A 72089-nucleotide genomic window follows, 5' to 3' on the forward strand; every position below is an offset into this window, starting at 1 on the left:
GGCTCTTCTTCCTCCTCAAGGTTGGAAGCTGAACTAGGACTTGATGGGTGAAGTTCTGGATTCTTCCTCTCCTTTCTCAAAGTGCGCTCAAAATCGTCGTCAAAATCCAAGATGTTTGCACTTATAGGTTGAGAACTACGAGTCATAAGCTAGTACCTACAAACAAGAAAAGGAACTAGGTCAGTAGCTAAAACAAAAAGAAACAAAAAGAAACAACGGGGGATTAGCAAAATTGCTAATCCCCGGCAACGGCGCCAAAAATTTGATGTGAAATAAGATAGCACTCAAATTAAACCCTCTTTTTGACAATTGTAGTATAGTTATAAGTAGGGACCGTTCTAGGCCGGGGATTAGGAGGGATTGCTAATCTAATGAAAATTGACTCAAAGATGTGAAAATATGCTTTAAAACACTTTAAATGACCTCACAAGACTCTTACTAACTTATATGACCAAAAACAAACTTTGAAGACTCAAAACAACTTAAAACAGCCAAAAAGACTCAATTTAGACTCTAGGACTTAATTTGGACGAAAATACACTTGGTTTTGACTCTAAAGACTCAAAAAGACTCTTTTGGACAGATTTGGAACAAATAAGAAAGGGGGTTTTGATTTTGGACGAATTTAAAAGAAAACAAGTAACTTAAAACTTTAAAACAGATTTAGGACGAATTTAAGAAAAACTAATGGATGATGGGATAGCCAAGGGATACTTCTCCACACATGATACTTTCTAACATAAATTGATTTCCAGTTGCTTTTCCGATAAACCATGAACCTCAACACCCCAGATTAACCGTGACATTACTAATTAACCCTCAGATTTCCCTTAAGTTAGTGGATTGGATGACATCATACGACAACCCAAAGAATTCTTCAAAAAGTCCCCTACATGACATCATAATAGGGATACGGTCAAAGATCATTACGTTCAATGGAAATCATAAGTATTGACAAAGCACTTGTAACTATGACATCATGATACTTGTGCTAGGAATTTACTTAACATGATTGTGAAAACAACCTTAACTACTTGTGAACATAAATTTGTAACGATTATGTGAAACACCCTTATATTCTAGCCCCAAATTCAAGCATGCAAATTAAGTAGGCCTCCCTAATAAACATACAAGAATAAGTTATCCATCAAACGGTTAAGCAAATTGCGTTCACGACTTATGAAATCACAACTGGACTTAATCAACTCATATTATAATTGTAATCATGGTTTCAAAGCATCCCTAGGTTAAACGAGTTTAGCCTCTCATGTTCATGACAAAACAAAGCAACATAGATTTAAACATTGAAATTAAAGGATGGATTACACCTAGAAACGTCCCACACTCCAACTTGAATGTACGAACGCCCAAGGCTTGGTCTTCCTTCTCCTCCTCATTGCTAGGTCACGGCACAAGGGTCTATGGTGAGTTTGTGGATGATTTTCTGGATTTTGGATGGGTTTAGGTATGTATGGTGGTGCGGCAAGGGGTTATGGTGGTGTATGGAGGTTGGGATGGAGGTATGGAAGTAGGGGAATGATGGATGGGTGGGTGCAAGGTCACGACAAAGGGTTGATTTCTGGAGGAATGTATGAATGTTGTGTGAAGGAGTGGTGGTGATTAAATGGCACGGCAAGGCTGTTTATATAGGCTAGTTTGGCACACTTAGTGAAGGAGAAGGATTGCCTAATCCTATTGAAAAAGGGGTAATTTAAGGCAGAAACCAAAGGGGATTGGGATAGGTAGTGCACGACATGGATTTAGGCCCTTCTAGAAGGATTGGTGCGGCAAGGGCTGTAGGGATAAGATAAGGCTTCTAGAAAGAAGGGTTTAGAACAGATTCCTAATCCTAAAAGTACACAATTTATTGCACTACCACGGATTGAAACTTAAACAAACACACTCATTTATTGCACTACCAAGACCATAAGAATGAGTACTCTAATAATTAAAATCTTATTGGGTGTTAAAAGTACACAATTTTTCTATTTGGGGTGCATTTGGAGTGTTTTTAGAATTAATAAAAAAACAAATGAGAGTGCGTTTCACATTGATTAGAACTTAAGAAAATGAGAGTGCGCTACTAGGACCATAAGAATGAGAAGTGAAATGCTCAAAACCATATTGGGAGTAAAAAAGTACACAGTTTTTGTATATAGAGTGCATTTGGATTATTTTCGACATTAATAAAAACACAAACGAGCGTGCATTTGACACCCAATAGAACATTAACGAATAAACACATATAATGCGCTACTAGGACACTAAGAATGAGTAGTCAAAAGATCGAAAGCTTATTTGGTGTCAAAAGTACACAATTTTTGTATTTTAATTAAGATAGCACTCAAATTAAACCCTCTTTTTGACAATTGTAGTATAGTTATAAGTAGGGATCGTTCTAGGCCGGGGATTAGGAGGGATTGCTAATCTAATGAAAATTGACTCAAAGATGTGAAAATATGCTTTAAAACACTTTAAATGACCTCACAAGACTCTTACTAACTTATATGACCAAAAGCAAACTTTGAAGACTCAAAACAACTTAAAATAGCCAAAAAGACTCAATTTAGACTCTAGGACTTAATTTGGACGAAAATACACTTGGTTTTGACTCTAAAGACTCAAAAAGACTCTTTTGGACAGATTTGGAACAAATAAGAAAGGGGGTTTTGATTTTGGACGAATTTAGAAGAAAACAAGTAACTTAAAACTTTAAAACAGATTTTGGACGAATTTGAGAAAAACTAATGGATGATGGGATAGCCAAGGGATACTTCTCCACACATGATACTTTCTAACATAAATTGATTTCCAGTTGCTTTTCCGATAAACCATGAACCTCAACACCCCAGATTAACCGTGACATCACTAATTAACCCTCAGATTTCCCTTAAATTAGTGGATTGGATGACATCATACGACAACCCAAAGCATTCTTCAAAAAGTCCCCTACATGACATCATAATAGGGATACGGTCAAAGATCATTACGTTCAATGGAAATCATAAGTATTGACAAAGCACTTGTAACTATGACATCATGATACTTGTGCTAGGAATTTACTTAACATGATTGTGAAAACAACCTTAACTACTTGTGAACATAAGTTTGTAACCATTATGTGAAACACCCTTATATTCTAGCCCCAAATTCAAGCATGCAAATTAAGTAGGCCTCCCTAATAAACATACAAGAATAAGTTATCCATCAAACGGTTAAGCAAATTGCGTTCACGACTTATGAAATCACAACTGGACTTAATCAACTCATATTATAATTGTAATCATGGTTTCAAAGCATCCCTAGGCTAAAACGAGTTTAGCCTCTCATGTTCATGACAAAACAAAGCAACATAGATTTAAACATTGAAATTAAAGGATGGATTACACCTAGAAAAGTCCCACACTCCAACTTGAATGTACGAACGCCCAAGGCTTGGTCTTCCTTCTCCTCCTCATTGCTAGGTCACGGCACAAGGGTCTATGGTGAGTTTATGGATGATTTTCTGGATTTTGGATGGGTTTAGGTATGTATGGTGGTGCGGCAAGGGGTTATGGTGGTGTATGGAGGTTGGGATGGAGGTATGGAAGTAGGGGAATGATGGATGGGTGGGTGCAAGGTCACGGCAAAGGGTTGATTTCTGGAGGAATGTGATGCGTGATTTACTTGACACTCAAATTAAACCCTCGTTTGACAATTGTAGTAGAATGGATAAGTGAGGGATCGTTCTAGACCGGGGATTAGGAGGGCTTGCAAATCTCTTGGAAACTGACTCAAAAACGTAAAATAAAGTTTAAAACACTAAACTAGACTCAAAGAATGCAAAATTAAAGTTTAAAACACTAAGACAAACCAAAAACTCAAAATGCTTTAAAAACACAAACTAAATTGAATTCTAACTAAAATGAACATTAAAGCAAAAGGGGGATTGAGGTTTTTACGAAAATTGAAATAACGAAACAAGTTAATAAACTAGACAGAATGTAAATATGAAATTTATGGATGAATGCTAGCTAAAGGGTTCATCTCCATACATGTTACACTTGCATACAAGATTGATTCTCAGTTGGTCTTTCGATAAATTATGAAACTCAACGCCCCGGGTTAATTAGGTCCGCTTAAATTAACCGTCAAGTTCTCCTTAAGTTAATGAATTGGATGGGTTAGCGCAACGCAATTCACCACATTCTCCAAAAGTCCTTTACGTGAAAAGCACAATAAAGATACAATCAAAGATCATTAAGCATTATGAAAACTATAAGTGTTGACGAGGCATTCGTTACTATGGAATACGCATGAAACTTATGCCAAGAATTCGTTTAACGCGATTGTTTATAAGCAACCTCCACTACTTGTGAATATAAGTTCATAACGATTAGGTGAAATTCACTTATATTCTAGCGTCATATTTATGCATGAAAATTAAGCGCGCATTCTTAATAAACATTCATAAATAAGTTATCAATCAAACGGTTAAACAAATTGAATTCAAAACTTATGAAATTCCAACGAAAGGTAATCAAATCAAAATGCAAGTATAAACATTTATTTCGAATCACCCCCTAGCTAAAGGGGGGGGTTTATTTCCTCATAACTTTGAAATTAAAGAAACACCTAAACATTCCAACAACTCAAACTTGAATTGTATGAACGTTTAGGCACTCTTCTCTTCCATTCCTCATACGTACAAAACAAAGAGAATTAAAATGAAACATTGAAATCAAAGAATCACCTAAACATTCCAACAACTCAAACTTGAATTGTATGAACGTTTAGGTCCTCTTCTCTTCCTCGTTGTTGTAGCATAAGGTCTAAGGATAGTTGGTTTGGGGGAATGGAAGTGTGGAATGGAGTGAGGAGTGATGGAAATGGAAAGATGGTTGGTGTTTGGATTAGTAGGGAGGGGGGACTCACGGCTAAGGAAAGAATGGAAGTGTTTGAGGGGTGTTGTGTTGTGAATGAGATGATCTTGAATGAATGAATGCAAGGGTATTTATAGGAGTAGTGGAGGGAACATATGGTTGTTTGTTTAAGATGCAAGTGGCTAATTAATGATGGAAAAGTATGTGATTTAAAGGATGCAAAGTGAATGAATCATGAATCATTGTGGATGAAAGGTGGAAGTGCATGTGTTGATGCAATAAATAATGCATGTAGGGTTAGGAAATAATGAAGAAATGCATGTGAGATGTTTGGAAAGGAAATGGGAACCCACGGCAATGAAGTTGTTTTGTGTTGTGAATTATGATGAATGCATGTGAGTTAAAGAGGGAGAATGTGGTGAAATGATGAAGTAGGAAGGTGGAAATGCATGTGAGATGTTTGGAAAGGAATAAAGAATGAATGGTGGAAATGTGAGTGAATGATGTGCATGTGTGAGAATGCATGTGGAATTAAGAGGAGTATGGAAGTGAAATAAATGAATGATATGTTAAGTGATAAGTGAATGATATGTGGTGAGTGATAAGTGAATGGTTTGATAAGTGATAAATGAATTAGTTTAAAGGGCTAGGGTTTAAGTACATAGAATGGGCCTAAAATAGGTTGGTTTGTATGGCATAATGTGTTTGATTGAGCTAGAGCCATTGTTTTGTGTCTTCAAGTGCATACAAGGCCTTCAAATTCGTCCATCCTCTTGGCTCCATGGATAAGCTATCCAATCCATGCCCAAAAATGCTCCAAATGGCCTCAAAATGCACTTACTTGCTCCCTAGGCCCTTAGAACCTGAAAACACACAAAAGAAGCATAAAGGACTAAAATAACGAGAGAAACATAACGTAAATGCACGAGAACAAGCCATTTAAGTCGCATGAATATGCTCCTATCAAATACCCCCACACTTAGCTTTTGCTAGTCCTCGAGCAAAACAGAATAAAAACAAATAAACAAAACGACACTAAACACGTAAAACACAACCTAAACCTTCCAACAACCGTCTTAGGGATTTCCAATGCACATGACAAGTTAAAAATCATCATTCTCACAGATTTTAGTCATCTTCACATTTAAGTACATTCTTAATCATAGTCACCATATACTAGTTCACAATTAAGCATTTAAAACCATGTTTTGAATGTAGTAACATGCCTTAGAGAATTTGCTCAATTCCTTTCAAGATATCCACTCAATTTTTACTCAGATTTTCTAACTACACACCCTAATCTAGTCATATGTGAGAAGATTGATGTAAACATGAAAACGAACACTCACATATATGTATCATAAAGAGAGCAATTTCTGGAGTTAATAAGCATGTTTAGGTATGATCTCATGAATGGAATGCTACTACTTAGAAGCGAGAACCAGTGACACCATAAGCTTATACCAAGTTCAAACTCCACAAATTGAAACACATAACAATCAAGATAGAAGTCAAAGGGTTGTAACGGGGCTAGGGTATTGGCTAACAATGAAAGGTGAAGGATAAACAAACATTTCTTAAAGCAATAGTGAGCAAAGTATTGAATTAGGTACTTAGAATTCCCTTTAGAACGCAGAAGTCAACTTTGAACACCCAAGGGGAAGTCACAAAACTTAGGGCCATATTCAACTTTTTTGGGCCCTTTCTTCAACAATCACACTTGTGAGTCCATTCTCACTTATTTTCACTCTTTTTCTTTCTTTTCTTCTTCTTTTTCTCACATTTTTTTTTTTTTCTTTTTCCCGTGCCTCCTTTAAGACTTAGGCACATACATACACAAAAAAAAAATCCCTTCCCCCACACTTATTTTCTGCAACATATTAATCAAAAGGAATTCATTATCCGTCATGCTTACTATGCTTCAAGAACAAGGGTACGGATGGTCCTAATCTAGGCTAGGTGAGGATGATATGGGTTAACAAAGAACATGGGCTAAACAAGGCTCAACGGGGTTAAAACTTACAACATATACGAAATATGGGAAGTAAGGCTATTTGGCTATGGTGGCAACTACACAACTTCATCTTGATATATGTTATGCAATTCAATGTCATGCTTTGAATGAAACGGATATAAGTTCTAGCATTTAGTTCTATCATGATACAATTGCATTCTAAGTAGCAACCAAGCAAGGAATAATGAGATCATGCAACAACTTTAGAAAACAAAGAATCACAGAATATAACTCTCCAAAGAAGGTAATGGCTCGAGTCTCACAGGGATGTAGCGTTATTATGAGTTCCTTCCTTCAAGCATGTTACAAAAACGAATTTTTCTTTTATGATTGCATGTGAAGTCATACATTATAACCATAACTAAACATATACCAAGAGTAAATCAAACTTTCATCCATGTTTATAACTCTTTTTAACAGTCATGCAATTACAAACCAAATCCTCATCATAACGTTGGAAGGTTCCCTAAGACACAAAAAAACAACTCAAAACACTCTTTTTAGGCTTTTCAAAAAAATGTTTTTCAAATTTTTAAGTGATTTTCGGAGTTATAAAACAAAACACGCTAAAACAGTTTAAAAACACCTTAAAAACATTTAAAACAGCAAGGAACAACACTTGAAGTTATGGGTGATAAAATTCAACGAATTTGCATCAACATACTTAGTTACCCCCCCACACTTAAATCAAACATTGTCCTCAATGTTTTAAGCATAGATTCACACAAAGCATAAGTAAATACACAAAAAGCACTTAAACATACTAAACATGGCAGAATGTAATTAACAAAGAGAAGAGTTTAGAGACGCAAATCTGGTTATAGAGTGTAAATTCCATCTTCTCCTTGGTAATTGCATTGAGGCTTTTGATCTTTGTGATTCCACAGGCTTACTCTTGAACTGGTTTCTGCCCATCGTTGATTTTCCTTTGTGCTACTTCTTGAACTGGGCAGCAGGATGGTTCTTTTGGTCTCCCCCGAAGGTCTGAGCTTACCCTTTTGGTCTGTTTCTTTGTTCAATCTTTCCAATTCGTATTGAAAAGGGTTGGAGGATAACTCAGCCTATGTTTGTCTCCACATGCTTCAATGTATCATTTTCACTTGCCTTACTCGCTCCCCTTTGCAGAAGTGGTCCCTTCTCCGGAAGTGCATCAACCGTTGAAGATGACTACTCGAGAGCAACGCTAGGTAAGCAATCAGGAATAGATTCCAGGCAGTTGGCTCCAGATCGGAAGATTGACTCCAAGTGCCGGCTGATTGCGTCTTTTACTTTGCCATGCGAGTAAGAACAAGGACAAAGAAAAAGACAGGGAAAGAGCATGATATGAGATACTTTTGCTTTTGACCTTGATGATATGAGATACCTTTGCTTTGAAGAAGCGGTGAATGAATCAGCACATGCTTCAATCCGCCGTTTCCTCCTGGGTCATATGTACTCCAGGCATCTGGTATCATCTTTGGGGAAGAAGAAAGAATTGAGTATTTTGAAAGGCCTTGCTGGGAGTGCGCCCTCAGAGGTGAGGGAGAGTTGGGCATTTTCTTCAGGTTTGCCCTGCCATAAAAGACGAAGGTCGACATATATAGAGATAATATCAAGTGGTGGTACTTTTTACCCTTGTCGACAAACGTTTTGATCCCGCAATTCCGGCTTTTTGAAATAGTGGCGCCTCTTCGATCTTTGAATACGCCTCTTCGATTTCTGAGCAGGCGCCCCTTCGATTTCTGAACGACGCCCCTTCGCTTTCTGAACGACACGTGGTAGTGCAGATGCGACTCCTTTTGACAAAGCTGCACGCGTCTTCTGAAAAGCAGAGAAAGCGTCGCCGAACTTTGCGCTTGTCGGCTAAAGATATGTAGTTGCGGTGATGGCCTCCACGTGTTGTCTGAAAAGAAGAAATCTTTTGACAAAGCTGCACGCGTCTTCTGAAAAGCAGAGAAAGCGTCGCCAAAATTACGCCGGAAATTCCGGCTTTTTGAATCGGTGGACGCGTCGCCTTGGCTTTTTTATTGAGCTATCGATCACCACAACAAACACACTCTGAAGATTTCCCATTCCTGAAACTCGACTCCGGCCCTTTGTGAAATTTTTAACTCCATCCACCCCTTCTCTTTGAACACTTTTGAAAAAAAATGGCAAACTCATCGAACCTTAGCTTAGATTTGAGTCTCAGCAGCGATCCGGTTGCGCCCCGTCAAGGTAATGTATGGCGCCCTTCTTTTTTATCTTCTAACGGTCATCTTTCAGGTGAAGACTCTGTGATGCAGGACGCCACAACAGCTACAATAGTAGCTAAAAACCTCCTCACTCCAAAAGATAGTAGGCTGCTGTCAGGACGGTCCGATGAGTTGGCCGTTCAAGAGTCCCTCGCACTTAGTGTTCAGTGTGCGAGCTCTGTGTCCAACATGGGCCTACGCCTGCTTGCCCGCTCCCGTCAGGTGGAATCGTTGATGGCAGAGGTGGAAAGACTTAAGCAAGAGATCCAGCAGCTTAAGTACGAGAATAGAAGTTTGCATGTGCTTGCAAATAACTATTCGTCGGGGATGAAGAGGAAGCTTGATGAGCTGCAAGAATCTGAGGGTCGAATTCACAGTGACCGTCAAAGGCTTGCGTCTTATCTCCAGAGGCACCTTTTTCCTGGGTCATCCAGCGCTTGGCCAAGTATTGAGGCTTGGAATGCTCTAGCTCCGATGCCTCCCGCTCCGATGCCTTCCGCTTCGATGCCTCCCGCTTCTATGCCTCCCGCTTCTGCGCCTTCCGCTTCTGCGCCTCGTAGTGGGACTTCACGCAAACAACCTTTGTGAAGCTCCACCTTTCTCCATGTTTAGTATCTTTCTTTTTTTTCTTTTTTTTTTTTTTTTTTTTTTTTTTAATTATTATTATTTTTTTTTTTTTTATTAACATAAATAAAATCAAACGGCATGGAATTGGTCCTTGAATGGAAGGTGATAATTGAAGTGAACCGGCATTGGTTTGAATTCTAGTGTAGGTGCCTGATTCAAAAAAAATAGCAAGTTAGTATAAAATCTAATGGAATTTGGAAAAAAATACTTACTTGTTTTGTCCGACAATAACTCAATGACAAATACCACTCTTTTGAAAGTTTCAGGGATATTGGACTTGGTCAGATTGCAAGTGATGGTTATTACTTGTCCAATGTCATCAAATTTAACTTCTTTGGATTTTGTGGTTTCAAGAACGTCCTCTTTGATGGATTCATGACATTCCCTACTTGTCACCTTTGGAAGGGCTTCCAAGATGTCTTTTTCACCTTCTTCTTCCTTGGAAGTCATGAATCTGCAAGGAATAGGGTTAAAAATAATGAAATTTGGAACAACCATACCTGTATTAGATGGCATAGGAGCAATAGGAGCCTCCGGTAAAGGTGTTTCCACCCTTTCCGTGGGTTGGGTGTATTCCTCTTCCTTGTGATTTGATTTTGATGGTTGAGGGTCCGTTCCAACCTCCTTGTCACTTCTCAACATGATTTCCTTGGCAGTTTCAAATTCTCCCTTCTGATTTGCAATGGTTGAACTAGGGAGTTCGCCTTGGTCGCAAAATTGTCCTTCGAACTCCGCTATCTGCCCAATTTGCTTTTCCAGAGTAGTAAGTAATTGAAAAATCGTATCATTATCATTTGAATTACCTACATTACTTTGGGCAGGTTGTGGTGGCTGCATAGGTGTTGAATAGAACTCCTCATACGGCTGCCAATATCCTTCTTGTTGAGCCTCATTGTCTTGATTTTGTAAGCCCTGCACCAAACAAATTAATTCATCAAGCTTTTGGTTATAATTTATTGACGAACTTAAATTTGGTTGGGCATATTGAATATGAGGTTGTGGTGGCTGCCAATATCCTCCTTGTTGAGCATTTTGAGGTTCCCACCACATAGAGTTTGAATGATCACTCCAATCCGAATTGTAAGTATTGGAAAACACGTTATTCCTTGATTGAAGATTAAATATATCAACTCTTTGCATTTGGGACCTTTCCATGAGTTGTGACAAAAGAGAAGCATTATCAAGTGCCATCTTGTTCTTAACAAACAAAACACAAATAAAAAAAAATAAAAAAACTAAATCTAAAAGACAATACAGAAACAAACAATCCAAGGGATTAGCAAATTTTCTAATCCCCGGCAACGGCGCCAAAATTTGATGCGTGATTTACTTGACACTCAAATTAAACCCTCGTTTGACAATTGTAGTAGAATGGATAAGTGAGGGATCGTTCTAGACCGGGGATTAGGAGGGCTTGCAAATCTCTTGGAAACTGACTCAAAAACGTAAAATAAAGTTTAAAACACTAAACTAGACTCAAAGAATGCAAAATTAAAGTTTAAAACACTAAGACAAACCAAAAACTCAAAATGCTTTAAAAACACAAACTAAATTGAATTCTAACTAAAATGAACATTAAAGCAAAAGGGGGATTGAGGTTTTTACGAAAATTGAAATAACGAAACAAGTTAATAAACTAGACAGAATGTAAATATGAAATTTATGGATGAATGCTAGCTAAAGGGTTCATCTCCATACATGTTACACTTGCATACAAGATTGATTCTCAGTTGGTCTTTCGATAAATTATGAAACTCAACGCCCCGGGTTAATTAGGTCCGCTTAAATTAACCGTCAAGTTCTCCTTAAGTTAATGAATTGGATGGGTTAGCGCAACGCAATTCACCACATTCTCCAAAAGTCCTTTACGTGAAAAGCACAATAAAGATACAATCAAAGATCATTAAGCATTATGAAAACTATAAGTGTTGACGAGGCATTCGTTACTATGGAATACGCATGAAACTTATGCCAAGAATTCGTTTAACGCGATTGTTTATAAGCAACCTCCACTACTTGTGAATATAAGTTCATAACGATTAGGTGAAATTCACTTATATTCTAGCGTCATATTTATGCATGAAAATTAAGCGCGCATTCTTAATAAACATTCATAAATAAGTTATCAATCAAACGGTTAAACAAATTGAATTCAAAACTTATGAAATTCCAACGAAAGGTAATCAAATCAAAATGCAAGTATAAACATTTATTTCGAATCACCCCCTAGCTAAAGGGGGGGGTTTATTTCCTCATAACTTTGAAATTAAAGAAACACCTAAACATTCCAACAACTCAAACTTGAATTGTATGAACGTTTAGGCACTCTTCTCTTCCATTCCTCATACGTACAAAACAAAGAGAATTAAAATGAAACATTGAAATCAAAGAATCACCTAAACATTCCAACAACTCAAACTTGAATTGTATGAACGTTTAGGTCCTCTTCTCTTCCTCGTTGTTGTAGCATAAGGTCTAAGGATAGTTGGTTTGGGGGAATGGAAGTGTGGAATGGAGTGAGGAGTGATGGAAATGGAAAGATGGTTGGTGTTTGGATTAGTAGGGAGGGGGGACTCACGGCTAAGGAAAGAATGGAAGTGTTTGAGGGGTGTTGTGTTGTGAATGAGATGATCTTGAATGAATGAATGCAAGGGTATTTATAGGAGTAGTGGAGGGAACATATGGTTGTTTGTTTAAGATGCAAGTGGCTAATTAATGATGGAAAAGTATGTGATTTAAAGGATGCAAAGTGAATGAATCATGAATCATTGTGGATGAAAGGTGGAAGTGCATGTGTTGATGCAATAAATAATGCATGTAGGGTTAGGAAATAATGAAGAAATGCATGTGAGATGTTTGGAAAGGAAATGGGAACCCACGGCAATGAAGTTGTTTTGTGTTGTGAATTATGATGAATGCATGTGAGTTAAAGAGGGAGAATGTGGTGAAATGATGAAGTAGGAAGGTGGAAATGCATGTGAGATGTTTGGAAAGGAATAAAGAATGAATGGTGGAAATGTGAGTGAATGATGTGCATGTGTGAGAATGCATGTGGAATTAAGAGGAGTATGGAAGTGAAATAAATGAATGATATGTTAAGTGATAAGTGAATGATATGTGGTGAGTGATAAGTGAATGGTTTGATAAGTGATAAATGAATTAGTTTAAAGGGCTAGGGTTTAAGTACATAGAATGGGCCTAAAATAGGTTGGTTTGTATGGCATAATGTGTTTGATTGAGCTAGAGCCATTGTTTTGTGTCTTCAAGTGCATACAAGGCCTTCAAATTCGTCCATCCTCTTGGCTCCATGGATAAGCTATCCAATCCATGCCCAAAAATGCTCCAAATGGCCTCAAAATGCACTTACTTGCTCCCTAGGCCCTTAGAACCTGAAAACACACAAAAGAAGCATAAAGGACTAAAATAACGAGAGAAACATAACGTAAATGCACGAGAACAAGCCATTTAAGTCGCATGAATATGCTCCTATCAGAATGTATGAATGTTGTGTGAAGGGGTGGTGGTGATTAAATGGCACGGCAAGGCTGTTTATATAGGCTAGTTTGGCACACTTAGTGAAGGAGAAGGATTGCCTAATCCTATTGAAAAAGGGGTAATTTAAGGCAGAAACCAAAGGGGATTGGGATAGGTAATTTAGGCCCTTCTAGAAGGATAGGTGCGGCAAGGGCTGTAGGGATAAGATAAGGCTTCTAGAAAGAAAGGTTTAGAACAGATTCCTAATCCTAAAGGGATATGAACATGTGATATAAGAGTAGGAGAAGGTTTTCAATTCCTAAACCTACTAGGAGTGGTGTACATGCGGCATACAAAGGAATGAGGGTCTAGAATCTGTTCTAAGTGTTTAGATATATATCTAATCCCACCTAAATAGCTAAGTTTAAGTCCCCACCTGATTTGGATAGGAAAGAATAGGATAATGTTAGAGATAGGATAGGATAAGGTTTGGATAAGGTTGGATAAGATAAGGTTTGGATAAGATCCCTTGTTTCTTGCTTCTTCCTTATCTTCATTGGAATAGAACTTCTTCCACCAGATTTGTAGCCTTTCCTAGCTCTTCTAGTCTTCAATTTCGTCCATCCTCTTTGCTCCATGATTAAGCTATCCAATCCATGCCTAAAAATGCTCCAAATAGCCTCAAAATGCACTTTCTTGCTCCTTTTGCCATTAGGACCTAAAAACACACGAAAATACTTTAAAAGACTGAAATACATAGTAATTAACTCACTAAGTGTAAGGAAACAACACAACTAAGTAGCATAAATATGCTCCTATCACCTTACCTAGCCTAGAATAGGATTATCCATACCCTTGTTCTTAAAGTGTAGTAAAGCATGACTTAGAGGGATTTCCTTTTGTTCTACAATTTGCAGAAAAACAAGTGTGGGCGAAGGATTTTCGTGGGAATCTAGGGGGATGGATGATTTATGTGCCAAAGAAAAGAATAGGGCACGAAAGAAAAAAGAAAAAAAGAAAAAAAATAAATAAAAAATCGTGAAAAAGAAAATTCTAAGTGTTTATTTCATTACTTTGCTTACTATTACTTTAAGAACTTTTGTTTATCCTTACCCTTTTTTGTTAGCCAATACCTTAGCCCCATTACAACCCTTTGACTTCGATCTTGATTGTTATGTGTTTCAATATGTGGAGTTTAAAATTGGTTTGAGCATATGGTATCCCTGGTTCTCGCGTCTAAGTAGTGACATTCCATTCATGAGATCATATACATGTTAATAATTCCAGAAAGTGCCTTCTTTGATTATACATATGTGAGTATTAGTCTACATTTTTACATCAATCTTCTCACATATACTTAGTGTAGGGAGTATAGTCAGAAAATCTGTGTGAAAATAGAGAGTATATCTGGTGAGGAATTGAGGAATTCTCTAAGGCATGTTACTACATTCAAAATGTTGTTTTAATTGATTAAATGGGAGCTAGTGTGTGGTAACTATGGTTAAGTATATGCTCGAGGGTAGGGATAACTAAAATCTATGTGAGTGGTAATCTTTAATATGTCATGTTGCATTGGAAATCCCTGAGGCAATTGTTGGAAGGTTTAGATTGTGTTTTGTTTATTTTATTTATTTCGTTTTGCTTGAGGACTAGCAAAAGCTAAGTGTGGGGGAATTTGATAGGAGCATATTTATGCTACCTAGTTATGTTGTTTCCTTGCATTTAGTTACTTAATTACTATCTATTTTAGTCTTTTAAGCTATTTTCGTATGTTTTTAGGTCCTAATGGCAAAAGGAGCAAGAAAGTACATTTTGAGGCTATTTGGAGCAGTTTTGGGCATGGATTGGATAGCTTGGATGGTGGTAGAGGATGGATGATGGCTTAATGAATGGAGAGAATGAATATGGATGTCTAGAAAGAGCTATTTTGTGCGGCATATTGTGTATATATAGAGGGAGAAAGGTTAAGGCCTGAATTAATTAATTTGGGAAGGTTTTAAGACTCCAAATCCTCCAAGAAAAGGGTAACAAATCAGAATTCTAAGAGGAAAAGGGAAGGAAAGTTGCAGCATTGACTAGGAGAGAAGGGAACGGTGTTTTATTGCAAGGAAAGGGGAAATAAGGGAATGTGGGGTGTGGCACATCTAGGGAAAGGAAGATATGTGGTAGATTCTGGAAGAAAAATGGTAAGGAGAATGCAGCATAGACTAGGAGAAAAAGGACCTTTGGTTTGTGTCCTAAAATGCATAAGAAACCTTCAATGTTGCTGGAATTTATGGACATTTAGGATTAGGAAAGGTTAAACCACCTTTCAGTGTTAAAACTGCCATAACTTCTTCTAAAAAAATGATATTAGCAATTCGTGAAATGCTCCAGGAAATAGACATCTGTAGCTTTCCAAGCATATAAGGCTCATTCTCTAATTCATTCTGAGCTGTTCACAACTTGCTTCCAAAGTCAGCTGACCTGCATAGGCAATTTTGACGAATTTGTTACTTAAAATCCCACTTGTGCTAGGTTTCTTTTCTTTGGTTGACAAATCCTACAAAGCACAAAAACAAAGTAAATAGCTCAAAAATATAAGTAACTAACTAAGAAAAGACAAGTGAATTTGATGTAAAATTTATATAAATATGAGCTTATCAGGTGCCTTACACAACCATTGCAACTTAAGCAAGTAAACACAAATAAAGCACTACTAGGACCATAACAATGAGTAGTCAAAATATCAAAAGCTTATCGTGTGTCAAAACTACCCAGTTTTTCTATTTGATGTGCATTTGGACTATTTTCGCATAAATAAAAACAAACGACCGTTAGTTTGACACCAATTTGAACTTAAGAAAATAAACACATATAATACGCCACCAGCAACATAAGAATGAGTAGTCAAAAGAATAAAAGTTTATTGGGTGTTGAAAGTACGCATTTTTTCTATTTGGAGTGCATTTGGATTGTTTTCTGCATTAATAAAAACATCTTTTCTATTGACACTAATTAGAACTTAATCAAATAAACATATCTAATGTGCTATTATAACCATAAGATGAGTACTTATAAGATGAAAAGCTTATTGGGTGTCTAAAGCACATAGTTTTTGTATTTGGAGTGCATTTGGATTATTTTCTGCATTCATAATAAGAACAAACGAGCCTACGTTTGACACCAACAGGAAATTAAGGTAATAAACACTTATAATGCACTACTAGTACCATAATAATGAGTTGTCAAATGATCAGAAGCTTATTGGATGTCAAAAGTACACAGTTTTTCAATTTGAAGTGCATTAGTAATTTATTAGGCATTAATAAAAACAAACGAGTGTGTGTTTGACACCCATTAGAACTTAAGAAAATAAACACATATAATGTGCTACTACGACCATAAGAATGGGTAGTCAAAAGATCAAAAGTTTATTAGGTGTTAAAAATACATATACCAATTGATGTGGTTTATAATAGCACTCAAATTAAACCTTCTTATTGACAATTGTAATAAAGATGTAAGTAGGGATCGTTCTAGGCCGGCGATTAGGAGGGATTGCTAATATACTCTAAACTGACTTAAAAATACAAATCTAAACTTAAAAACATAAAACTAGGCTTGAAAACACTTAACTAGACTCAAAGAACTCAAAATAGCACAAAACGAGCAAATTGACTCAAAACAGAAACTAAAGAGTGATTTGGACGAATTCTAACTTTAACTTGACTCAAAACACTTAAAAACACAGATTGGACATATTCTAACTAATTTGACACAACAAAGTAAACGGGATTGGGTTTTTTACGAATTTAAAGTAAAAACAAGTAAATTAAAGACTTAAACAAGTTTAGCACGAAATTGAGTGAATTAATGGGTGATAGGCTAGCTAGAGGGTCCTTCTCCACACATGACATATATGCACTTAAATTGACTTCTATTTACTCTTTCATTGAACCATGTATGACAATGCCCCAGATTAACTGTGACATCACTAATTAACCCTCAGATTTTCCTTAAGTCATTGAATTGGACGGACAACGCATCGGCAACCAAATTATTCTTCCCAAGTTCCCTACATGAACTGGATAATAGAGACACAAGAAAAGATCATTAAGCTCTATGAAAATCATAAGCATTGACAAGGCATTTGTAACTATGACATCATGATACTCATGCTAGGAATTTAACTTAACACGATCGTGACCAGCAATCTTCACTACTTATGAATATAAGTTTGTAACGATTATGTGAAACTCCCTTATATTCTAGCATCAAATTCATGAATGCAAACTAAGTAGGCCTCCTTAATCAACATACAAGAATAATTTCTTAATCAAACAGTTAAGCAAATTGCATTCACGATTCACAAAATTATAACTGGAATTAATCAACTCAAATTGCATACATAATCATGATTTCAATGTCTCCTCTAGCTAAAACAAGTTTAGCCTCTCATGTTCATAGCAAAACGAAGAGAATATAAATTAAACATTGAAAACAAAAGATAGATTACACCTAAAAACATTCCAACAATCCAACTTGAATGGCAAAAACATTCGGGGCTCCTCCTCCTCTCTTTCTTCTTTGCTAGGTTGTGGCACAAGGGTGTGGAATGGTTTTGGGGTGATGGTGTGAGATGGATAGGTGATGCAGCTTGTGTGTGTTGGATGGCTCAATGAATGGGAGGTTATGGAATTGCATGTGAAGGATAGATGATTGCCGAATGAATGTCTGATTATATTTTATGCGGCATATTTTATATATTTTAAGGAAAGGATCATGGCTTTAATTAAAGTCAGAATCCAAGAGAGAAAAGGAAAGAAGGGTGCGGCAAGGAAAGAAACTAGGAAAGATGTTTGCCTTGCACGGCAAGGGGAAGGAAAAGGGTAAGGTGGTGCGGCATCCCCTTAGAAGTGGGATTAGGTTCTAGAATCTTGTAATTAAGCATCCTAATATCTTTAGGTAGCGTCTTTGGCAGCTGGAACTTAGGTAGGAAAAGATTAGGATTGACTAAGTCAAAATAAGGAAGTTTGACTCATGTTTCCTTCTTTGTAGCTGATTCCTTTTCTTCCAAGTCTTGAATTAATTTCTTTCATCTCTTTAGCATATTCTTAACCCTTCTTGAACTTCAATTTCTTCCATCCACCTTGCTCCATGCATGTGTTATCCATTCGAAGCCCAAAACTACTCCAAAATGCTCCAAATTGCACTTTCTTGCTACTTTAGCCCTTTGGACCTACAAACACACGAAAATAGATTAAAATACTAAAATAACTAGGAACTAACAACATAAATGCAAGAAAACAAGCTAACTAAGTCACATAAATATGCTCCTATCACCAATGCACTACTATGACCATAAAAATAAGTGCTGACTGAAAAAATTAAAAGCTTATTAGGTGTCAAAAGCACACAATTTTTGTATTTTGAGTACCTTTGGACTGTTTTCGGCATCAATAAAAACAAATGAGCGTGCGTTTGACATTCATCGGAACTTAAGCTAATAAACACATATATTGTGCTTCAAGGACCATAAGAATAAGTAGTCAAAAGATCAAAAGCTTATTGGGTGTCAAAAGTACACAGTTTTTCTATTTCGAGTGCATTTGGACTTTTTCGAAATAAATAAAAACAAACGAGCGTGCGTTTGACACCCATTCAAACTTAAGCAAATAACCACATATAATACGCTACTAGGAACATAAGAATGAGAAGCCAAAAGATTAAAAGCTTAAAGGGTGTCAAAAGTATAGAGTTTTTCTATTTAGAGTGCATATAGACAGTTTTCCGCATTAAGAAAAGAATAAACAAGCGTGCGTTTGACATATATTGGAACTTAAACAAATAAATGCATATAATGCACTGCTAGGATCATAAGAATGAGTACTCAAAAGATGAAAGGCTTATCGGGTGTCAAAAGCACATAGTTTTTGTATTTTGAGCGCATTTAGGTTGTTTTCAGCATTAAAAAAAACAAACGAGTGTGCGTTTGTCATCCATTGGAACCTAAGAAAATAAACACATATAATCTAATACTAGGACCGCAAGAATGAGTAGTCAAAATATCAAAAGGTTATTAGGTATCAAGATTACATAGTTTTTTATTTTTATTTGGAGTGCATTTGGATTGTTTTCAGTATTAATTAAAAACAAACAAGCATGCATTTGACACTAATTGGAACTTAAGCAAATAAACACATATGATGTGCTACTAGGTCCACAACAATAAGTAGTTAAAAGATCAAAAGCTTATTGGGTGCCAAAAGTTCATAATTTTTCTATTTAGAGTGCATTTGGATTGTTTTTAGCAAAAATAAAAAAACAAATGCTATTGATTGGAATTAAAGTAAACAAACACATATAATACGCTAATAGGATCACAAGAATGAGTACCCAAAAGATCAAAAGTTTATCGGTAGTCAAAAGTTCACAGTTTTTCTATTTTGAGTGCATTTGGATTGTTTTCGGCATTAATAAAAACAAACGAGCATGCGTTTGACACCTATTGGAACTTAGAGAACAGACACATACAATGCACCACTAGGACCAAAAAAATTAGTAGTAAGAAGATCGAAAGGTTATTGTGTGACAACCCGTCCCAGAAATTTTACAACGTACGTGTGAAAAGACGAAATTGCCCCTAGTTCGATTTCTTTACGTTTATTGGTTGTTTTTGAGTTTGGTTGGCATGTTGTAGGCCACACATATTTTCCCACACACCACAACCTTTCCTCCTGTTTCCCTGCATCTGTCCCGAGCCCCATTCCTTCCCATTCCCTTTGAAACGTACGGACACACCCACACACCCATCAAACCTTCACAGATCAAAGAAACCAAGGCCATATTCGAGCTCGTGAGGCTTGTAGGAGTCCAACCATACCCTTTTCAGGTAAGAACACCTTCGTTTTCACGTCGAATCCACGTTCTCCGATTTCGAGTATTGTTCATGCACACGTGATTTCTCACGTTTTAGGAAATTTCAAGCTTGTAGGTAGCTTGGTGAGGTCACTAGGAGGCTCGGGGTGGTTCGTTTAAAGGATTTGGACGTCGGGATCACTAGTTTCGAAGTTGGCCGGAGTTGGGTTGATTTTTCAGGTGAGATTTCGTGGTTTTTAACCCTTGAAAGTGGTATGATTGTGTTCCTCTAGTTCTAAGCTTCATTTTGGTACCAATTTTGTGAAATTTGGGTGAAAAACAAAGAAGATATTGAAGTTTGAAATTTTCCCGATTTTCCGGCGCCGGTGACGGCGCCGGAGGCTCGCCGGAGAAGACGACGGAATATTCCTGACGCCGTTGACAGAATCTGTTAAATCTGACAGAATATTCCCTACGGCGTCAGTTGACGCCGTCAGCGTGCCAGGCACGTGCCTGCGCGTGGTCGGCGCGTGTGGCCATGCCTTGGACGGCGCGTGCGGCGGTGAAAAATTATTTTAAAAATATGGGGATGTTCCTGAGGTTGAGTAGATCACGTTAGTGTATTCATACACCCCATTTGAGCATTGTATGAGAAGTTATTTCAAAAGGTTGGTTATGTGCTTTAAAATTAACGTTTTTGTAGTTGTTTCGCATATAGGTGATACCTATCCCGAGGACGAACGTGGTCACTCGAGGCAGGGGGGCTACGACCCTTCCACATACCAGTGAGTGGGCTTTTGGTTTTCCATATATACCTATATACTTATATTTTCCCAGAAATTGATTTGAATTGTTATTTGCCATATGCCATGCATTATATTAGCGTTATTTATGCATCATTAGTTGCATTATTAGTGGCGAGTTGTTCATGTTTACATATTGGGTGCTGCAGATGCACAGGTAAGTGCCAGGTAAGTGTTATTCATGTTTACATTCAGTGGCGAGTTGAGATGCTTAGAGAGCTCATGACCTGCACCCCCGGTGTTAGTGCTCCCGCCCAGAGTAGGGCACAGTCCTTCACGTGATGTTCACCTCCCGCACCACACGCTCAGCTTGGATCCAAGTTAGGTGCACAGTCCTGTCGTACAGACCACATTAGGTGGTTCCGACTCGTAGGTGACTCGCGATTATTCGCACAGCCTTCACGTGATCGTAGCACTAGAGCGTTTATATGTATTATGATAGGAGCATATTTATACGACTTAGTTAGCTTGTTTTCTTGCATTTAATTAGCTAAACTATGTTAATTATAGTGTTTAAAGTTATTTTCGTGCAATTTCAGGTTTTAGTGTCAAAGTATGCAAAAAGAAGCAATTTGGAGCATTCTAGAGCATTTTTGGGCCAAGATTGGATAGTGCAAGCATGGAGGCATGAGGATGGACGAATTTGAAGGCTTGAATTCAGTTAGGGAGCTGCAAGGGGACCTAAAAACCTTATTTCTAGAAGGCTTTATCTATTCACACGTGGTGCCTAATTCCTACCTTGTCTCCTAGCCGTCCTACATTGTCCTAGCCGTCCTACCTTGTCTCCTAGCCGTCCTACCTTGTCTCCTAGCCGTCCTACCTTGTCTCCTACCTTGTCTCCTACCTTTCCAAGCCCTATAAATAAGGCTTTGCAGCAAGGCACTAGGGGGGATCACTCATTCACCTAATTTTCGTCCATCCATCTAGCCACACCATTCTACACATCCTAAAATCCCAGAAACACAATTCCAGTCACTTTTACCACATTTGCCGCAACCTTCCATCCAAGCAACCATTCATCCACCATAGCCACACCTTCCCACCACCATAACCACCTTGTGCCGCCACCATTGAAGGAGAGGAGGAGTAGTGCCGTGCAGTCCAAAGGAAGGAAGAAACCTTGCACATGCAATCTGCAACTATTGGAGTGTTTGGAGTTCTTTCTTCTCTTGTTTCTGTTTTCATGTTTAATTTAACTTGTTATTCAATTATGTTAAACATGTGGAACTAATTTCTTTTTATTTAGAGGCGAATTTGAAGCCATGGACATATGTTGGTTATGATTTGATTTACTCCAGTTATGAATTCATGAACTTTAGATGTGGTTTACTTTTCTGTTTTGATTAAGAACTTATTTATGTATGTGGGTTGAGGGTCGACACTTAATTTGCATGCGTAAACTTGATGCTAGGATATAAGGGAATTTCACCTAATCGTTATGAACTTATATTCATGAGTAGTAAAAATCGCTAGTCACGATTGTGTTTAGTAAACCCTAGGCTGGATTAACATGCGTATTCCATAGTTATGAATGCCTAGTCGATGTTTATGATTTCCGTTGAACTTAATGATCTTTGTTGAATGTCTCTATCATGCGTATTCCATAGTTAGGGACTTTGATTAGGAATAATTTGGTTGTAATGCGTATCCCATTCAATCCAAGAATCTAGGGAAATCTGAAAGTTAATTTAAGCGGACCTAATTAACTTGGGGCTTTGTCATTCATCGTTTGTTGAAGTCATAACTGGGAATCAAATTGTATGCATATGTTCATGTGTGGATAAGGAACCCTCTAACTAGTTTCTCATCATTCTATTTCATTAAAATCGGTTTTAGAATCTGTTTTGTTTCCAAGTTTCTGTTTTAATTTTAAATTCGTCAAAACCAATCCCCCATTTATTGTAAAGTGTTAGATTAGTCAGAAATACATTTAGTTTGTGTTTTTAAGAGTCTTGAGTCAAGTTACAACTTAATTTCGTCCAAATTTGTGTTTGTGCTCAAAACTGCCCAGAATGTGGTTTTTAGGCAGATTTGAGTGTGTTTGTGCTGTTTTGAGTCTTTTAGTTTGTTTGAGTGTTTTAAATTTTAGGTTTGCATTCATTAAGTCTAGTTTAGTGTTCTAAATATTGTTTTTACGTTTTTGAGTCAATTTCACATTGATTAGCATCCCTAGTTAATCCCCGGTCTAGAACGATCCCTATTTGCTCATATACTACAATTGTCATCCATAGGGTTTAATTTGTGTGTCAAGTTAATTTTCGCATCAAATTTTGGCGCCGTTGCCGGGGATTAGCAAAATTGCTAATCCCTTATGTTTTTGCCGTGTGTTTTTAGTGTAATTTACCTAGTTTTCTTATTTTGTTTTGTTTTCTTGGTTTAGGTACTAGTGCATGACGCGGAGTTCTCAAACTGTGCATGCACATATCTTGGACTTTAACGACGATTTTGAACGTGATTTGAGAAGAAAGAGGAGGCATCCTGAACCTAGTGAACCTAGTTCAAGTTCAGAGGCCGAATCTGAGTTTGAAGAAGTGGAAGAAGAAGTTATGGCAGCGGACAATCGGACCATTAAAGAGCTTTCGGCCTCGGGGTTGGCCAATGCCGCACCATTATGCATTCAATACCCCGCGGCTGCCCAAGGCAAGACCGATGAATTCGAGTTGAAATCAAGCTTGTTGCACCACATTCCGAAATACCATGGGCTTTCCATGGAAGATCCCAACAAGCATCTCAAGGAGTTCGAGGTTGTTTGTTCGAGCATGACACCCATAAATGTCGACCGGAACATTCTGATGATGAAGGCTTTTCCATTCTCACTTTTGGAAAAGGCGAAGGATTGACTTTACAAGTTAGCACCCGGAACGGTTACATCTTGGGATAGTATGAAAAGAGCTTTCTTGGAGAAGTTTTTCCCAACTTCAAGAGTCATTCTCTTGAGGAAACGGATTAGTGGCATCCAACAAAATCAAGGTGAATCATTTCCTTCTTATTATGAACGTTTTAAATCACTTGTTGCTTCTTGTCCACAGCATCAAATGAAGGAGGAGCTGCTCATTCAAAACTTCTACGAAGGACTCCTTCCCATGGAACGCCAAATGCTTGATGCCTCGGCGGGAGGTGCGTTGGTGGATAAAACTCCGGGGGATGCAGAAGTTCTAATTGCCAACCGAGCACATAATGCACAACAATACGAAGGTGTTGGACAAAGAGACCCCCCACGGCCACAAGTGAATGAGGTAAGTTCTATGCCCGAAATTCAATCCCAATTAGCTAACCTTACTTCTATTGTTTCTCAGTTGGCCGAGGGAATGAAGATTCATGGACCAAGTGTGTGTGGCGTGTGCTCTATGCAAGGACATGCCAACGATCAATGCCCTCAATTGATTGAGAATGGGGGCTGGGAATCTGCCAATGCCGTGGGTTTTGGGAACCAAAATCAACCACGCCATGATCCATGCTCTAATACCTACAATCCGGGGTGGAGGGACCATCCAAATTTCAAATGGCAGGATCCTCAACAACCCCAACAACAAGGAGGATTTAGGCAGCAACCACCGGGCTTTTATGCAAAGCCATTTGTCCCCAATCAAAACCAAGTGCAATCTGCCCCAACAACCTCAGGTATGTCTTTGGATAATGATCAAGTTGTTAAGTTACTTACTACTTTGACGCAGGAAGTACAAACTCAAAATAAGGAGAGACAAATCCAAGACAAACGGGTGGACAATTTGGAGAAGCAAATGGGTCAAATTGCCGAATTTATGGGGCAAATTAGAGAACAAGGCAGATTGCCTAGTTCAACCGTTATGAACCCGAAGGGAGGATTTGAAACCGCTAAGGCCATCATGTTGAGAAGTGGTAAATAGGTTGGAACGGACTCAAATACATCCAAATCAAGTCAAGACGAGGAGGACAAGTTGCTGCAAGAAGAAGCACAGGGAGCAAAGCCCACGGCCAAGGATGACCAAACCTTGCCGAATTCATCTAGTCCTCCTAAACCGTCCCAAACCACCAAAGTAAGTCCCAATTCGAATTTTTCTAGTTCTATTCCACTAAATGTGCCCTTTCCTGGTAGGTTTAGGCAATCAAAGAAGGAAGAAGCCGAGAAGGACATTCTAGAGACCTTTCGGAAAGTTCAAGTTAATATCCCGCTCCTTGGTGCGATTAAGCAAGTCCCGAGGTATGCTAAGTTTTTAAAAGAACTTTGTACAACAAGGAGAAGGATTTCAAACAAAGAGGTGGTTCAAGTAAGTGAAAATGTCTCTGCTGTGTTACAAAGGAAATTACCCCCTAAATGCAAAGATCCGGGTAGTTTTACAATTCCGTGCGTTATTGGTAATACTAAGTTTGAACAATGCATGTTAGACTTAGGGGCTTCGATTAATGTTATGCCATACTCTATTTATGCATCTATGAACTTAGGTGAGCTTAAAAATGATGGTGTGATAATTCAATTAGCCGATCGTTCTAATGCATATCCAAAGGGTGTTTTGGAAGATGTTTTGGTACAGGTTGGTAACTTGATTTTTCCAGCGGATTTCTACGTGCTTGACATGGAGGATTCACCCCATTCCACCCCATTGCCGATTCTATTAGGGAGGCCCTTCATGAAAACAGCCCGCACCAAGATAGATGTGTTTAAATGAACTTTAACGATGGAATTTGATGGGGAAGTCATTGATTTCAATCTTTCTGAAAGTATTAAATTTCCTAAGGACGGTCATTCTTGCTTTTCTATTGATATAATTGATGATTTGGCGCAGGATTTTCTCGATTCTTTGGAGAGGGATACACTTGAAACAACAATTGCACAAGGAATTGGGCAAAAATCTGGTTTTGCCGTGCCTAGAAGTGTGGAGGAGGCCGAGATAGTGGATGCCCTTGAGTCACTACCTCAACACCATGGTAAGCCTTCTAACCCAATTTCAATTTCAGTTTCCACTAATAAGTTGTTACCCTCAGTGATTCAGGCACCTGTACTTGAGCTTAAACCGTTGCCCGATCATTTAAAGTACGTCTTTCTGGGAGACATCGAGATATTGCCCGTCATTGTCTCCTCATCACTCACGGCCATAGAGGAGGAGAAGTTGATCATAGTGTTGAAAGAGCACAAGACGGCCATTGGGTGGACTTTGGCCGATATTAGGGGAATTAGCCCGACTACGTGCATGCATCGCATACTTCTAGAGGAGGGGGTTAAACCAACTCGAGAGGCTCAGCGCCGTCTCAACCCTCCAATGATGGAAGTTGTAAAAAAGGAGATTATCAAACTTCTTGATTGTGGAGTGATTTATCCGATCTCTGATAGTCGTTGGGTATCACCGGTGCAATGTGTTCCAAAGAAGTCCGGAGTGACAGTGGTGAAGAATGCCGAGAATGAGCTTGTGCCAACCCGTATCCAAACAGGTTGGAGAGTGTGCATTGATTATAGGAAGCTCAATGCCACCACAAGGAAGGACCACTTCCCTTTGCCGTTCATTGATCAAATGCTTGAAAGGTTAGCCGGTCATTCTTTTTATTGTTTCCTTGATGGTTATTTTGGATATAATCAGATTGTCATAGCGCCGGATGACCAAGAAAAGACAACTTTCACATGCCCCTTTGGTACTTTTGCTTATCGTCGCATGCCTTTTGGTTTATGCAATGCTCCGACCACGTTTCAAAGGTGTATGGTAAGTATCTTTTCAGATTTTGTGGAAAAGATTATTGAGGTATTTATGGATGATTTCAGTGTGTTTGGTGATTCATTTGATGGTTGTTTGGAAAATCTCACAATAATTTTGAAACGATGTGTAGAAACTAACCTTGTGCTTAATTGGGAAAAATGTCACTTTATGGTTAGACAAGGCATAGTTCTAGGGCATATTGTTTCAGAAAGAGGAATTGAAGTGGATAAATCGAAAATAGATCTTGTACACTACTTACCCTCTCCTACTTCGGTTCGAGAGGTTAGTTCGTTTCTTGGTCATGCAGGATTCTATAGGCGATTTATCAAGGACTTCTCCAAGATCTCAAACCCTCTTTGTCGTCTCCTCCAGAAAGATGTGGCGTTTAGCTTCAACGAGGAGTGTGAGAAGGCGTTCAATCACCTCAAAGAAATGCTAACTTCGGCCCCTATCATAGTTCCACCGGATTGGAGCCTTCCTTTTGAGCTTATGTGCAATGCTTCCGATTATGCATTAGGAGCTGTTTTGGGGCAAAGGAAGGAAAAGAGGCCGCATGTTATCTATTATGCCTCTCGGACTTTAAATGATGCACAATTGAATTATTCTACCACTGAAAAAGAACTTCTTGCTGTTGTATTTGCTTTAGATAAATTCCGTTCTTATTTGCTTGGTACTAAAGTTATTATTTATACTGATCATGCAGCATTGAAGTATTTGTTCACCAAGAAGGAGGCCAAACCACGACTCATTCGTTGGATGCTTCTTCTCCAAGAGTTCGATATCGAAATCCGGGACAAGAAGGGAAGTGAAAACGTGGTGGCTGACCACTTGAGTCGTATGGTGCATGAGGAGGATGTCGTGCCTATCATAGAGACATTCCCAGATGAGCAACTGATGTTCGTCAAGGTAAGTGAACCGTGGTATGCTGATTTGGTGAATTATTTGGTGTCTAAACATGTTCCTAGTGAATTACTTAAACACCAATGTGATAAATTGAAGAAAGAGGCACGGTTTTATGTGTGGGATGACCCGTATTTATGGAAATATTGCCCTGACCAAGTTATACGTAGGTGTGTGCACGATTCTGAGTTTAATGCTATTCTAACCTTTTGTCACACTTATGCTTGTGGGGGACACTTTGGCACTCAAAGAACAGCACTTAAGGTGTTAGAATGTGGTTTCTATTGGCCTACCATCTTTAGGGATGCTAGAACATTTTGCATGTCTTGTGATAGATGCCAAAGAACGGGCAATAGTGGTCCTAAACAACAAATGCTGCAAACCCCCATTTTTAGTGTTGAAATCTTTGATGTTTGGGGTATTGATTTTATGGGTCCCTTTCCTTCGTCACATGGGTTTCTTTATATATTGCTTGCTGTGGACTATGTGTCGAAATGGGTGGAAGCAAAAGCCACCCGAACTAATGATTCTCGAGTGGTTGCAGATTTTGTGAAAACTAACATTTTTGCAAGGTTTGGAATGCCACGAGTGCTAATCAGTGATGGAGGTTCCCATTTTTGTAATCGAACCATCGAGGCGTTGCTCAAGAAATACAATGTCACGCATAAGGTGGCCACACCTTATCATCCTCAAACGAGCGGGCAAGCCGAGGTTTCGAATAGGGAAATCAAGCACATTCTTGAGAAGACCGTGGGGCCTACAAGGAAGGATTGGAATTTGCGCTTAAATGATGCATTATGGGCGTATCGCACTGCCTACAAAACCCCCATTGGGATGTCACCTTTTCGGCTCATCTATGGGAAGCCATGCCATCTTCCCGTCGAATTAGAGCATCGTGCACATTGGGCCGTCAAAATGTTCAATATGGACCTTGATGCCGCAGGTTTACATAGGAAGCTTCAATTGTGTGAGCTTGATGAAATCCAAAATGAAGCATATGAGAATGCCCGGATTTACAAGGAGAAAACGAAGGCATTCCATGACAAGATGATTCGTGCCAAGACGTTCTCCATTGGGCAGAAAGTGTTGTTGTTCAATTCTCGCCTTCGGTTGTTTCCGGGTAAGTTGCGTTCCAAATGGGTTGGTCCTTTTATTGTCACTAATGTTTTCCCTCATGGTGTAGTGCAAATCAAAAGTTCAAGGACGCAGCAAGAATTCAAAGTGAATGGGCATCGATTGAAGCCTTATTACGAGACGTTTGAGGAGCATGTCGTGGAGGAGGTGCCCCTCCATGCCGTGGAACCTAGCCAAGCTTAAACGGAGGTACCGTCCGGCTGGAAGACGTTAAAGCAAGCGCTTCTTGGGAGGCAACCCATGTGTTGAAACACGAGAAGAAGGAACTTTCACTCCAAACCCAGATTTGCGTCCCTAACCTATCTCTTTATTGCTATTACTTTGCCATTTGTGTTATGTTTGCTAGTTGTGTTAGTTGATTGTTTTTATGTTAATCTAAGTTTGAAACATTGAGGACAATGTTTGGTTTAAGTATGGGGGGCAAACAAGCTGTTTTTGCATGAAATTCGTGGGATTTTATCACCTATTACTTCACATGTTGTTTCTCACTGTTTTAAAGTGTTTTTAGTGTGTTTTGATGTGTTTTAGTGTCATATAACAGAAAACCCTAGAAAAATTAGACAAAGTTTGAAAAATTCCAAAAAGAGTCGTTTTTGAGTCATTTTTGTGTTTTAGGGTACCTTCCAACACAATGATGAGGATTTGGTTTTTAATTGCATAACTGTTGAAGTAAGTTACAAACATGGATGAAAGTTTGATATGCTCTTTGGTTTATGCTTAGTTGTAATTATAGTTCATGAATTCACATGTAATCAAAAGAAAAATTAGTTTTTGTAACATGCTTGAAGGAAGAAACTCAAACTAACGCTACAACCCTGAGAGACTTGAGCTTTTAATGTTCTTTGGAGAGTTAATAATCTGTGCATTTGTTGTCTTCTAAAGTCGTTGCATGATCTCATTATTCTTTGCTTGGTTACTACTTAGAAGGCGTTTCATCATTTAGTTCCAAATACTAGAACTCATGCCCATTTCATTCAAAGCATAAAATTGATTAGCATAACACATAACAAGATGAAGTTGTTAGTGAACCAAGAGCCAAATAGCCGTACCCCATGTTCATTTGTTTTGTAGGTTTAAGCCCCGTTGAGCCTTGTTTAGCCTATGTTCTTTGTTAACCCACGTTATCCTTACCTAGCCTAGAATAGGACCATCCATGCCTTTGTTCTTAAAGCATAGTGAACATGACTTAGAATGAATTCCTTTTGATTATTCTTGTGCAGAAAAACAAGTGTGGGGGAAGGGATTTATGTGTAGGAATTTGTGCCAAAAACAAGAATTGGGCACGAGAAAAGAATGAAAAAGAGGTCAAAATAAGTGAGAAAGAACTCACCAGTGTTGGTTGTTGAAGAAAGGGTCCAAAAAGTTAAATTAGACCCTAAGTATTGTGTATTTCATCCCCTTGTGTGTCTAAGTGATTTTCTGCACGCAAAAGTGAATTCTAAGTGTCAAGTTCATTACTTGTTTGCTATCGCTTTAAGAACTTTTGTTTATCCTTAACCTTTCTTTGTTAGCCAATACCCCTCAGCCCCGTTACAATCCTTAACTTCTATCTTGAGTGTTATGTATTTCAATATGTGGAGTTTGGGATTGGTTTGAGCATATGGTGTCCCTGGTTCTCGCATCTAAGTAGTAGCATTCCATTCATGAGATCATATCTATAAATGCTTAATCATTCCAGAACAATGCTTCTTTTGTTATAACATGTGTGAGTGTTCGTTTTCATGTTTACATCAATCTTCTCACATATACTTAGTATAGGGAGTGTAGTTAGAAAATCTGTGTGAAAATAAGAGTGTATCCAGTAAGGAATTGAGTGGATTCTCTAAGGCATGTTACTACGTCCATAATGTTGTTTTAAACGATTAAATGTGAGCTAGTGAATGGTAACTATGATTAAGTATATGCTCAAGAGTAGGGATGACTAAAATCTGTAGGAATAATGATCTTTGGCATGTTATGTATCGTTGGAAATCCCTGTAGCAAATGTTGGAAGGTTAGGTTTTGTTTTGTTTGTTTTATTTTGCTCGAGGACTAGCAAAAGCTAAGTGTGGGGGAAATTGATAGGAGCATATTTATACGACTTAGTTAGCTTGTTTTCTTGCATTTAATTAGCTAAACTATGTTAATTATAGTGTTTAAAGTTATTTTCGTGCAATTTCAGGTTTTAGTGTCAAAGTATGCAAAAAGAAGCAATTTGGAGCATTCTAGAGCATTTTTGGGCCAAGATTGGATAGTGCAAGCATGGAGGCATGAGGATGGACGAATTTGAAGGCTTGAATTCAGTTAGGGAGCTGCAAGGGGACCTAAAAACCTTATTTCTAGAAGGCTTTATCTATTCACACATGGTGCCTAATTCCTACCTTGTCTCCTAGCCGTCCTACATTGTCCTAGCCGTCCTACCTTGTCTCCTAGCCGTCCTACCTTGTCTCCTAGCCGTTCTACCTTGTCCTAGCCGTCCTTCCTTGTCTCCTACCTTTCCAAGCCCTATAAATAAGGCTTTGCAGCAAGGCACTAGGGGGGATCACTCATTCACCCAATTTTCGTCCATTCATCTAGCCACACCATTCTACACATCCTAAAATCCCAGAAACATAATTCCAGTCACTTTTACCACCTTTGCCGCAACCTTCCATCCAAGCAACCATTCATCCACCATAGCCGCACCTTCCCACCACCATAACCACCTTGTGCAGCCACCATTGAAGGAGAGGAGGAGTAGTGCCGTGCAGTCCAAAGGAAGGAAGAAACCTTGCACATGCAATCTGTAACTATTGGAGTGTTTGGAGTTCTTTCTTCTCTTGTTTCTGTTTTCATGTTTAATTTAACTTGTTATTCAATTATGTTAAACATGTGGAACTAATTTCTTTTTAGTTAGAGGCGAATTTGAAGCCATGGACATATGTTGGTTATGATTTGATTTACTCCAGTTATGAATTCATGAACTTTAGATGTGGTTTACTTTTCTGTTTTGAATAAGAACTTATTTATGTATGTGGGTTGAGGGTCGACACTTAATTTGCATGCCTAAACTTGATGCTAGGATATAAGGGAATTTCACCTAATCGTTATGAACTTATATTCATGAGTAGTAAAAATCGCTAGTCACGATTGTGTTTAGTAAACCCTAGGCTGGATTAACATGCGTATTCCATAGTTATGAATGCCTAGTCGATGTTTATGATTTCCGTTGAACTTAATGATCTTTGTTGAATGTCTCTATCATGCGTATTCCATAGTTAGGGACTTTGATTAGGAATAATTTGGTTGTAATGCGTATCCCATTCAATCCAAGAATCTAGGGAAATCTGAAAGTTAATTTAAGCGGACCTAATTAACTTGGAGCTTTGTCATTCATCGTTTGTTGAAGTCATAACTGGGAATCAAATTGTATGCATATGTTCATGTGTGGATAAGGAACCCTCTAACTAGTTTCTCATCATTCTATTTCATAAAAATCGGTTTTAGAATCTGTTTTGTTTCCAAGTTTCTGTTTTAATTTTAAATTCGTCAAAACCAATCCCCCATTTATTTTAAAGTGTTAGATTAGTCAGAAATACATTTAGTTTGTGTTTTTAAGAGTCTTGAGTCAAGTTACAACTTAATTTCGTCCAAATTTGTGTTTGTGCTCAAAACTGCCCAGAAAGTGGTTTTTAGGCAGATTTGAGTGTGTTTGTGCTGTTTTGAGTCTTTTAGTTTGTTTGAGTGTTTTAAATTTTAGGTTTGCATTCATTAAGTCTAGTTTAGTGTTCTAAATATTGTTTTTACGTTTTTGAGTCAATTTCACATTGATTAGCATCCCTAGTTAATCCCCGGTCTAGAACGATCCCTATTTGCTCATATACTACAATTGTCATCCATAGGGTTTAATTTGTGTGTCAAGTTAATTTTCGCATCATATTACACCCAGGCCTGTCGTACAGACCATTTTAGGTGGTTTCGACTCGTGGGCAGGTTTAGTTATTGATATTGAGATTTGAGCTCTAGATTCAGCCGTACAGGTCACGTTAGGTGACTCCGGCTTCCAGACTTTATGATATTGATATGACTTTCACCTGAGCACTTGCATTTCATTGTGAGATTTGGCATGGCATATCCTGGAGCATTATTGGTATATATACATATCTATATGTACATATGTTATTTTCTGGGAAGTATACAGGTTTTACGGCGAGGGGTTAGAACTTATTTGTTAAATGGTTTTCAAAAAGCATTGTTTTTGCCCACTCATGCCTTTGTTTTGCGCCCCTCCAGGTTCTAGTTGTCTAGCAGGTTTGGTGGTTTCCCAGAGGGCTTTCCCGGCATTTCTGACTGACGATCACCAGCGTAGGGTCACCTTCGGGTGTACTGTTGTTGCGTCATTTTCGTTTGGACTGCTTTAGGCGTTATGCTCTGAACTGGTGTCACACTTACGTTTGCACCTATTATCATTTCATGTAAACCAGTTTTTATTTATTCGTATTACTATTTCCATTATTGTTGTATTAGCTTCCGCACTGTGCACATGGTTACGTCACCTCCGCGTGACGGCCAGCACGCCCTGATCTCGGTCGGGGTGTGTCATATTGGGTGTCAAAGGTACTCAGTTTTTCTATTTGGTGTGCATTTGAACTATTTTAGCTTCATAAAAACAAACGAGTGTGCGTTTAACATCCATTGGAACTTAAGCATATAAACACATATAATCTGCTACTAGGACCACAAGAATGGGTAGTTAGAAGATCAAAAGGTTGTTAGGTATCAAGGTTACACAATTTTTTTTATTTGGTGTGCATTTGGATTGTTTTCAACATTATTTAAAAAAGAAAGGAGCGTGCGTTTGAAACTGATTAGAAACTATGCAAATAAACACTAATAATGTTATACTAGGATCATAACAATGAGTAGTCATAAGATCAAAAGCCTATTAGGTGTCAAAAGTTCAAAAATGTTCAATTTGGACTGTTTTCGGCAAAAAAAAAGAAAAAAAAAAAAGAAAAAAACAATTATGCGTTTGACACTAATAGGAACTTAGGCAAAAGAACACACACAATGGGCTACTAGGATAAGAAGAATGAGCACCCAAAAGTTGAAATGCTTATCGGGAGCCAAAAGTACACAAGTTTTCTATTCTGAGTGCATTTGGATTGTTTTCAGGATTAATAAAAACAAACGTGCGTGCATTTGACACCCATTAGAACTTAAGCAAACAGACACATATGATGCGCCACTCGGACAAAAAGAATGAGTACCCAAATGATCAAAAGCTTATTCGGTGTCAAAACTACATAGTTTTGCTATTTGGAGGGCATTTGGAATGTTTTCAGTATTAATAAAAATACAAACGAGCGTGTGTTTGACTCCGATTAGAACATAAAAAAATAAACACATATAATGTGTGACTAGGACTACAAGATCTTGATGGGTGCCAAAACTGCACAGTTTTTCTATTTGTGCATTTGGACTGTTTTCGGCATTAATAAAGAAACAAACGAGCCTGTGTTTGACACCAATTGGAACTTCAGCAAATAAACACATATAATGAACTAACAAGAGTGTAAGAATGAGTACTCAAAAGATCAAAAGCTTATTGGGTGTCAAAAGTACTTAGTTTTTCTATTTGGAATGCATTTGGATTGTTTTCGACATTAATAAAAACAAACGAGCATGAGCTTGACAACCATTGGAACTTAGGAAAATAACCTCTTATAATAGTACCATGAGAATGAATCGTCAAGGTATCAAAACCTTATTGGGTGCCAAAACTACACTGTTTTTCTATTTGGAGAGCAAGTGAACTGTTTTTGGCAATAGTAAAAAATGAACGAGCATGCTTTTGACACCAAGTGCAACTTAAATAAATAAACACATATAATGAACTACTAGGAGCATAAGAAGGAGTAGTCAAAATATCAAAAGGTTATTGGGTGTCAAAAGTACTCAGTTGTTTTACTTGGAGTGCATTTGGACTGTTTTTGGCTTTAATAAACATAAACGAGTGTGAGCTTGACACCTGTTGGAACTTAAGAAAATAAACACATATAATGCGCTATTAGTACCAAAAGAATGAGTAGTCAAGATATAAAAACCTTATTGGGTGTCAAAACTACACAGTTTTTCTATTTAGGGTGCATTTGGACTGTTTTCGGCATTATTAAAAAAACAAACGAGTGTGTGTTTGACACTAGTTGGAACTAAGCAAGTAAACACATATAACCTGCTATAAGGACCATAAGAATGAGTAGTCAAAAGATCAAAAGCTTATTAGGTTTCAAGATTACACAATTTTTCTATTTGGAGGGCATTTGGATTGTCTTCGGCATGAATTAAAAAACAAATGAGCATGCGTCTGACACAGATTGGAACTTAAGTAGGTAAATACATATAATGCGCTACTATGACCATAAGAATGAGTAGTCAAAGGATCAAAAGCTTCTTGGGTGTTAAAAGTTCATAGTTTTCCTATTTGGAATGTATTTGGATTGTTTTTAGCAAAACCAAAAAAAAAAAAAAAACAAACAAACAAACGAGCATGCATTTGATACTGATTGGAACTTATGACAACAAACACATATAATGCGCTACTAGGATCATGATAATGAGTACTCAAAAGATCGAAAGCTTGTCGAACTTAAAAGTTCGCAATTTTTTCTATTTTGAGTACATTTGGACTTTCTTCGGCATTAATAAAAATAAATGAGCTTAAGCTTGACATCCATTGAAACTTAAGATAGTAAACACATATATTGCGCTACTAGTACCATAAGAATGAGTAGTCAAGATCTCAAAACCTTATTGGGTGCCTGATAACTCATAGATTTCATGCATTTATACCTTCCCTTTCTAGTCTCTTTGTGATGTTTTTGAGTTAAACTGGTTGCATTTTACCTTATTTTGTGTTAGTGTGCAATTTTACATGTACTTTAGGATCAATTTGATGTCAAAATAAGTGAAAACATGCCATTTTTGGGGTTGACCCTTAGTCAAACGTGGAAAGAAGTTTAGTGGCCTGTTTTGAAGCCCAAATAAAGAATATGGCTTGTTAGAAGACCAGGAACAAAATGGGAAAGGAATTGGAATATCTAGCCTGATTTGGAGGAGCCAAATAAGGAAAAATGTTCAAAACTTTGGCTTAATGGTTGGGATCACCTTGCAATTAGCTACAGCCCCATTTAGCCTATAAATACTAGGGTTTCAAATCACTGTTTTACAAGCCCCCTTGAGGGTCGCCCAGAGCTCTCTCTCTTCTCTTTCTTTGGCCTTTCTTAAAAAAAAAAAAAAACCCTATTTCCCTTCACCATCCACTGCCACCTAAGAAACCACGCAGTCGTGCTATTCTTGAAGGATTTCAACATCATAATTGCTTCAAGGGGTTTTCTTCTGTAAACTTTAATTTCACTCATGTTGTTCTTGATATTTATATATTCTGTAATCATGTTGTGTGATTAAGTTCATAGTTGGGGATTTCGATGTAGCCTTGTGTTATGTTTCAAACTACCAATTTGTGTTATGTTTCATTCACTGATTTTATAGTATAATTTGTTTGTTAATCTTAATGTTTGATCACCATTAGGACTGCTTATGAATTATTTGACCAAGATTATAGTGCACATCATGCTTAATCATGGTGGACATGTGAATGAATGAAGAAACTGCTATGCATACATCCTGCCATGTGATTTCTTTTGTTCTTTGAAGTTTTCTTGTTCTTATGGATTCTTATTTTGTAATCTAAGTTGAACATCACAACTAGGTTGCAAATTAGGGGTACTTGATCACAACACATCAAATGGATGATCATAAATGAGTAAAACGAACCCTAGTTGTAGATTAGAGAGTTAAATGCGTTTTAACTTAATTTTCATGGAATTGGCTTGTAATGCTGAAATCTGTATCCCTAGTTCCATTCCCATTGTTTTTGAATCATTCTATTATTCATATTTACATTCTCTTGCATTTTAAGTTACTTTACATTCTCTTGCATTTTGTTAGTTTCATTGTTTAGTTAGGGTTCACATAAAGCTAGTAATTGGTAGAGTTCTAATCAGTCCCTATGGATTGACACCCTCACTTATGCCATTATACTATCCATATATTTGCACTTGAAAGGAACACAACAAAATTTTGGCGCCGTTGTCGGGGACTGATTTCAGTCCCCTCTAATTGCTTGCTTTATAAACCTATCTACTTTTGTTTTCTTAGTTTAGATTTTTCATTTACAATTTAGTTTCTTTTGATTTTCAGTTTGTAACCAAGATGTATGGTGAATGTCTATTATGTACTAAAATTGGCCATCCCCTTCAATTCTGCCCAAGTAGAGATGAGTTTCCTACATTTGTTTGAGATCACTCATACCGCATGTATTTCTCTAACACAGAGCCACTGCAACCATTGCCAAATACATACAGCCCCACTTGGAGAAACTCTCATCATAACTCTTGGAACAACATACAAGCTCCAAATCAAGCATTTGCACTTCCACCCCAACAAGAATCTTTTGACATTACATTGGAGGACTTTAAAGCTACTCACTCAAAACAATTTGCAATTTCAATAATCAATGAGTACCATTATTCAGAACCACTCCATAGCACTAACTAAGTTGGAAATTCAATCGAGTTAGATTATCCAGGCTTTAAATGAACATCAATTTGGTGATGATGATCAAGAAGAGGAGGCGGAACAACCAAAGGAAGCTTGCTGTGCATATTTTTATAATGAGGTTCCTGAGCTTTTCAAAGATGAAGAACCTTACATTCCTCCCAAGCCATATGTTCCACCAATTCCTTTTCCAGGGAGATTTGTCAAACAAAAGCATGATGAGCCACCTATAGATGTGCTTGAAGAAATTGTGCCACACATAGTGTTTGAAGCTCTTCCTCTATCCTCTAATTTAATTGAATGTTTTTCAAAATCTGCGCCAGATTCTCCATGTTGTTTTATATCTTTTCAGGTGCCATATTTGGTGTCTTTTGGAGATGATTTGCTGCCATATCAAGAGGAAAAAAATTGAAGTTGGATGACAAATCATTGTTGCCCATTCACCATAAGAAAGAAGATCCGGAGCTAGACGATCAGATTGTTGCCCTGAATGAATTTCATTCATCCTTAGCAGCCACAAACTCATCCGTGGAAATCATTGCTCCAACCACATCTTCAAAATTTTTTGAGGATCTGCTTCTTCACAAGGAGAGACGAAAACAACATCATAATCAAGTCCTGGTGGAAATTCAACGCACCATATTCAAAGTCCCTTAAAAGAAACCACTTATTCCGACCAAGGTTCGGAGGTACCTTGACTGCCTGCCACCCTAGGCATTCATCCATCATACCCACCACGTCTTGCTTAGCCGTTAAATAAAGCGCTTACTAGGAGGCAACCTAGCTGGGTTTGCATTCTCTCCTTTTACTTTGTGTCTTTTAGTTTTTGTCTTATTTCATTCTATACATACTCTGCCTTGCTGGATTATGGATTCCATTCATTTTTAAGCATCGAGGACAATGCTTAGTTTAGGTTTGGGGTGTGGGTTTGAAAATTTTCATTTGGTTTTAGTTTTGGTTAAGTTTGCTTTTGCTTACTAAAGTGAATGTATATGAAGGCTATACGTACAAACAAAACTACAGTGTTGTCATGAAAAACTTTTGTATATTATTTTTTTTTTTTTACAAAGCTGTTACTCTTGCAATTATGATGGTAAAAGTACCATTCTCAAATTTTGGAAGAAGAATAGTGGAGACTACCCTAGTGAGCTATTTTGAGCGTATTTGCTTCTTTGGGAGGGTTTAAAGTGTTTCTGCTCCTATCTTGTTCTTTCAATTTCACTTTAAATGATCTCATTATTTCTCTTTGATTGAATGCTAAGCATAATCTTATGTTGTAGATACCATGTGTTTATTATAACCTATGAATGAACTCATTGAGACAATGTAGGCTATGCATGTTTGATAGGAGCATATTCATGCGACTTAAATGGCTTGTTCTCGTGCATTTACGTTATGTTTCTCTAGTTATTTTAGTCCTTTATGCTTCTTTTGTGTGTTTTCAGGTTCTAAGGGCAAGGTATGCAAAAGGATGCCTTTTGGAGCCTTTTGGAGCAAATTAGAGATTGGAATGGATATCATATGCTTGGAGCCAAGAGGATGGACGAAATTAAAGACTTGAAGTAGGAAAGTTAAATCCTAAAAGACCTCATGTTTAAGCATCATTGAAGAGTCCTACGCATTTTAGAACACAAAAACAACATTCCTTGCAACCTTAGGACATTGTCGTGTGTTTCCTTGTGTCTCCCTTCCTTGCCATGCAAGGAAGGGCTTTGTTCCCTATTTTAAACACTTAAAGCATTCACTTATCATATCATTCACTTATCAAACCAATCACTTATCACTTCCATTCACTTATCACTCACCACATATCATTCATTTAACACCACATATCATTCATTTATCACTTAACATATCATTCATTTATCACTTATCACAACAACAACCTAAAACACATGCACATGCACCACTAATCCCTTCACTTTCATGCCATCATTTCTCACCCCCCCTTTGCCGTGCAATACACATCCAACACATTCCAGCTTTTCTCCTTCTCTTTGCAGCCACAAGTCACATGCATTCACACACAATCATTCACCCTATCCATCTTACATTCCACAAACAATGTCACATGCAAAACAACAATCATTCACACACAAAACAGCACCATCCCCCCTTGCCGTGGCCTTCACTCACATTTCCAGCTTTCCACCTTGCATTTCCACATGCATTCACTTCATCATTACACACCACTCATTCTCTAATTCCACATGCACATTCAATCATTCACTCAAGCACCCTTGTGCCATGTTTCCCCCTTTGTTCCCACCCATCACATGCATTATCATCAAACAAACAACCCTAACCCGTGGCATTCACTCCCATTTCCAGCATGCATTCACATGCATTTTCAGATTATTCCTTCATCATTCCAGCATTCCACCTAATTCACATGCCTTCATTCATCCTTTATTCCACTTACACTCATCATCACACACCTTAGCAATCAACACATGCAATCACATGCATCACAACCACAAAGAACCATCCCCAAAACACTTTGCCGTGGGCACCATTCCACATTCCAGCTTTCCACCATGTTTTTCCATCATTCCTCCACACAAATGCTTAAACAAACAGCCATATGTTCCCTCCACTACCCCTATAAATACCCTAGCATTCATTCACTCCCCATGCAATTGATATCTCATTTCATACACTTCACACAACACAAACACAACCCTTGTGCCGCAAATCCCCTTCCATTTCTGTGCAGTTTTTCTCCTCCATTGCAGCCACTATCCAACCACTTCCCATCCCTCCAAAACACTTCACATAATCCCCAAAGCTCACTTAGACCTTGTGCTACAACAACGAGGAAGAAAAGAGTGCCTAAAAGTTCATACAATTCAAGTTTGAGTTGTTGGAATTTTTAGGTGTTTCTTTGATTTCAAAGTTTAAATTTAATTCTCTTTGTTTTGTACGTATGAGAATGGAAGAGAAGAGTGCCTAAACGTTCATACAATTCAAGTTTGAGTTGTTGGAATGTTTAGGGGTTTCTTTGATTTCAAAGTTATGAGGAACTAAACCCCCTTTAGCTAGGGGGTGATTCGAAACTATGTTTATATTTGCAATTTGAATTGATTACGTTTGGTTGGAATTTCATAAGTTGTGGATTCAATTCGTTTAACTGTTTGATTGATAACTTATTTATGTATGTTCATTGAGATTGCAAGCTTAATTTTCATGCATAAATATGACGCTAGAATATAAGTGAATTTCACCTAATCGTTATGAACTTATATTCACTAGTAGTGGAGGTTGCTTATAAACAATCGCGTTAAACGAATTCTTGGCATAAGTTTCATGCGTATTCCATAGTAACGAATGCCTCGTCGATGTTTATGATTTCCGTTGAACGTAATGATCTTTGTCGAATGTCTCTATCATGCGTATTCCATAGTTAGGGACTTTGATTAAGAATAATTTGGTTGTAATGCGTATTCCATTCAATCCAACGAATCTAGGGAAATCTGAAAGTTAATTTGCGGACCTAATTAACTTGGAGCATTGAGTTTCATAATTTATCGAAAGACCAACTGAGAATCAATTTTGTATGCAAGTGTAACATGTGTGGAGAAGAACCCCTTAGCTATTCCATCATCCATATTTTCATCACATTCATATTTACGTTTTGCCTTTAATTACAATTTGACCATTTAATTTAATCTCGTCCAACCACAATCACCCACCTTATTTTGTTAAGTCTTATTCATTTGATTTGTCTTATTTTATGTTTTTGAGTATTTGGAGTCTTTTAAACTTGTTTTTCCATTGATGTTATCGATTCTTTGGCGCAGGTATACCTTGAAGAATTGAACGAGGACGCCCTGGAAACAACCATCACTAAGGCCATAGAGCGCAAAAATGAAGGATTTGGGCCAATGCAAGGCCACGGCAAGGAGAAGGAATTCTTTGCAATGGGTTCTAGTGAAGAAATAATTGAGGTTGTGGCAGCCCTTGAGTCATTGCCACAACAATATGGTAAGGTTCCACTCTCACTTTCAAATTCAATTTCCACTAAGATGCTACCTTCTGTTGTTCAGGCACCATCGCTTGAACTTAAGCCGTTGCCGGACCATTTGAAGTATGTGTTTTTGGGAAAAGGCGAAACATTGCCCGTCATCATTTCATCAAGTCTCACGGCAATGGAGGAGGAGAAGCTTGTGAGGGTGCTGCGAGAGCACAAAACGGCCATAGGGTGGACTTTGGCCGACATTAAAGGAATAAGCCCTACCACATGCATGCACCGTATACTTCTTGAGGAGGGGGCTAAACCAACTCGAGAGGCTCAACGCCGTCTCAACCCTCCGATGATGGAAGTGGTGAAGAAGGAAATAATCAAGCTTTTGGATTGCGGAGTGATCTACCCTATCTCCGATAGCCGTTGGGTCTCTCCAGTTCAAGTCGTTCCCAAGAAGTCCGGAGTAACTGTTATCAAGAATGATGAGAATGAGCTCGTGCCTACACGCATTCAGACTGGATGGCGAGTATGTATCGATTACCGGAAGCTAAATGCCATGACTAGGAAAGATCACTTTCCTTTGCCATTCATCGACCAGATGCTCGAAAGGTTAGCCGGTCATGCTTTTTACTGTTTTCTTGATGGATACTCTGGATATAACCAAATTGTGATAGCCCCGGATGATCAAGAGAAGACCACATTCACATGTCCCTTTGGAACATTTGCTTATCGTCGCATGCCATTTGGCTTATGCAACGCGCCGGCCACTTTCCAAAGGTGTATGGTAAGTATATTTTCCGATTTTGTTGAAAAGATCATTGAGGTTTTCATGGATGATTTCAGTGTATTTGGGAGTTCATTTGATAATTGCTTGGATAATCTGACCTTAATTTTGAAACGATGTGTTGAAACTAACCTTGTCTTGAATTGGGAGAAAAGTCACTTTATGGTGAAACAAGGTATAGTTTTAGGACATATTGTTTCAGAAAAAGGAATTGAAGTAGATAAATCGAAAATAGACCTTGTACGTCACTTACCCTCTCCTACTTCGGTTAGAGAGGTACGTTCGTTTCTTGGCCATGCAGGGTTCTATAGGCGTTTTATCAAGGACTTCTCTAAGATGTCCAACCCTCTTTGCCGATTGCTTCAAAAAGATGTGCCATTCAAGTTTGATGAAGAGTGTAATTCAGCATTTAACCAACTCAAGGAGAAGCTAGTCTCGGCCCCCATTATTGTACCTCCAGATTGGAGCCTTCCGTTCGAGCTCATGTGCGATGCATCCGACTATGCATTAGGAGCTGTTCTAGGACAAAGAAGAGACAAGCGGCCGCATGTCATATACTATGCCTCTCGGACTCTCAATGATGCCCAATTGAACTACTCCACGACGGAAAAAGAACTTCTAGCTGTGGTTTTTGCTTTAGATAAATTCCGTTCATATTTAATTGGTACTAAAGTAATCGTTTATTCTGATCATGCAGCTTTGAGGTACTTGCTCACGAAAAAGGAAGCAAAGCCGAGGCTTATCCGTTGGATTCTTCTTCTTCAAGAATTTGATATTGAAATCCGGGATAAGAAAGGAAGCGAGAATGTAGTGGCTGACCATTTAAGCCGAATGATCCACGAGGAGCATGAACATGCCGTGCCTATCCCTGAAACTTTTCCCGATGAGCAGCTGCTATCCATTGAGGTAAGTGAACCATGGTATGCAGATTTAGTGAATTACTTGGTGGGTAAACAAATTCCAAATGAACTAAACAAGCACCAACGTGATAAGCTTAAAAATGATGCACGTTTCTATGTTTGGGATAACCCTTATTTGTGGAAGTATTGCTCAGATCAAATTATACGTAGATGTGTGCATGATTCTGAATTTCACTCAATTCTAAGCTTTTGTCACACATATGCATGTGGTGGTCATTTTGGCACACAACGCACTGCCCTCAAGGTTCTAGAGTGTGGTTTTTATTGGCCGACTATATTTAGGGATGCTAGAACCTTTTGTATGTCTTGTGATCGTTGCCAACGAATGGGTAACATAGGTACCAAGGACCAAATGCCGCAAACCCCTGTCTTTAATGTTGAAATTTTTGATGTTTGGGGCATTGATTTCATGGGCCCTTTCCCTCCATCTTATGGTTTCACTTATATCTTGCTAGCCGTTGATTATGTTTCTAAATGGGTGGAAGCAAAAGCCACCCGTACTAACGATTCTAAGGTGGTTGCAGATTTCGTGAAAACTAACATTTTTGCTAGGTTTGGAATGCCGAGAGTAATCATAAGTGATGGAGGGTCTCACTTTTGCAATCGGACCATTGAGGCGTTGCTAAGAAAGTACCATGTCAACCATAAGGTCTCCACACCTTACCATCCTCAAACAAATGGCCAAGCCGAGGTGTCTAACCGAGAAATCAAACAAATTTTGGAGAAGACCGTTGGACCAACAAGGAGGGATTGGAGCTTACGTTTAGATGATGCACTGTGGGCATATCGTACGGCATACAAAACACCCATTGGGATGTCACCTTTTCGGCTCGTCTATGGTAAGCCATGTCATTTGCCCGTAGAGTTAGAGCACAAGGCACATTGGGCCGTGAAGACTTTCAACATGGACATAGATGCAGCGAGAGTTCATAGGAAGCTCCAATTGAATGAACTTGAGGAGATTCGGAATAAAGCCTATGAGAATGCCCGGATGTACAAAGCCAAGACCAAAGCATTCCATGATAAAATGATTCGAACCAAGACCTTCACAGTTGGGCAGAAAGTGTTACTTTTCAACTCTCGCCTACGTTTGTTTCCTGGTAAGTTGCGTTCTAAATGGATTGGCCCGTTTGTTGTTACTAATGTTTTCCCTCATGGTGCAGTGCAAATCAAAAGTTCAAGGACGCAGCAAGAGTTCAAAGTGAATGGGCATCGATTGAAGCCCTATTACGAGATGTTTGAGGAGCATGTCGTGGAGGAGGTACCCCTCCATGCCGTGGAACCTAGTCAAGCTTAAACGGAGGTACCGTCCGGCTGCAAGACGTCAAAGAAAGCGCTACTTGGGAGGCAACCCATGCATTCAACAAAGGAAGACTTAGAAAGCACTCCAAATCTAGATTCCTAAAAAAAAAAAAAAAAATTTTCTAATCTCCACACATGTTACACTTGCATACAAAATTGATTCTCAGTTGGTCTTTCGATAAATTATGAAACTCAATGCTCCAAGTTAATTAGGTCCGCAAATTAACTTTCAGATTTCCCTAGATTCGTTGGATTGAATGGAATTTAGGGTTTAGGGTTTAGTCTCCAAAAGGCATCCTTTTGCATACCTTGCCCTTAGAACCTGAAAACACACAAAAGAAGCATAAAGGACTAAAATAACTAGAGAAACATAACGTAAATGCACGAGAACAAGCCATTTAAGTCGCATGAATATGCTCCTATCAATGTTTTAACAACTAAAAAGCCTAATTCCCATCCCTTTGTGTGCTTCATTTACCCTTGTTGCAACCAAACACTTTTAGCCTAGCTCTTTCATCACCCATACCAAACTCTATAAATTTTAGCCCATTATAGACATAACTTATAGTTTGGGGAATACCAAAGTGATGAAGATAAAGATAGGTTGAGCTTTAGATCAAGAATATGGCGTGTACCGAGGTAACATGTGCTGGAATTGCAAAACAAGGTAAAAAAAAAAAAAAAAAGAAAAAAAAAGAGAGATGAAAAGAAAAGAAAAAAACATGATAAAAGAAAATGCAATTTCCAAATCCTTTTACTATCACACATAGGTCCTGGACGCCAAGAACAAACAAGTGAGGACAATTGAAGAGGAGAGCTCGCTGGTTTCATAAGGAAGACAATTTGGTGTGTTCCAATCTTTAGTATTCGGTGATAATGATCAAGAAGAGGAGGAGGAACAACCAAAGGAAGCTTGATGTGCATATTTTCATAGTGAGGTTCCTGAGCTTTTCGAAGATGAAGAACCTTACATTCCTCCCAAGCCATATGTTCCACCAATTCCTTTTCCAGGGAGATTTGTCAAACAAAAGCATGATGAGCCACCCATAGATGTGCTTGAAGAAATTGTGCCAGACATAGTGTTTGAAGCTCTTCTTCTATCCTCTAATTTAATTGAATGTTTTTCAAAATCTGTGCTGGATTCTCCATGTTGTTTTATATCTTTTCAGGTGCCATATTTGGAGTCTTTTGGAGATGATTTGCTGCCATATCAAGAGGAAAAAAAATTGAAGTTGGATGACAAATCATTGCTGCCCATTCACCATAAGAAAGAGGATTCAGAGCTAGATGATCAGGTTTTTGCCCTGACCGAATTTCATTCATCCTTAGTAGCCACAAACGCATCCATGGAAATCATTGCTCCAGCCACATCTTCAAAATTTTTTGAGGATCTACTTCTTCACAAGGAGAGACAAAAACAACATCATAATCAAGTCCTGGTGGAAATTCAACGCACCATATTCAAAGTCCCTCAAAAGAAACCACTTCTTCCGACCAAGGTTCGGAGGTACCTTGACTTTCTGCCACCCTAGGCATTCATCCATTATACCCACCACGTCTTGCCTAGCCATTAAATCAAGCGCTTGCTGGGAGGCAACCTAGTTGGGTTTGTGTTCTTTCCTTTTATTTTATGTCTTTTAGTTTTGGTCTTATTTCATTCTATGCATACTCTACCTTGCTGCATTGTGGATTCATTTCATTTTTAAGCATCTAGGACAATGCTTAGTTTAGGTTTGGGGTGTGGGATTGAAAATTTTCATTTGTTTTTAGTTTTGGTTAAGTTTGCTTTTGCTTACTAAAGTGAATGTATATGAAGGCTATACGTACAACCAAACTACAATGTTGCCATGAAAAACTTTTGTATCTTATTTATTTATTTTTTTTACAAAGCTGTTACTCTTGGAATTATGATGGTAAAAGTAACATGCTCAAATTCTGGAAGAAGAATAGTGGACACTACCCTAGTGAGCTATTTTGAGCGTGTTTGCTTCTTTGAGAGGGTTTAAAGTGTTTCTGCTCCTATCTTTTTCTTTCAATTTCACTTTAAATGATCTCATTATTTCTCTTTGATTGAATGCTAAGAATAATCTTATGTTGCTGATACCATGTGTTTATTATAACGTATGAATGAACTCATTGAGACGATGTAGGCTATGCATGGTTTAACAACTAAAAGGCCTAATTCCCATACCTTTATGTGCTTCATTTACCCTTGTTGCAGCCAAACAATTTTAACCTGGTTCTTTCATCACCCATACCAAACTCTATCAATTTTAGCCCATTACAGACATACCTTATAGTCTGGGGAATACCAAAGTGATTAAGACAAAGATTGGTTGAGCTTTAGATCAAGAATGTGGCGTGTACTGAGGTAACATGTTCTGGAATTGCAAAACAAGGAAAAAAAAAGAAGAAAGAGAGATGAAAAGAAAAGAAAAAAACATGATCAAAGAAAATGCAATTTCCAAATCCTATCACTATCACACATAGGTCCTGGACGCCAAGAACAAACAAGTAAGGACAATTGAAGAGGAGAGCTCGCTGGTTTCATAAGGAAGACAATTTGGTGTGTTCCAATCTTTAGTATTTCCTATCCTTTCCTTCATAGCCCCTAGCCTAAGCCTTACATTACAACCGTGTGAAAGACCTAGCTGATCTTTGATGATGTATTCTTGGGTGCTCGTAAGTACGTGTACTATCCATATTCTTAGTATTTGATTCATTTCATGAGATCTGTTTAGAAATTGTGCTTTTATTTCATATTTCATATGTAAGAATTTTTTAATCCCTTTTACATAATTTCACTCACATGTGTTTGTGGAGAGACTACACCTTAGGATCTGAGAGAATTTGAGTTATATTTATGAGGATTAGAGTTGAGTTGAATTCTATCTTTGGCATTTGAGTATGGTGTCTTTGAAGTTATGAGTCATGGAGTAATATTTTTACACTCTACATATGATACAATTCTTTGAAGTGGAAGACTTTTGGTTTGAATGTATGACTAAGCTTTCATTGGTTCTTATTAGTTTGTTTCAAATATGATTTAACCAATTTGCTTGCAGAGTCTGTAAATATTTATGGGCGTCATCGCTATAAACCCTCAGGAGACACAACTCCTCCGACTAGGGACACCTAGAGGTTTGAAGGCTTCTTGCACATGCTCAGTGCAATTGTTTAGCCAACGAAAGTGGTATAGTTAGATTTTATTGTTTTTGTGTGTTTTTAGTTATAGTTTTGCTCGAGGACTAGCAAAAGCGAGGTTTGGGGGTATTTGATAACTCATATATTTCATGCATTTATACCATCCATTTCTAGTCTCTTTGTGATGTTTTTCAGTTAAACTGGTTGTTGACCTTATTTTATGTTAGTGTGCAGTTACATGTACTTTAGGATCAATTTGAAGGCAAAAGAAGTGAAAATATGCCATTTTTGGGGTTAACCCTTATTCAAACGTGGAAAGAAGTTTAGTGGCCTGTTTTGAAGCCCAAATAAAGAATCCAAGATGAATCTGGCTTGTTAGAAGACCAAGAGCAAAATGGGAAAGGAATTGGAATATCTAGCCTGATTTGGAGGAGCCAAATAAGGAAAAACGTTCAAAACTTTGGCTTAATGGTTGGGATCACCGTGCAATTAGCTACAGCCCCATTTAGCGTATAAATACTAGGGTTTCAGATCATTTTTTCACAAGCCCCCTTGAGGGTTGCCTGAAGAGCTCTCTCTTCCTTTTCTTTGGCCTTTCTTCCAGAAACAAAACCTTATTTCCCTTCACCATCTGCTGCCACCGAAGAAACCACGTAGCCGTGCTATTCTTGAAGGATTTCAACATCATAATTGCTTCAAGGGGGTTTCTTCTATGAACTTTAATTTCACTCATGTTGTTCTTAATATTTATATATTCTGTAATCATGTTGTGTAATTAAGTTTATAGCTGGGGATTTCGATGTAGCCTTACAAAACTACTATATGTTATTAAGTTAAAGTATTCAAACTACCAATTTGTGTTCTTGTTTCATTCATTGAATTTATAGTTGTTTGTTAATCTTAATGTTTGATCACCATTAGGACTACTTTTGAATTATTTGATCAAGGTTATAGTACACATCATGCTTAATCTTGATGGACATGTGAATGAATGAAGAAACTGCTATGCATACATTCTGCCATGTCATTTCTTTGGTTCTTTGAAGTTTTATTGTTCTTAATGGATTCTTATTTGGTAATCTAAGTTGAACATCACAACTAGGTTGCAAATTAGGGGTACTTGATCACAACCACACATCAAATGGATGATCATAAATGAGTAAAACGAACGCTAGTCGCAGATTGGAAAGTTGAATGCGTTTTGACTTAATTTTTATGGAATTGGCTTGTAATGTTGAAATAGGTATCTCTAGTTCCATTCCTATTGTTTCTGAATCATTCTATTTTTCGTATTTACATTCTCTTGCATTTTAAGTTACTTTACTTCTCAAATCAAAATCCAAACTCAATTTGTTAGTTTCATTGTTTAGTTAGGGTTCACATAAAGCTAGTGATTTGTAGAGTTCTAATTAGTCCCTATGGTTTGAACCGTTAATTTTTCCATTATACTATCCTTATATTTGCACCTGAAAGGAACACAACAGTGCCAAAACTACATAGTTTTTCATATTTGGACTGTTTTCGGCATTAATTATAAAACAAACGAGCGTGCGTTTGACACTGATTAGAACTTAAGAAAATAACCATATATAATGAACCACTAGGACCATAAGAATGAGTGGTCGAAAGATCAAAACCTTATTGGGTGACAAAAGTACTTAGTTTTTCTACTTGGAGTGCATTTAGGCTGTTTTTGGCATTAATAAAAACAAACAAGCGTTTATTTGACACAGATTGGAACTTAAGAAAATAAATACACATAATGTGCTACCTGGACCAAAACAATGAGTAATCAAAAGATAAAAAGTTTATTGGGTGTCAAAATTACATTGTTTTTCTATTTGGAGTGAATTTGGACTGTTTTAAACAAAAATAAAAGAACAAACGAGTGTACGTTTGACACTAATTGTAACTTAATTAAATAAACACATATAATTTTCTACTAGACGTATAAGAATGTGTACTCAAAAGATTAAAAGCTTAATGGATGTCAAAAGTATACAATTTTTCTATTTGGAGTGCATTGGGACTGTTTTCAGCATAAATTAAAACAAACGAGCGTACTTTTGACACCCATTGGAACTTAAGCAAAGAAATACATATAATACATTACTAGGAAAATAAGAATGAGTAGTCATAAGATCAAAAGCTTATTGGGTGTCAAAAGTGCACATTTTTCCTATTTAGAGTGCATTTGGACTGTTTTGGGGATTAATAAAAAAACAAACGAGCGTGCGTGCGTGTGTTTGAGATTGGTTGTAACTTAACCAAATAAAAACATATAATGCATTACTAGGACCATCAGAATGAGTACTTAAAAGTTGAAAAGCTTATTCAGTGTCAAAAGCACACAGTTTTTGTATTTTGAGTGCATTTGGACTGTTTTCAGCATTAATAAAAACAAATGTGCATGCGTTTGACATCCATTGGAACTTTAGAAAATAAACACGTATAATGTGCTACTAGGAGCATAAGAATGAGTAGTCAAAATGTCAAAGCTTATTGGGATCAAAACTACACTGTTTTTCTATTTTGAGTGCATTTGGATTGTTTTTAGGACTAATAATAACAAACAAGCGTGTATTTGACACCCGCTAGAACTTAAGCAAATAAACACATATAGTGCACTACTAGGATCATAAGAATGGGTAATCAAAAGATCAAAAGCTCATTAGGTGTAAAAAAAAATATAGAGTTTTTCCTATTTTGAGTGCATATGGACTGTTTTGGCATTAATAATAATAGACGAGCGTGCGTTTGACTTCGTTTGGAACTTACAAAAATAAACACATATAATCTGCTACTAGGACCATAAGAATGAGTAGTCAGAAGAAAAAAGCTTATTGGTTATTAAAATTACATAATTTTTCTATTTGGAGTGCATTTGGATTGTTTTTGACATTAATAAAAAAACAAACGAGCATGCGTTTGATACCCATTGGAACTTAAGCAAATAAACACATATATCAAAAGCTTATTGGGTGTCACAAATACACAGTTTTTTTTATTTTGAGTAAATATGGACTGTTTTCGGCATTAATAAAAACAAATGAGCGTTCGATTAAGATGCTTTAGAACCTAAGTGGGAGCAACCACGAACCGTCACTGAGATGAAGAGTTTCCTTTGTTTAGCAGGGTATTACCGATGGTTTGTTAAGGATTTTTCCGTGGTTGCTTTACCACTGACGAGGTTAACGAGGAAAGATGTTAAATTTGAGTGGGATGATAATTGTGAGCAGAGTTTCTAGCAGTTGAAGTATTGTCTCACTCATGCACCTGTCTTGGCCTTCCAGTGGTGATTTCGAAGTCTACAGTGATGCTTCCTTAAATGGTTTGGGATGTGTGTTGATGCAACATGGTAGGGTGATTGCTTATGCTCCATGACAATTAAAACCTCATGAATTGAATTACCCTACGCATGATTTGGAGCTAGCGGCCATTATATTTGCGTTGAAGTTGTGGAGACATTATCTTTATGGAGAGAAATGCAAAATCTTTAGGGATCATAAAAGTCTTCAATATCTTTTCACGCAGAGGGATCTTAATCTTCGTCAACGGAGGTGGTTGGATCTGCTTAGTGATTATGATTGAACGATTGATTATCACCCTGGTCGTGCGAATGTGGTAGCCGATGTACTTAGCAGGAAATCTCAGGGCCATATTAATGCGTTGTATGCTAGTTGTGTTCCTCTTCTGGCAGACTTGAGATCAACTGGAGTGAGTTTAGAGGCAGAAGATCAAGAGGTGGCTTTACTTGCTAATTTTCAAGTTAGGCCAATTTTAATTAATCGTGCGCTTGAAGCCCATATGGCAGATGAAGAAACTCAAGAAATAATCCAAGCAAGGAATCAGGGGAAGAGGAAAGACCTCAGAGTTTGTGAATCGGATGACATGCTTATGCAGGAGAGTAGGATGTTTGTGCCTAATAATTTGGATTTAAAGAAAGCAATTCTTGATGAAGCATATATCTCGATTTATGCTATGCATCCAGGAGCTACTAAAATGTATCATACCATTCGACCATTTTATTATTGGCCGGGTATGAAGAGGGAGAGAGCTAAGTATGTGAGTAGGTGTGCTGTTTGCCAGCAAATTAAAGCTGAAAAGAAGAAGCCGTTTAGGTTGTTGCAGCCGCTTCCCGTTCCAGAGTGGAAATGGGAAAACATTACTATGGATTTTGTGTACAAGCTTCCGCGTACACATAATGGTCTTGACGGCATTTGGGTGATTGTTGATCGGCTTACTAAGTCAGTGCATTTTATTCTAGTGAGGGAAAAGTATTATTTGGGCCGATTAGCTGAGTTGTTCATATCGATGATCGTGAAGTACCATGGTGTTCCAGTGAGTATTGTCTCGGATTGTGACCCAAGATTTACTTCTAAATTTTGGGTGGCTTTTCAGGAAGCTTTGGGTACAAGATTACTTTATAGTACAGCATATCATCCTCAGACAGACGGACAGTCAGAAAGAACTATTCAGACGTTGGAGGATATGTTGAGATCTTGGGTGTTGCAGTTTGGTGATGCTTGGCATAAGCGGTTGGATTTAATGGAATTTGCCTACAACAACAGCTTTCATTCTAGTATCGGCATGTCACCATTTGAGGCACTTTATGGTAAATCTTGTCGTACACCCTTGTGTTGGTCAGAGGTCGGGGAAAGAGTTTGGTGGGTCCAGAAATTGTTGAGGAGACTACTCAAAATGTTCAGGTAATCAAGTCTAACCTGAAAGCGGCCCAGTATCGACAAAAAAGCTTAAGGGACTACCATGTTACGGACGGAGCGTATGAGGTTGGCGATTGGGTGTTTCTGAAGCTGTCACCGTGGAGAGGTGTTCTACTATTTAGAAAGAAAGGTAAGCTGAGTCCCAGGTATATTAGACCGTACATGATCACTGAGGGAGTTGGTGAAGTGGCTTACAGGCTTGAGTTGCCTTCTAAGCTAGCTAAAGTGCATAATGTTTTTCACTTGTCTATGCTTCGTCATTATGTTACGAATCCTTCACATGTGATACCTCCTCAACCCTTGGAAATGAATCCGAATTTGACTTATGATAAGGAACCAGTAACGATTCTGGATTGGAAGGAAAAGGTTCTAGGGAACAAGACTGTGAATTTAGTGAAAGTATTGTGGTGGAATCATTCAGCGGATGAGGCAACTTGGGAGACGGAAGATCGGATGAGAGATTTGTATCCTCGGTTGTTCTTTGATCGCTAATGGTTCGTGTGAGTGGTTGTTAAGAATTTCGTGACAAAATTTTTTTAAGGTGGGTAGGTTACGACATCCCATCCAGGATTATTTGTACTGCAGGGGTGAAATGACGATTTTGCCCCTAGTGGATAATTATTGTTTGTGTGGTTGTTTTGGGTGCTTGGTTGGTTGCATCTGAGCCACACATCCATCTTCATTTCCATCGCCTTCTCCCGTTGACTCTTTTTATCCCAAAGCCTCTCTCTCTCTCTTCTTCTATACTTGCGTACAGACAAGACCAAATCCTTCGAAAACGTTGTACATCGTGGTGGAAACTTAGACCATTGTGTTCGTGAGCTTTATATGAGTTCAACCATCCCCATTTCAGGTAAGGAAACCTTTGTTTTCACGTCGAACCCGAGATGTTCAATTTGGGGTACTATTCATGCACACGTAAAATCATGTGTTTTTGGGAATTTCAGGGTTGTAGGAAGCTTAGTGAGGTCCTTAGGAAGCTCGAGGTGGTTCGTTTGAAGGTTTTGGACAGCGGGATCATGACTTGCAGGTTTGGCCGAATTTGGTGAAGTTTTTCCGGTGAGATTCCGTTGGTTTTAGTGCTTGAAAGTGGCAAGGTTTTGTTCCTCTACTTGTAAGCTTCATTTTGGTACCATTTTCGTGGAATTTGGGTGAAAAACGAGTGAGAAATGAAGTTTAGAAGTTTTCCAGTTTTCCAACGACGGCGACGGTGCCGGAGGTTGGCCAGAGAAGACGACGGAATATTCCATCAGTTTGGATGAAATATTCCTAACGGCGTTAGGTTAAGTTTAATGGAATCTGTTAGTTTTAACGGAATATTCCTGACGACGTTAACTGACTCCGTCAGTGTGACAGGCACGTGCCTGCGCATGGGCGGCGAGTGGGCGGTGCGTGTGTCCGTGCCTTGGCCGACGTATGGGGGCGCTTGAGGCGTCGAAAAATTATTTTTAAAATATGGGGATGTTCGTGAGGTTAAGTAGATCACGTTAGTGTATTCATACACCCTATTTGAGCATTGTACGAGAAGTTATTACCTAGTTTTGGTTTGTGCTTTAAATTAACGTTTTTATACTTGTTTCGCATATAGGTGTGACCTATCCCGAGGACGAGCACAGTCACTTGAGGCAAGGGGGTTACGACCCTTCTACATACCAATGAGTGGCCTTTTGGTTTTCCGTATATACCTATATACTTGTGATTTTCCCAGAAAATGAAATGAAACGTTTATACGTTTTAAATGCCATGCATTGCGTTTGCCTAATTAATTATGCATTAGTAGTTGTGTGTGTATATATATATATATATATATATATATATGTTTGGTGCTGCGGACCCACAGGTAAGTGCTAGGTAAGTTATGGTTTATATTTATGTTTAGTAGTGATTTGAGATGCATAAAGAGCTCATAACCTGCACCCCCGGTGTTAGTACTCCCGCCCAGAGTTGGGCACAGTCCTTCACGTGATGTTCACCTCCCGTACCACACGCTCATCTTGGATCCAAGTTAGGTGCATAGTCTTGTCCTACAGACCACTATAGGTGGTTCCGACTCGTAGGTGACCCACGATTATTCGCCCAGTCTTCATGTGATCGTAGCACTTGAGCGTATTTATTTACACCCAGTCCTGTCATACAGACCACTTTAGATGGTTCCAACTCGTGTGTAGGAATAGTTAGTGAGTTGGAGATTTGAGCTCTAGATTCAGCCGTACAGGTCACATTAGGTGACTCCGGCTGACAGATTACATGGCATTGATTGACATTACCTGAGTACTTACATTTTTATGTAGAGGCATTCGACATGGCATATTTATGAGCATGTTTTCTATATATGTGTATATTCTATTTTCTGGGAAACTATACAGGTTTTATAGCGAGGGGTTAGAAATTTGTTAATGAAATGGTTTTGAAAAGCTTTGTTTTTGCCCACTCACACTTTTTCTAGTTTGGATTGCTCTTTTGGTGGCTCTCGAGGGATTCTTAGCATATCCGACAGATTATCACCTGTGTAGGACCACCTCTGGGTATGTTTCGTTAGTGTTTATCCTCTAGTCTACACTTGGTCTTTTGTGCTCTGAATATTATTTTTCACACTTACGTTTGCACATGTATGTTATTTACTATGTGTATAGCTTGGTTTTTATCTATTCATGCTTTCATTATTATTCTTAGCTTCCGCACTGTGCACATGGTTACGTCACTCTCACGTGGCGGCCAGCACGCCCTGATTTTGGTCGGGGTGTGTCAGTTTGGTATCAGAGCATAGGTTGGCAGTCCTGTATTTTTGTGAGTATTCCAATTCTTTTGGTGTCTTCTGTCAGAACTATGCTACTATGCCGCCTCGTAGGGAACCATGTCGCTCTGCTGAGCCTAGTTTCCCCGATGTAGCTCAACTGGGGGAAGCTATTGCTACCGCTATTCAGTCGGCGCTCTGCCTTCCCCAGATGACTCATCTGGAAACTATGTACAATCTGAAGCTGGATAAGTTCAAAGGCCATGAGGGTTTTGAGGGTGCTGAGCGGTGGCTGGAACATATTGAAAACACCTTTCGTATATTGCATAATCAGGGGAATCTCCCTGTTGAGAAGTGGGTTGAGACGACATCTTGGTTTTTGGGTAAGGATTCGGCATCCTGGTGGGAGCAGGAGGTTCATCGTTTGTCCCCAGAGGAGAGGACTGATTGGAAGGTATTCAGGGAGTTGTTTCGGAGAAGGTTTGTGCTTCCTGAGTACATAGATCACAAAAAGCAGGAATTCACTGAGTTAAGGCAAGGGAAGTTGACGGCGAACGAGTATTATCGGAGGTTTTCTAATTTGTCCTGCTATTATCCAAATGTTGCTGCCAATCCGACAGAGATGCTTCGTCGTTTTCATTTAGGTACTAAGAAGAAGTGGCGTTCTATGGCGACCACTACCCCTTGCGACACCTACCAAGAGTTCTATGAGATTCTGTTGAGGATTGAGGATTCCGAGAACATGCCCAGCGAGAGTGAGGAGGAAGAGAAAGATGGTAACCAGAGGAAAGATGACAAGGACAAGGGTCAGGCGTCTCTCGGACCTCGCAAGACCCACAGCTTTAAGCGAGGTGAAACCAGTTCTAGTTCTTCCAACGGTGGTTTTAGTGCCACTGGTCAGGGTCGTGGTGGTAGATTTGCTGTTTGTTGGGGTGCTAGAGGCCAGAGGCAAGGTGATGCTGGTAAAGGAAAGGTTCCGGTTTGCCGCAGGTGTAATAATCGACATTTTGGAGAGTGCAGGAGAGGCAGCGATGGTTATTTCGCTTGTGGGCAGATGGGACATCGGGCTGCAAATTGTCCCCAAAGTCAGCAGAGGCCCCAACAGTCTTTCTTGCCACTACCTGCGTTGATTCCGCAGGTTCCTGGCCTTGGTAAATATAGTCAGACGGGTCGTGGTGGTGTCTATTACTACCAGGGTGATGTCGTTCCTTATGCCCCAGGACCGTATCCATATCCCCAAGATTTGTATTCTCAAAGTGGGTATCCCCGGTATTCTGGTGGCTATATGTCGTATCCTCCAGTTCCAGCATGTGGGTCTTAGTGGTACCAGGAAGGACAACCTCAGCAGGGGGAGATTGCTGCTAGCAGTGCGAGATCTTTGAGACAGTCTGGTTAGCCTAGTCAAGGGCGTAATGCACAGAGTTGTGGTGGTCAGACTAGTAAAGGTCGTGGTGGACGATAGTAGACCCAGGGGCGTATCCATAATATCTCTCTGCAGGATGCTCAGAATAATCCAGACTTGATCATGGGTACATTAAATATCCATGGTTATTTTGCTAGAGTATTGATTGACTGTGGTGTTACACATTCTGTTATTTCTCGTACCTTTGCTCAAGTGACGCAACCTCACCCTACACCTCTAGGGTATGATTTAGAGTTTGCTATGCCTAGAGGGGATAGATGTATTGTTGATCGTGTGTACCCAGGATGTCCAATGATGGTGGAGGATGTTGTTATGCCAGCTGATCTTATCCCATTAGATATTGTTGATTTTGATGTGATTTTGGGCACGAATTGGTTGCATTTCAATCGTGCCAATATTGATTGTTACGGGAAAATAGTTACTTTCCATCGTCCTGGATTACCTGTGGCTACTTTTGTGGGTGAGCAAAGTGGGGTGAGACATGGCGTTATTTCTGTTATGCGAGCGAAAAGGTTGTTATCAAAGGGTTGCCAGGGATACTTAGCTTATGTGGTGTTGAACGATGTTGCTCTTAGTAGTGTGGAGGATATAAGGGTAGTCAAACATTTTCCTGATGTTTTCCCTGATGATTTTCCTGGTTTGCCACCAGACCGAGACATGGAGTTCACCATTGATTTGATTCCAGGTATTAATCCTATATCCTTGACTCCTTATCGTATGGCTCCTGCTGAGTTTAGGGAATTGAAGGTCCAGTTGCAGGAATTAGTGGATAAAGGTTTTATTCAGCCTAGTACTTCACCTTGGGGAGCTCCAGTGTTGTTTGTGAGGAAGAAAGACGGAACTTTGAGGCTATGTATTGATTACCAGCAATTGAATTGGGTAACAATTAAAAACCGTTATCCATTGCCGCGTATAGATGATTTGTTTGATCAGCTTCGAGGTGTTTGTGTATTTTCCAAGATCGAATTGAGGTCTGGATATTATCAGTTGAAGATTAGTAGGGAGGATGTCCCTAAGACAGCTTTCAGGACTCATTACGGTCATTACGAGTTTCTGGTAATGCCATTTGGATTGACGAATGCACCAACTGCTTTATGGATTTGATGAACCGAGTATTCCAGCCATATTTGGATAGGCTTGTTATTGTCTTCATTGACGATATTCTGGTATACTCTAAATCTAAATCAGAGCATGTTCGACATCTTACTTTGGTGTTGAAAAGGTTGCGGGAACACCAACTGTATGCTAAGTTTAGCAAGTGTCAATTCTGGTTAGATTAAGTGGCATTTTTGGGGCACGTCATTTCTGCTCAAGGTATTTTGATGGATCCTCAAAAGGTAGCAGCTATGGAGAAGTGGGAGCAACCACGAATCGTCACTGAGATGAGGAGTTTCCTTGGTTTAGTAGGGTATCACCGACAGTTTGTTAAGGATTTTTCCGTGATTGCTTTACCACTGAAGAGGTTAACGAGGAAATATGTTAAATTTGAGTGGGATGATAATTGTGAGCAAAGTTTCCAGCAGTTGAAGTATTGTCTCACTCATGCACCTATCTTGGCACTCCCGAACGATAGTGGTGATTTTGAAGTCTATAGTGATGCTTCCTTAAATGGTATGGGATGTGTGTTGATGCAACATGATAGGGTGATTGATTAAAGCCTTACGAATTGAATTACCCTACGCATGATTTGGTGCTAGCGGCCTTTATATTTGTGTTAAAGTTATGGAGACATTATCTTTATGGAGAGAAATGCAAGATCTTTACGGATCATAAGAGTCTTCAATATCTTTTCACGCAGAGGGATCTTAATCTTTGTCAGCGGAGGCGGTTGGAACTGCTTAGTAATTATGATTGCACGATTGATTATCACCCTGGTTGTGCGAATGTGGTAGCCGATGCACTTAGTAGGAAATCTCAGGGCCGTATTAATGCATTGTACGCTGGTTGTGTTCCTCTTCTAGCAAACTTGAGATCAACTGGAGTGAAGTTAGAGGCAGAAGATCAAGAGGTGGCTTTACTCTCTAATTTTCAAGTTAGGCCAATTTTAATTGATCGTGTGCTTAAAGCCCAGATGGCAGATGAAGAAACTCAAGAAATAATCCAAGCAAGGAATCAGGGAAAGAGGAAAGACCTTAGAGTTCGTGAATCGGATGGCATGCTTATGCAGGAGAGTAAGATGTTTGTGCCTAATAATTTGGATTTAAAGAAAGCAATTCTTGATGAAGCACATATCTCGGCTTATGCTATACATCCAGGAGCTACTAAAATGTATCATACCATTCGACCATTTTATTATTGGCTGGGTATGAAGAGGGAGATAGCTGAGTATGTGAGTAGGTGCGCCGTTTGCTAGCAAGTTAAAGCTGAAAGAAAGAAGCTGTTTAGGTTGTTGCAGCCGCTTCCCGTTCCAGAGTGGAAATGGGAAAACATTACTATGGAAAGGCTTTCATCTTCAATATACTCCCATCCACATTGACGGGGGTCATGCTCGAACAAACCACCTCGAACTCCTTCAAGTGTTTGTTGGGGTCTTCCATAGACAAGCCATGGAACTTCGGAATATGGTGTAACAAACTGGATTTGAGTTCAAATTCCTCAGTCTTCCCCTCTGCAGCCATGGGGTATTGGATACAAAGAGGCAATGCATTATCCAAACCCGAGGCCGAAAGCTCCTTGATGGTTCTATTATCTGCTGCCATGGCTTGTTCTTCTTCAAAAATCTGATCCGTGGGCTTTTCTTCTACACCTACTTCGTCTTCTTCAAGCCCAGGTTGTGGTGGAGGTTGTGGTGGCTCTTGTTGACTCCTCGTTCTCCTCAAAGTGCGTTCAAAATCACCGTCAAAGTCGGAGATGTTCTCTATAATAGGCCGAGAGCGACGAGTCATACACAGTACCTAAAAAACAAGGAAACAAACAAACTAAGAATTTGAAATAAGAATGCACGAAAAACAAAATATAAAAATAAAGACAAAGGATTAGCAAAGTTGCTAATCCCCGGCAACGGCGCCAAAATTTGATGCGAGATTTTACTTGACACTCAAATTAAACCCTCGTTTGACAATTGTAGTAGAATGGATAAGTGAGGGATCGTTCTAGACCGGGGATTAGGAGGGCTTGCTAAAACCTTCTAAATTGACTTAAAAACATAAAAACTAAATTAAAATACTCTTAACAAGACTACTATGACTCAGAAAGGCTTTGAAAAACTCAAATTGTCTAAAACAATCAAATTGACTCAAATAGAAGCTAGAACTTGATTTAGACGAATTTGCAATTGTTTATGACTCCAAAAGCTTAAAGATACAAAAATAAAACAAATACGAATGATTAAGACTTAACAAAATAGGGGGGGAATTGTGGTTGGACGATATTAAATTAAAAAGACAGAATATAATTAAAGGCAAAATGTAAATATGAATGTGATAAAAATATGGATGATGGAATAGCCAAGGGGTTCTTCTCCACACATGTTACACTTGCAAAACAAAATTGATTCTCAGTTGGTCTTTCGATAAGTTGTGAAACTCAATGCTTCAAGTTAATTAGATCCGCTTAGATTAACTTTCAGATTTCCCTAAATTCGTTGGATTGAATGGAATACGCATTACAACCAAATTATTCTTAATCAAAGTCCCTAACTATGGAATACGCATGATAGAGACATTCAACAAAGATCATTAAGTTCAACGGAAATCATAAACATCGACGAGGCATTCGTTACTATGGAATACGCATGAAACTTATGCCAAGAATTCGTTTAACGCGATTGTTTATAAGCAACCTCCACTACTTGTGAATATAAGTTCATAGCGATTAGGTGAAATTCACTTATATTCTAGCGTCATATTTATGCATGAAAATTAAGCTTGCAATCTCAATGAACATACATAAATAAGTTATCAATCAAACAGTTAAACGAATTGAATCCACAACTTATGAAATTCCAACCAAACGTAATCAATTCAAATTGCAAATATAAACATAGTTTCGAATCACCCCCTAGCTAAAGGGGGTTTAGTTCCTCATAACTTTGAAATCAAAGAAACACCTAAACATTCCAACAACTCAAACGTGAATTGTATGAACGTTTAGGCACTCTTCTCTTCCCTTCTCATACGTACAAAACAAAGAGAATTAAATTTAAACTTTGAAATCAAAGAAACACCTAAACATTCCAACAACTCAAACTTGAATTGTATGAACGTTTAAGCACTCTTTTCTTCCTCGTTGTTGTAGCACAAGGTCTAAGGTGAGCTTAAGGGCTTTAGGTGTATGTGGAATGGAGTAGGGAGTGGTTGGAGATGGAAGAATGAAGAGAAAATATGCAGAAAATGAAGTGGGACTCACGGCAATGGAATGGGTTTGTTGCTTGGTGTTTGTAACTGAAAATGTGTATGGAAGAGTAAGTGAATTTTGAGGAGTGTTGGATGCTTATTTATAGGTGAAATGGGGGAACAAAAGAGGGAATATTGCAGCTAGGAGGGGATGAATGATTATGGGTGCATGTGTTTGGAATAATGAAGGGGGAATGTATGTAATAAAACAACTAGGAAAAGTTATGGAAAGCTGGAAATGGGAGTGGGAACTCACGGCAAAGTGTTTTGGGGATGGTTCTTTGTGGTTGTGATGCATGTGATTGCATGTGTTGATTGCTAAGGTGTGTGATGATGAGTGTAAGTGGAATAAAGAATGAATGAAGGCATGTGAATTAGGTGGGAAAGAGGTGGAAATGGAATGTTATGCAATGATAATGTCTTGTAAAGATACTAATAAATAATGCATGTAGGGTTAGGAAATAAAATCATAACTTAAAGGGGAATGATTAAAGGGTGTTGAAAGGTTTTGCATGGCTTTGAAGTGATTGTGGATTGGGCTAGAGTTTAAGTACATGAAATGGACCCAAATTGCTCCCCCTTGCATGGCAAGGAATGGTGTTTGTGATAAGCCCAAGGCAAGGTGAATGTAATTGGGTTAGGGCCATTGTTTTGTGTCTTCAAGTGCATACAAGGCCTTCAAATTCGTCCATCCTCTTGGCTCCATGGATAAGCTATCCAATCCATGCCCAAAAATGCTCCAAATGGCCTCAAAATGCACTTTCTTGCTCCCTAGGCCCTTAGAACCTAAAAACACACAAAAGAAGCATAAAGGACTAAAATAACGAGAGAAACATAACGTAAATGCACGAGAACAAGCCACTTAAGTCGCATGAATATGCTCCTATCAGTACGGCATATCATCCTCAGACAGACGGACAGTCAGAGAGAACTATTCTGACGTTGGAGGATATGTTGAGATCTTCGGTGTTGCAGTTTGGCAATGCTTGGCACAAGAGGTTGGATTTAATGGAATTTGCCTACAACAACAGCTTTCATTCTAGTATCGGCATGTCACCATTTGAGGCGCTTTATGGTAAATCTTGTCATACACCCTTGTGCTGGTCAGAAGTCGGAGAAAGAGTTTTGGTGGGTCCAGAAATTATTGAGGAGACTACTCAAAATGTTCAAGTAATCAAGTCTAACCTGAAAGCGGCCTAGGATCGACAAAAGCGCTTAGCGAACCAGCATGCTGCAGATAGAGTGTATGAGGTTGGCGATTGGGTGTTTCTGAAGCTTTCACCGTGGAGAGGTGTTCTACGATTTGGAAAGAAAAGTAAGCTGAGTCCCAGGTATATCGGACCGTACATGATCACTGAGCGAGTTGGTCAAGTGGCTTACAGGCTTGAGTTGCCTTCTAAGCTAGCTAAAGTGCATAATGTTTTTCACGTGTCTATGCTTCGTCATTATGTTGCGGATCCGTCACATGTGATACTTCCTCAACCTTTGGAAATTAATTCGGATTTGACTTATGATGAAGAACCAGTAACGATTCTGGATTGGAAGGAAAAGGTTCTAAGGAACAAGACTGTGAATTTAGTGAAAGTTTTGTGGATGACTCATTTAGCGGAGGAGGCTACTTGGGAGACAGAAGATCGGATGAGAGATTTGTATCCTCGGTTGTTCTTTGATCGCTAGTGGTTGGTGTGAGTGGTTGTTATGAATTTTGATTTTTTAAGGTGGGTAGGTTGTGATAGCCAGTCCCGGATTATTCGTACTGCAGGGGTGAAATGATGATTTTGCCCCCAGTGGATAATTGTTGTTTATGTGGTTGTTTTGGGTGCTTGGTTGGTTGCATCTCAGCCACACATCCATCTTCATTTCCATCACCCTCTCTCGTTGACTCTCTCTATCCCAAAGCCTCTTTCTCTTTCTCTTCTTCTATACTTGCGTACGGACAAGACCAAATCCTTCGAAAACATTGTACATCGTGGTGGAGACTTAGACCATTGTGTTCGTGAGCTTCATACGAGTTCAACCATAACCATTTCAGGTAAGGAAACCTTTGTTTTCACGTCGAACCCGAGATGTTCAATTCAGGGTACTGTTCATCCACACGTAAAATCATGTGTTTTTGGGAATTTCAGGGTTGTAGAAAGCTTGGTGAGGTCCTTTGGAAGCTCGGGGTGGTTCATTTGAAGGTTTTGGACATCGGGATCATGAGTTGCATGTTTGGCCGGATTTGGTGAAGTTTTTCCGATGAGATTCCATTGGTTTTAGTGCTTGAAAGTGGTAAGGTTTTGTTCCTTTAGTTGTAAGCTTCATTTTGGTACCATTTTCGTGGAATTTGGGTGAAAAACGAGTGAGAAATGAAGTTTAGAAGTTTTTCCAGTTTTCCGATGATGGCGACGGCGCCAGAGGTTCGCCGGAGAAGAGGACGAAATATTCCGTCAGTTTGGACGGAATATTCCTAACGGCGTTAGGTTAACTATAACAGAATATTGATGTCGTTAGTGTGCCACGTACGTGCCTGCGCGTGGGTGGCGCGTGGGGGTGCGTGAGGCGTCGAAAAATTATTTTAAAAATATGTGAATGTTCGTGAGGTTAAGTAGATCACGTTGGTGTATTCATACACCCCATTTGAGCATTGTATGATAAGTTATTAACTAGTTTTGGTTTGTGCTTTAAATTAACGATTTTATAGTTGTTTCGCATATAGGTGAGACCTATCCCAAGGATGAGCGCAGTCACTCGAGGCAAGAGGGTTATGACCCTTCTACATACCAGTGAGTGGGCTTTTGGTTTCCGTATATACCTATATACTTGTGATTTTCCCAGAAAATGAAATGAAACGTTTATATGTTTTAAATGCCATGCATTGCGTTTGCCTATTTAATTATGCATTAGTAGTTGTGTGTGTGTATATATATATATATGTTTGGTGTTGTGGACGCACAGGTAAGTGCTAGGTAAGTTATGATTTATATTTGTGTTTAGTAGTGATTTGAGATGCATAGAGAGCTTATAACCTGCACCCCCGGAGTTAGTGCTCCCGCCTAGAGCAGGGCACAGTCCTTCACGTGATGTTCACCTCCCGCACCACACGTTCATCTTGGATCCAAGTTAGGTGCACAATCATGTCGTACAGACCACTATACGTGGTTCCGACTCGTAGGTGACCCGCGATTATTCGCCCAGTCTTCACGTGATCGTAGCACTTGAGCGTATTTATTTACACCGAGTTCTGTTGTACATACCACTTTAGGTGGTTCCGACTCATGTGCAGGTATAGTTAGTGAGTTGGAGATTTGAGCAGATTCAACCGTATAGGTCACATTAGGTGACTCCGGCTGACAGATTACGTGGCATTGATTGACATTACCTGAGTACTTACATTTTTATGTAGAGGCATTCGACATGGCATATTTATGAACATGTTTTCTATATATGTGTATATTCTATTTTCTGGGAAACTATACAGGTTTTACAACGAGAGGTTAGAACTTTGTTAATGAAATGGTTTTGAAAAGCTTTGTTTTTACCCACTCACACTTTCTGTTTTGCACCCCTCCAGGTTCTAGTTTGGATTGCTCTTTTGGTCGCTCTTGAGGGATTCTCGGCATATCTGACAGATTATCACCAGTGTAGGACCACCTCTGGGTGTGTTTCGTTAGTGTTTATTCCTCTGGACTGCACTAGGTCTTTTGTGCTCTGTGTATAGCTTGGTTTTTATTTATTCGTACTTTTGTTATTATTCTTAGCTTCCGCACTGTGTACATGGTTACGTCACTCTCACGTGACGGCCAACACACCCTGATTTTGGTCGGGGTGTGTCACTAGGACCATATGATTGAGTAATCAAAATATCAAAAGGTTATTTAGGTGTCAAAAGTGCACAGTTTTCGTATTTAGTGTGCATTTGGACTATTTTTGGCATTATTGAAAAAACAAATGAGCATGCGTTTGACACTGGTTGGAACTAAGCAAATAAACGCATATAATGCGCTATTAGGACCATAAGAATGAGTACTTATACGATCAAAAGCTTATTGAGTGTCAAACATACATAATTTTTCTATTTTGAGTGCATTTGGACTGTTTTCAACACTAATAAAAACAAACGAGTGTACGTTTGACACCGATTGAAACTAAGCAAATAAACACCAATAAACCACTACTAGGACCGTAAAATTGAGTTGTCATAAGATGAGAAACTTATTGGGTGTCAATATTACATAGTTTTTCTATTTGTTCTGCATTTGGGTTGCTTTTGGCAATAATAAAAAAACAAACGAGGGTGCGTTTTACACCGATTGGAACTTAAGTAGATATGCGTTTTACACCGATTGGAAATTAAGTAGATAAACACATATAATGTGCTACTGGAACCATAAGAATGACTACTCAGAAGATGAAAAGCTTATTGGGTGTCAAAAGCACACACTTTTTGTATTTTGAGGGCATTTGGACAGTCTTCGGTATTAATAAAAACAAACTACCATGTGTTTGATATCCATTGGAACTTAAGCAAATAAACGCATATAATCCCCTACTAGGACCATAAGAATGACTAGTCAAAAGATCGAAAGATTATTGGGTGTCTAAACTACAAAGTTTTTCTATTTGGAGTGCATTTGGACTGTTTCCAGCTTAATAAAAATAAACGAGCTTGCATTTGACACCCATTGGAACTTAAGTAGATAAACACATATAATGCGCTATGATAGGAGCATATTCATGCGACTTAAATGGCTCGTTCTCGTGCATTTACGTTATGTTTCTCTAGTTATTTTAGTCCTTTATGCTTCTTTTGTGTGTTTTCAGGTTCTAAGGGCAAGGTATGCAAAAGGATGCCTTTTGGAGCCTTTTGGAGCAAATTAGAGATTGGAATGGATATCATATGCTTGGAGCCAAGAGGATGGACGAAATTAAAGACTTGAAGTAGGAAAGTTAAATCCTAAAAGACCTCATGTTTAAGCATCATTGAAGACTCCTACGCATTTTAGAACACGAAAACAACATTCCTTGCAACCTTAGGACATTGTCGTGTGTTTCCTTGTGTCTCCCTTCCTTGCCATGCAAGGAAGGGCTTTGTTCCCTATTTTAAACACTTAAAGCATTCATTTATCATATCATTCACTTATTAAAACCATTCACTTATCACTTCCATTCACTTATCACTTATCACTTCCATTCACTTATCACTCACCACATATCATTCATTTATCACTTAACATATCATTCATTTATCACTTAACATATCATACACTTATCATAATCATTAACTTATCACTTATCATAATCATTCACTTATTCTTTCATCATTCAACCACCAATTCAACACATGCATTTCAAACCTTTCAACACCCTTTAATCATCTCCCTTTAAGTTATGATTTTATTTCCTAACCCTACATGCATTATTTATTAGCATCTTCACATGCATTCACACACACTTCACACAAACAAACAACTCAAAACCGTGAGCTCCCATTCCCTTATGCCATTTTCAGATTTCCACCCACTAACCTAGTCATCAACACATGCATTCCCTTCACATTCACCCACATGCACTCCCACTCTTTAATCATATGCACTCCCATCATAATTCCACCACCAATTCAGCCACAAAACATTATCATTGCACCACATTCAACCACTCCACATCCCTCACCAAGAAACCATTCAACACACACATGCATCCTGAAATTCTTTGCCATGCAATCACATGCATTTCCCTTGACATTTTCAGCCATCACACTTCATCATTACACCACCATTCACTCTTTAACCCACACACACTTCACACAAACAACATTCACATGCATTCACATGCATTTCCAACACAAAACACACTCAAAACCGTGGCCACCTTTGCATTTCAGGATTCCCATTTGCATTTTCAGATTTCCAGCTTTCCCTTTTATTTTCCAGCTTTCATTCTTCATCATTGCAGCCATTCCACATGCAATTCTCCATCATTCCTCCACACAAACACCTTAAACAAATAGCCATATACATCTCCACTCCTCCTATAAGTACCCTTGCATTCCCATCATTCAAAACATCTCATTCACAACACAACACCCCTCAAACACTCCCATTCTTTCCTTAGCCGTGAGTCCCCCCTCCCTACTAATCCAAACACCAACCATCTTTCCATTTCCATCACTCCTCACTCCATTCCACACTTCCATTCCCCCAAACCAACTATCCTTAGACCTTATGCTACAACAACGAGGAAGAGAAGAGGACCTAAACGTTCATACAATTCAAGTTTGAGTTGTTGGAATGTTTAGGTGATTCTTTGATTTCAATGTTTCATTTTAATTCTCTTTGTTTTGTACGTATAAGGAATGGAAGAGAAGAGTGCCTAAACGTTCATACAATTCAAGTTTGAGTTGTTGGAATGTTTAGGTGTTTCTTTGATTTCAATGTTATGAAGAACTAATCCCCCTTTAGCTAGGGGGTAATTCGAAATAAATGTTTATGCTTGCATTTTGATTTGATTACTTCTAATTGCGTTTCATAAGTTGTGAATTCAATTTGTTTAACTATTTGATTGATAACCTATTTATGTATGTTTATTGAGAGTGCACGCTTAATTTTCATTCATGAATATGACGCTAGAATATAAGTGAGTTTCACCTAATCGTTATGAACTTATATTCACAAGTAGTGGAGGTTGCTTATAAACAATCGCGTTAAACGAATTCTTGGCATAAGTTTCATGCGTATTCCATAGTAACGAATGCCTCGTCAACACTTATAGTTTTCAAAGAACTTAATGATTCTTGCTTGTATCTCTATTATGCAATTCATGTAGGGAACTTGTGGGGAATGCTTTGGGTTGTCGTATGCAATCATCCAATTCATTAACTTAAGGAAAACTTGACGGTTAATTTAAGCGGACCTAATTAACCCGGGGTGATGAGTTTCATAATTTATTGAAATGCAATTGGAAATCTTTTTATTATGCAAGTGTAACATGTGTGGAGAAGAACCCCTTAGCTAGCCATACCATCCATTCATTTCCGTCAATTTTATATTTACAATTTGTTTTCTTTACAATCTATCCATTTTAGTTTAAATTCGTCCAAAATCAATCCCCCCATATTTCGTTTAAAGTCTTAGTCTTAATCTTTCTTATTTTTAATTTTGAATTCTTCGAGTTTAGTATAGCATTTTAGTTTGTGTTTTTAAAAGCATTTTGAGTCTTTTGATTTGTTTTAGTGTTTTAAAGTTTAGTTTTACATTCTTTGAGTCTAGTTTAGTGTTTTATATTATGTTTTTACGTTTTTAAGTCAAATCCAAGTGATTAACAATCCCTCCTAATCCCCGGTCCAGAACGATCCCTACTTATACTTATACTACAATTGTCAAAAAGAGGGTTTAATTTGTGTGCGTAAAAATCACGCACCAAATTTTGGCGCCGTTGCCGGGGATTAGCAACTTTGCTAATCCCTTAGTTCTTTTCTTTTTTTTTGGTTGGTTTAGTTGTTTTCGTTTTAGTTTCTAACTTAGTGTTGTTTTCTTTGTTTGTTGTTACTTTTGATTTTTGATTTAGTTCTCTTTCTTTTTAGGTACTAGAGAAGTAAGATATGGATTTTGCTAGCATTCAAGCTCAATTGGCAAATCTTACTTCTAAATTGTCGCCGTATGCCGAAAGGACCACAATGCAGAGTGTCCCTACATTTGGTGCTTCATATAGGCAAGGATTTCAAGCCAATCAATGTCCACAAAGAGATTGGAGGGATCATTCAAACTCTATATGGTGGGAAGATCAACAAGTTCAACGTGAAGCATATTGGCAACCATATGAGGAGTTCTATTCAAGACCTATGCAGCCACCACAACTTCATATGCAATATGCTCAATTAAATTCAAGTTCGCCAGTAGATTATATTCAAATTCTTAATGAAATAAATTCTTTGGCGCAGGGGTCACAAAATCAAGCCAAGGAGGCTCAACAAGAAGCATATTGGCAACCATATGAGGAGTTCAATACAACACCTATGCAGCCACCACAACCTCCCCCACAACAATTCCAATCAAGTTCAAGTATGTCCATGGATAATGATAAAAATTTTCAATTACTAACCTCTTTGACGCAGGACGAACAAAATCAAGACAAGAAGTTGGGTAAATTGGACGAGCAATTTGGGCAGATTATGGAGTTCATGAAACAAATTCAAGAGCAAAGTGAACTTTCCAACTCAACTATTGAAAACTCGAAGGAAGATTTTGAAATCCATAATGCTATCACTTTGGGAAGTGCTATGGAGGTTGGAGCTGACCTAAAAATGTCCAAACATAGCCTAGAAGTGGATGAAGAGCTACTAATTGAGGAGGAGGAAGAAGACATGCACACGGCAAGGGTAGAACAACCCTTGCCGCAGCCCCCTAAGCCCTATAAACCACCCACCACCAGTAAGGACGTCCCAATTTCATGTTATTCTGATGTTATTCCACCCAATGTCCCTTTTCCTAGCAGGTTTTTGATTCCCAACCAAGAAGAGAGTAAAAAGGACATCGTGGAAGCCTTCCCAAAGGTGCAAAATGCTATTCCAATTCTTGGTGCAACACAGCAAGTTTTAGATGGTGTTGAATTCTTCAAAGGACTTTGTACACCAAGAAGAATGATTCAAGAGAAGGTAGTGGTTGGAGAAGATGTAGAAGGCATCAAAGAGGACATATTTGAAACGACAATTCCCAAGGAAGTTGGATTTTATGACACGGGACAAGTCATAACTTTCGAAGGGGTGTTTATTCTGGAGTTCATTTTGGAGCACACAGGTAAGCCGCCTCCCCGAATTTCAATTTTCTTTTATACTAACATGTGGTTAATGATTCAGGCACCCAATCTGGAATTTAAACTATTACCGGATCATTTCAAGTATCACCGCCCATTCAAAGATAAATTCCATGCCGTTTGATTTTATTTATGTTAATAATAAAAATTAAAAAAAAAAAAAAAAAAAAAAAAAAAAAAAAAAAAAGAAAGATACTAAACATGGAGAAAGGTGGAGCTTCACAAAGGTTGTTTACGTGAAGCCCCACTACGAGGCGCAGAAGCGGAAGGCGCAGAAGTGGGAGGCATAGAAGCGGGAGGCATCGGAGCGGAAGCCATCGGAGCGGGAGGCATCGGAGCTAGAGCATTCCAGGCCTCAATACTTGGCCAAGCGCTGGATGACCCAGGAAAAAGGTGCCTCTGGAGATAAGACGCAAGCCTTTGACGGTCACTGTGAATTCGACCCTCAGATTCTTGCAGCTCATCAAGCTTCCTTTTCATCCCCGACGAATAGTTATTTGCAAGCACATGCAAACTTCTATTCTCGTACTTAAGCTGCTGGATCTCTTGCTTAAGTCTTTCCACCTCTGCCATCAACGATTCCACCTGACGAGAGCGGGCAAGCAGGCGTAGGCCCATGTTGGACACAGAGCTCGCACACTGAACACTAAGTGCGAGGGACTCTTGAACGGCCAACTCATCAGACCGTCCTGACAGCAGCCTACTATCTTTTGGTGTGAGGAGGTTTTTAGCTACTATTGTAGCTGTTGTGGCGTCCTGCATCACAGAGTCTTCACCTGAAAGAGGACCGTTAGAAGATAAAAAAGAAGGGCGCCATACATTACCTTGACGCGGCGCGCCCGTATCACTGCTAAGGCTCAATTCCAAGCTAAGGTTCGATGAGTTTGCCATTTTTTTCAAAGGTGTTCAAAGATAGGGGTTGATGGAGTAAATTTTCAAAGGGTCGGAGTCGATTTTCAAGAATGGGAATTCTTCAGAGTGTGTTTGTTGTGGTGATCGATAGCTCTATAAGAAGCCAAGGCGACGCGTCCACCAATTCAAAAAGCCGGAATTTCCGGCGTAATTTAGGCGACGCGTTCTCGGCTTTTCAGAAGACGCGTTCAACTTTGGCAAAAGATTTCTGACAAAGCTGAAAACACGTGGAGGCCATCATCGCAACTACACATCTTTAGCCGACAAGCGCAAAGTTCGGCGACGCTTTCTCTGCTTTTCAGAAAACGCGTGCAGCTTTGTCAAAAGGAGCCGCATCTGCACTACCACGTGTCGTTCAGAAAGCGAAGGGGCGTCGTTCAGAAATCGAAGGGGCGCCTGCTCAGAAATCGAAGAGGCGTATTCAAAGATCGAAGAGGCGCCACTATTTCAAAAAGCCGGAATTGCGGGATCAAAACGTTTGTCGACAAGGGTAAAAAGTACCACCACTTGATATTATCTCTATATATGTCGACCTTCGTCTTTTATGGCAGGGCAAACCTGAAGAAAATGCCCAACTCTCCCTCACCTCTGAGGGTGCACTCCCAGCCAAGCCTTTCGAAATACTCAATTCTTTCTTCTTCCCCAAAGATGATACCAGATGCCTGGAGTACATATGACCCAGGAGGAAACGGCGGATTGAAGCATGTGCTGATTCATCCACCGCTTCTTCAAAAGCAAAGGTATCTCATATCATCAAGGTCAAAAGCAAAAGTATCTCATATCATGCTCTTTCCCTGTCTTTTTCTTTGTCCTTGTTCTTACTCGCATGGCAAAGTAAAAGAAGCAATCAGCCGGCACTTGGAGTCAATCTTCCGATCTGGAGCCAACTGCCTGGAATCTATTCCTGATTGCTTACCTAGCGTTGCTCTCGAGTAGTCATCTTCAACGGTTGATACACTTCCGGAGAAGGGACCACTTCTGCAAAGGGGAGCGAGTAAGGCAAGTGAAAATGATACATTGAAGCATGTGGAGACAAACATAGGCTGAGTTATCCTCCAACCCTTTTCAATACGAATTGGAAAGATTGAACAAAGAAACAGACCAAAAGGGTAAGCTCAGACCTTCGGGGGAGACCAAAAGAACCATCCTGCTGCCCAGTTCAAGAAGTAGCACAAAGGAAAATCAACAATGGGCAGAAACCAGTTCAAGAGTAAGCCTGTGGAATCATCAAGATCAAGCCTCAATGCAATCAACAAAGAGAAGAGGGAATTTACACTCCATAACCAGATTTGCGTCCCTAAACTCTTCTCTTTGTTAATTACATTCTGCCATGTTTAGTATGTTTAGTTGTTGTTTGTGTGATTACTTATGTTTTGTGTGAATCTATGCTTAAAACATTGAGGACAATGTTTGATTTAAATGTGGGGGGGTAACTAATGTTGTTAATGCAAATTCGTGGGATTTTATCACCCATAACTTCAAATGTTGTTCCTTGCTGTTTTAAGGTGTTTTTAAGTTGTTTTAGAGTGTTTTAGTATGTTTTGTTTTTATAACTCCGAAAAGCACATAAAATTTTGAAAAATTGTTTTGAAAAGCCTAAAAAGAGTGTTTTGAGTCGTTTTTGTGAGTTTGTGTCTTAGGGTACCTTCCAACACAATGATAAGGATTTGGTTTGTAATTGCATGACTGTTAAAAAGAGTTATAAACATAGAGAAAAGTTTGATTTACTCTTGGTTTATGCTTAGTTATGGTTATAATGTATGACTTCACATGCAATCATAAAAGAAAAATTCGTTTTTGTAACATGCTTGAAGGAAGGAACTCAAACAAACGCTACAACCCTGTGAGACTCGAGCCATTACCTTCTTTGGAGAGTTATTTTCTGTGATTCTTTGTTTTCTAAAGTTGTTGAATGATCTCATTATTCCTTGCTTGGTTGCTACTTAGA

At 38.7% G+C, this 72089-nt stretch overlaps 2 protein-coding genes across 2 annotated transcripts; both read left to right on the forward strand.

The window, feature by feature from the left end:
- Positions 1-23868: 23868 nt before the first annotated feature.
- On the forward strand, positions 23869-52440 carry LOC137712194 (uncharacterized). The gene is made up of 5 exons (XM_068451313.1): positions 23869-24069; positions 24508-24691; positions 50925-51565; positions 51740-51762; positions 51873-52440. The coding sequence occupies exons 1-5, from the start codon at positions 23869-23871 to the stop codon at positions 52438-52440; spliced, it is 1617 nt and encodes a 538-aa protein (XP_068307414.1).
- Positions 52441-56603: 4163 nt separating this feature from the next.
- LOC137712195 (uncharacterized) lies at positions 56604-62116 on the forward strand. Its single transcript, XM_068451314.1, has 5 exons — positions 56604-57161; positions 57566-57748; positions 57904-58287; positions 61415-61609; positions 61715-62116. The coding sequence occupies exons 1-5, from the start codon at positions 56604-56606 to the stop codon at positions 62114-62116; spliced, it is 1722 nt and encodes a 573-aa protein (XP_068307415.1).
- The last annotated feature ends 9973 nt before the right edge of the window (positions 62117-72089 follow it).

The sequence above is a fragment of the Pyrus communis genome, chromosome 13 (assembly GCF_963583255.1).
Source record: "Pyrus communis chromosome 13, drPyrComm1.1, whole genome shotgun sequence".
Lineage (NCBI taxonomy): Eukaryota > Viridiplantae > Streptophyta > Magnoliopsida > Rosales > Rosaceae > Pyrus > Pyrus communis.

What these genes read in the sequence shown, in the direction of transcription:
- LOC137712194 (XM_068451313.1), top strand. Translation starts at nt 23,869, where the DNA reads ATGAAGGAGGAGCTGCTCATTCAAAACTTCTACGAAGGACTCCTTCCC. An exon ending in GGCCATCATGTTGAGAAGTG is followed by an intron (nt 24,692 to 50,924) that starts GTAAATAGGTTG and finishes CTCTTCTGGCAG; the next exon opens with ACTTGAGATCAACTGGAGTG. An exon ending in GGTGATGCTTGGCATAAGCG is followed by an intron (nt 51,763 to 51,872) that starts GTTGGATTTAAT and finishes TGTGTTGGTCAG; the next exon opens with AGGTCGGGGAAAGAGTTTGG.
- LOC137712195 (XM_068451314.1), top strand. Translation starts at nt 56,604, where the DNA reads ATGCGAGCGAAAAGGTTGTTATCAAAGGGTTGCCAGGGATACTTAGCT. An exon ending in ACGGTCATTACGAGTTTCTG is followed by an intron (nt 57,162 to 57,565) that starts GTAATGCCATTT and finishes TTACCACTGAAG; the next exon opens with AGGTTAACGAGGAAATATGT. An exon ending in AGACTACTCAAAATGTTCAA is followed by an intron (nt 61,610 to 61,714) that starts GTAATCAAGTCT and finishes GTGTTTCTGAAG; the next exon opens with CTTTCACCGTGGAGAGGTGT.